Below are 55348 nucleotides of genomic sequence, written 5' to 3'. Positions count from 1 at the left end.
AAGCTGTGGTTAGTGTGTTGTGCATATGATAGCTAATGTATTAACATGCAAATGTAAAAGCTTAAATGTACTACAGAAATCAAAGCAATACGTAGAGTAGGACAGTTATACAGGAACAATGGCAGAATTACACTCACTGCATAGGTTAAGCTGATATTATTAGGTATGTAGATGATGGTGCTTAGCCACAATTGTGGAGGCGCCTTCAGAAGCACCTGTTATCGTCTCAGACTAACCCCCACAAAAAAAAAAATTATTCAGGGCCACTAGCAAAATAAAAAATAAAAATCAAACAAAAACAAAGCATGTAGTCTTATCATCAACATAGACAATCATCACGTTGACATGACAAAATATTAGTAAAATGCCAATTAGTGGTAACTTACCTGGTACAGCAAACAATGGTAGCATCAGGCTGACTTCTGGTAGATCTGGTGCATCTTCCAGCGGTAAGTATGGCTAATGTCTAACCCTATCACCATAGCATCTAACCCTAAGCACCCTTCCAATAACATAACCCCAACTCTCCTAGGGCGAGATGTATCAAATGGAAAATGCGGTAAAACCCCGGTTTTACCGCATTTTCCTATGTATCAAAAATTATACCGCAGTGAAGGGTATCGCCACCTTTGGGTGGCGATACCCTATGGGCTTCTTTTCGCTGCCCGCCGCCGCAAACCCGCCGCCTCGCCGACCACCCCTCTGGCTTACCTTCCTGAAGGGTCCTCCTGGACCCTGGAAGGTAAACCTCTCCTCCCCCAGTGACGCAGCCGGACGTCCTTCCGGCTGCAGGGGGGGAGGAGTAGGCGCCGGGGACAGCTTGCTTAGCAGGTATCGCGGGGGGCCTCAGTCACCGCACCGCGATGCCAGCCGCATATGTTAGTACATATGCAGCGGCATCGCGGCGGGGGGGGGGGGGGGGGGGGCGGGAAGGGCGGCAATGTATTTTAATACATCCCGCCCCTAGGGCGGGATGTATTAATATACATCGCCGCCCTTCGCCTGGCAGCCGCCGCGATGCTGCCGCATATGTACTAATATATGCGGCTAGCATCGGGTTGCGGTGACGGAGACCCCTGCGATACCGGTGATGTGGTCTGCGGGGGTCTCCGTCACATCCCGGCGGCTGGCAGTGTCCCCCTGCGTCTCCTCCTCCCCCCTGCAGCCGGATGTCCTCCCGGCTGTGACACCTGCTGGGGGAGGAGGAGATCAGGAGGATGGGAGGCGCACGGACGGCGATAGAAGCCCATAGGCTTCTATGGGTGGCGATACCCTGCCAAGCGAAAATGGGGCAGACGGGTGAGGGTAAATAGGAAAATGCGGTAAAACACCCATTTTACCGCATTTTCCCTTTAGTACATCCCGCCCCTAGTGCATTATGGTAACCCTCCTGTCTCACAACAGAACCCTCTGCTGCTGGTCCATGTAGAATGTCCGTATTTCACATGTTGACATTTCACATGTCCACACTGAACATGCCATCATCATCAGCTTCACAGCTGTCGATATTCTAAATGTCTACATTATGACTGCACCCTGTCTGCAGGACATCCAAGACAGACCGCTACCATAGCATAAAACATTGCTTGTTCAGGGTTAATTAAAAAAAAAAAAAATCTTCTTTCTTTCATATACACACTTACAGACTTTCAGATACAAATAACACAGTAAAATTGGAAAGATCAAAACATTGACCCATGTAATATATTTGGTGGGATACTATTATACATTTAGGATACCGATAATCCTAAGAACTAAAGCACCTACAGTATCTATAAAAACGCAAGAGGTAAAATGTGGAAGGAAAAATATACAAGGGAATTTAGGGCATAATTCAAAGTGGATTGGGCACAGGTACAGTACAGTGAATCTGTACCTGTGCAGAAAGGGCCTTATGTTGTTGCACGTAGTTCCCATCATCTGCTGCCTGATTGACAGGTATCAGGGTTGAACGAGTGGGCAGGGAGTAGGAGGCCTGCTTCCCAGAAACCAGGGCATGTCAAGCTGCACTACATTTTCATCAATCTCTGAATCAGGCCCTTAGACCCAAATCGTTCACTTGTCTTGGCCATCCTGCCTAAGTTGGGATATCATTTGAGGTGTAAATTATCCAGTTAAAACCATTTCTATATTCCAAGCGTTCATTAGAAGGAATATCTGTAGTAATCTATTTTTGCATCCGGCATATCATAAAACCACACATTACAGCTGTAGGAGTGCAAGGGAGCTGCCTCTATGATCACAATATATTACAATCTGCTGAGTAACGGTGTGTACACGCAATACAATCCAGCATGAGGTTTTTTACCTTGCGATCCCGATGCGCACTCCCAGGAAAGCACAAATCGAAACCCAGTTAGATGGGGCAGCAATGACTATATAGTGGAAATCTAATACAGATAGCATGAATTGTATGTAAATAGCACATGAGTTAGCTAAGATTGCATAGCAAGTCAAATAGCAAAGGAATCTCACCGTGTGTACACACCCTAACAGTGACAATTCAGTTAAGTTACAAAGTTGCATTTAACCCGTGGCTGCATTCCAAACAGGGGATACGGTCATTAGGTCTACAGTAACTAGGTTGAGAATGCATTGGGTCGACACGCAGCAAAGTCGGCATGGATCTAGGTCGACACTAGAGTTAGGTTGACATGGGCTAGGTCCACAGTCAAAAGGTCGAAATGGGGTTTTTCACTGTCTTTTTGAGCCGACAGGTGGCATTTCATGCCCTACCATCCACTAGGGAGTGTGCCGAGCGTAGCGAGGCACCGTGCCCAAAGCATGGCAAGCGAGGGTATATGTTGCACTTCAAACTGTGTCCATGTCGACATTCGGTAAAAAAAAAACTGTGTAAAAACCCCATGTTGACCTAGATCCATGTCGACCTTGCTGCATGTCGAACAGTTGCGATACATTTACACTTCATTCAATATTTATGTTGATCCCTGGAGAAGCAACCTTTACCAATAGAACAAAACTTTAAGGGATGCCTGACCTGCTGAATTTTGTAGATTTGCCGATACAGACCAAAACATTATCTAGATTGTCAAATGAAGGATTTTGTAATATGCAGAATGTTCCCGATTCCCCAACAGGCCGCCAATTATCTATTCCTGTAAATCAGCATTTTTGATCGGTGGATAATTGGCTCAAATTATGAACTGTGGTAGTCCCTTACTTTGGTTTGCAATGTCCAGCCAAGAGAAGTGTTAAAATAGTTACGAAAAAAAAAATAGGATGGATTTCCTGACAAAGATAACTCATTGCAGAAGAGTCGGTCGTAAACACAAAACTAAAGAAAAAAATATATATTGTTTTGATCAACCATCAAATTTGTATCCATTAAATTCATTAGATATTGCCCACTAAAACTGTAAAGGAAATATTTACTAAGTGATTTATTTATTTTTTTGCACTTAACTAAAGTCTGGCAAGGTAACTCTGTATTCCCCAAAACAACTTAAAAACTAAATTAAAAAAAAGATATTAAGATACTGCTCTGTGTTTATTCTTGGGCAAGTTACATATTATCCAAAATGACAGATACTGGTGAAGGCATCACAAAATAATGTATCATCTCACCAACATAGAAATACCCTCAGGAATACATGATATTCAAAATAAGTACATATTTCAAAAAATGTCCTTTTACAAGAAACAGAAAGGAGTTTTAAGGTACATTTCTATAGGGTTTATATAAAACAAAACAAAAACCATCATGCACATAATTCCTTTTCCAGCAGAAGTAGCAGTTCATATCTGGAGAATGGTTGCAATATGGAATAGGAACAATATGTACAGTTCTGTCTAGGCAGATATTTCCATAGGAAAAAAAACAGCACTACAGTATTATTTTTACATAAAAACAACACATACAACAGACCATTAGATACAGAAAAAAGTATTGCAAGGCATTGACATCTGACTTCCCCACTTCATATTTTATGATATAAGAGTGAACGGTATAAAGGTGTACAGTTCTGCTGAAAGCAGAGCTTTTGTGAGCAAAACCAAATTCTAGAAACTCTATAAATGCTTTTCCAATTTGAGATGAAGGTCCCGACTATCAGGTTGTATGTGATGGTCACCATTACAAGTCGATGCTGTGCATACCAGTCACCTTATATAGCATGAAAGGAGGGTAGTTGGACGTTGGAGGCAACCTTATCATAAATATTGCTTGAACCCCAGGGTTTAGTCCATTATCAAAATACACCCTCTATGGTTTAACGCTTAGAGAAAACAATTATGCAGGTTCAATACGTTACCAGGCATTAACTCTGTGTTTATCACAGATAATTGCATCCCCCCCCCACAGTGATATCACAGTACTGCTACAATGATAAAAACCTGTTTTTCATAAAATATTGTGCACAATCCTGCACGTTTCCAGTACAAGTCAATAAAAATCTGAAGCATTTCTAAACTTATACATCTCATAAATGCAGATATGTAATCGTTTTACCTCAAAATTACCTAGTCTGGGAATTCTCCCTTTTGCCAGCAAAGCTTTTTTAGCCAAAGTTCCACAAAATGATTCCAACACTAAAACTGATCATATATAAAAAAAAGAAAATAAATGTATAATATACTCTGGTGGAACGATTAAGTTCCTATTTGTTATTTGTTTTTTTTTTGTTCATCTTAAGTAATTTGTCGTTTTAACATGGTTATATCCAGAGAAAAATATTCAAATGTGTATGATGACGTGGTACTGTCTTTCTGCAACCACTTTTAGAAGAAAGTAAAATGTTTCTCTGTGGCAAGGAACCAGTATTTTCATGCAATTCAGTGCACCCTGGTTAAAAGGTTTGTTGTATTTCATTTTCATTTTAAATCAGCAATACATTGTTCTGTACATAATAAATACATGTCCGGCAGAATATCATACATCAAATATAACGTACCTAAGTTTGAGCGGCTATAAAAGACTCTGCACTGCATAGCTGCATTGTGAATGATCAGAAAATAGAAAACTGTGCATTCTCCTCATGTACAAATCCCATTGGACAGTCATTTCACACAGACCGATACTACTGTAGAAGTCCAAATCCTTAGCTGATAAAGTTCTACCTCAAAAAGATTTCCCAAAGAGTCTAGCAAACGTCCATATGTCTGCCAACAATTTTTAAACATTTCAAAAATGTGTAACTGTAGATTGCTACTATTAATCCCTTTCTAAATGAACGCAGATGATGTTCTTAACATTTAGAACTTTCCCCTAGAAATCTGAATCTGTGTCCATTAGCTGAGCATCCATAAGGTTTGCCCTGGAATGCATTGGGGGAAACCCTGGTCTTTTAATGTCAGTTCTTTCACAAGGGCCATGCCTCATGGAATAACGTTGGGTATTTCCATTTGAGTATTGGAATACACCATCATGTTTTGGTTGAGGGGCACTGCTCTGTCCAGGGATAGGAAGCTCATCAGCGGAGTAAGGAGACATCAAATTAGTGTGAGTATATCTTCTGTAACCAAGATAGTCATCCATATTTTCTGTGTTGTATAAACTACCTTGCAAAGGTGGCCATCTCCTGTACTCTCTGTATGATCCTGGAAGAGCATCGTCCAGATCCTGAGGTTCTTTAGCTCGGGCCACTAGACCTGGCTTATTAGGAAGTTTTGGAAGACGAGGAACCGCTGTTGAGGCCCGAACTGCATAGCTATCTATACCCCTGGATTCTTCCATTGGTCTGACTTCTTTCTTCCTCCTCTTTTTCTTTTTAGTCGTTTTTTTCTCCAGTCCATAAGGGTTGTTTGCTTCTACAAGCCACATGTTCTCTCTCTCTTCAGGGGGGACTAAAAGGAAAACACAAAAAAATACTTTTATATAGCTAATAAACCAGGGCTGGGCAACACCGGCCCTCCAGATGTTGATTAACTACATATCCCAGCATGCCTTGCATCAGTTTCAGCATGGCCACATAGCAAAACTAATGCAAAGCATCCTGGGATGTGTAATTCATTAACATCTGGAGGGCTGGTGTTGCCCAGCCCTGTAATAAACATTTGCTGCATGTGGCATGCAGTCTTTAGGTGGACATTCAGAATATTAACATGGACATAATATTGACATTATCGGACAGTCTCCTGTACATTTTATTGTTAGGACTAGGCTGCAGTTAGGGCTAGAATCTGCTGAAAACTCTGTCAACAATATGGCAAAATTGTGACCTTCAACACTTATCCAATTAGAGCCCTTTTTTTCCCAGATGAAAAAGATCCCATCTTCAGATAACAAATGGAATCTGGGATAATTGCTGGGACCCATATGTTATTGTGCATCCATGGGCTGCTCATCAGGGATTATGCACAGGTGAGACACCTGAAGCATCATCTGAGATAAGTGCTTAGTTTAATTGTGCTACTCTAATAATTAGACACATGCCATGTATGTAAAGTAATCATACCCTTTTGTCCAGACATTGTATTTATTATTATCATCATCATCATCTAGTTTTATAGAGCCAGCATATTCCGTTAAATTTAAGAAATAAAGTCATAAAAGCGAGATGAGATCGTAACAGGCACAAAGGCGTTTATGTACTAAGATGGGAAATCTATTGAAGATGGGATGTTGCCCATAACAACTAAATAGAATCTACTTCCTATTTAGCAACTTCTAGAAGATAATAGAGAGAATCTGTTTGGTTGCCCATAGCAAGATCTAATCTTCAATAGAACGCCCATCTTATTAAATAAACCTTTAAAGCATTCAAAGCCTCCGATTTGCAAACTTACATTATCATAATAACAAATCTGAAAATAAAAATGTAGATAAAAGTTGGTAGGACAACCTGTTGATTGAAGGTGTAAAACTCTTGAAAGAAATGATATTCTATGTAAAATTAGAATGCTTATTATATAACCTCACAAAAGATAGACCATACATGCTATCCCACACAGGCATGTGCATCTTAATTAAAATGGTTTTGTTTATTTAGCCTGTACGGTCTCACATTTTTTTTTTCCTATTACAACAATTTTTTTACATAAGTGAGGTTAGTATCAGGTTAAAATGTAAGTGGAATATTAGCTTATAATGAACAATTGCATATTACATATGTGGGCAAGAAAATTAAAATAGCACTAATGCAAATTGCTATTACCTGGAGTGGCAACAGGTGTTACAGAAACATCCTGAGGTAAAATGGCTCCTCTCCTGGCCACCATCTTTGTTACGTGCTGTGCCCAAGCCGACGACATATCGGCCGAAGGCTCATTAATGTCAAAGTTCAGACCAGCTGGAGATTAAAACAGAACATGTATGATAATTCAAACTGTACAGTACAGCAGCAACATAATAGAACATTAGTATCAGTATATTACGGAATAGGTTTCCACTTATTATCAAAACATAGATTTGTTTTATTTATCAATGTAATGAAGTGTAGTATGCTATTGACTAGTGGTAAGTTATGCCTTCATGGTCACTCCAACTTTATTCAGAATACATTCCTAACTTTGTATACTTTGGTTGTATATTGTTAAAATGATCTTCTTATGGAATGAAAATCAGAGACAACGTTCCAAGTTTCTGCCAAGGTCACATGTGGTAGCCAGGATAGCCTCACAAAGATAAAGTGCCAGCCAATCAGCTCAAAACAGTCATATCACAGGCTGTGTTTGAAAAATGACAGGAGCTGATTGGTTAGTGGTTTATCACTCTCCATTTTATGACTTTTAAAGGCTTAGTACAGCTCGCCCCAAATGAGTGTTGTTTTCTCAATGTTTTATCCAAGTATAGGACCCAGAAATAAAATCTGCAAATCAAATTTGTGCTGGGGATTGAACAGCATTGCAGTTACTACCAGATCTATGTTACAATGATGTTTTGGATTGTGAATCCATCGGTGTCCCCCTAACCCACTAGTCTTACTTTACATAGGGATGTTCTCGGATACTTCACAGTGATGAAGCATGTGCTTTTGACCAAGTTTGGTCACAATGTATGGGAGTCTGATAGCCAGGATAGAACTGAACAGACTTAAGACCACATTATTGCAATGCTGTTGTTTTGCATGCAGTTTTGTATGAGACTATACAAAATGGTGACACACTGTATTTCTTCGAGAACACTTCCCCCAAATAGAATTTTATAGTGCACAGCTTTGTTAGACATTCATCACCAAATCTGGTTACTTATACGTACCGACCGGTCCTTCATGGGACACAGTATGCAGACTGAAGGACAGTTCTCTCTCCGGGTTGTTTAACAGCTCTTTTCTTTTGGAAAATGCCTTTGCAATCATCTTACTTTTCTTGATTCTTTTTGGCTCATCATCACTGCGCCCCAAAATCCTAAAATAGAAATAAATAATAAAAAAATTGACATATTAAAAGAACTGCTGAGATTACATTTAATTTTGATGGCAAATGAATCCTTGTGCATCAAGTCCATGTGACCCAAAAATCGATGTATAGGCTCCTAACCTCAACCAGGCTTCCTTCTTTACAAAAGCTTGATTCTAAAGTTATTTACAACCGTATAGGGGCAGTCCTAATGGCTGGCCGTTCTGCACACCAAATATGACCGATTTCATTGTCTCCCTGCATCTCTGGTCTCTACCAGTGACCGTAACTCCAAGGCCCTTCATGCTTCACACAAACATTTATTATGTAATTCCTTGTGTATCCTTTACCACTTAGCAGAAAGGACTATACGTTCTTCTTACAGGTGCATAAAATATACACTGGACTAAATATGATTTTTACAGACCCAGTTCTTTCCTCATAACTTTTAGATGTTATTATACACCCCATGTCCCAGTCTCCCTTCTCCTGACAGGTATTGACCCTCTCTGCTCCCCATCCTGATCTCAACTATTGGAATAATATTTTACTGTTAAATTAGACACCAGATGTGGGGGACATGATGATTTGGGAGGTTCAGATGCCTGTGATTTGTCGTCATCAGATTCAAATTACATCAAGATTACGGCTCATTAAAACCCAAATGTGAACTTAATGTCCTGTTATCTCATAAGACCGAGTGCAGTCTTAGGAGTCTCAATTAGCATTATTATGAGAAAGGTGGCAAGGCTGATAAACTCTTGTCATAGAAGTTGAGAGCTAAACACTCCTCTAAAAAATATCTTGTCTATTAAATTTAAACATGGGACTCTGATCAGTTCCTTCCTTGCCAGGTGTCCTCTCCCCAAACTTAGCCTACTCTCCCCAAACGATGGTCCTACTATCGGGCTCCGAGATATCCAAGGAGAAATTAGAGTATACTTTGAAACTGCATAAAACTGGCAAGGCTCCTGGCCCTGGTCTATTACAAAAATGTCAATCCATTTTGTTCCCTCATATGTGCAGATTATTTATTAACAGTTTCTTATATAGCGCAGCAAATTCGATTGCACTTTACAATTGGACACACAGATAAAACAACACTGGTAATATCAAACAGTTATAGAGGTAGGGAGGCCCTGCTCGCAAGCTTACAATCTATAGGGAAATATGCATTGATACATACATACATACATACATACATACATACAATCATTCATACCTACATTCACAGGTACTATCAATTGCAAAGTTGTCCACTGGATTGCAAGAGTTCTAGGTGGGTTGCTTGATATCACAACACGGTAATGATGAACCAGGGTCAGAAGGAAGAAAAAGTGATGAATGAGAAAATATATTGGAGGACATGTTGGGATGTACAGAAGGAAATAATTGGATAGGAAAGCTTATGATGGTTGAGTGAGTGGTTCTGGAGTCTAAGAAGCTAGCCTGAAGAGGTGAGCCTCGACCAAGCCTTGCGGTACTACAACTGAAAGAGGTAGCTAAGAGGAGGTGATTCTGAATTGGACACTAAAGCGGTTAGATAGGTAGAATAGGAACCAAAAGAGGGCAGTGTCTTGGAGGCCTAGTGATTGTACTGTTTGTATGATTAGAGAATGGTCAACAGCAGAGAGATCTAGAAGAATAAGTAGTGAGTAATAAACTTTGGACTTCAAAGTGACTAGATCATTCACTACTTTAGTCAGTGTGGTCTCTGGAGTGTTGGGAATGAAAGTCTGACTGAAGTGGGTCCAATAAGTTGTGTAAATTAAGAAAGTGTGTGAGACCTGTGTAGGCAAGCCTCTAGTTTAGAGAGGCATGGGAGTTGAGAGGGGTATGGGTCATAGGGTCGACAAGATGAAGGTCGACATGCATTGAGTCAACCACTGAAGGTCGACATGTCTGAATGCCGACATGGGGTTAGGTTGACATGGGTTTTTTAACTTGAATGTCGACACGATCCTTGCTGTGCTCGGGCCACTATTTTATTCTCCTACCACGCCCTAATGGATGGTAGGGCATGAAATACCGCCTGTCGGCACATGTTGGGTCAAAAAAAAATAATAATAAGCGAAAAAAAACCATGTCGACCTTTTGACTGCCGACCTAGCCTATGTCGATCTAATGTCCCTGTCAACCTATCCCCACATCAACCTTCATGCATGTTGACCCGGAATGGGATCATTGGGTAGACAAGCATTAGGTCTACAAGAATTAGGTCGACATGACTCAAAGTCGACATGGGGAAGGTGGACTGGGTCATAAGGTCGCATGGGGTTTTCATTTTTTTGTTACCCGAATGTCGACACCGTCGACATGGACACTAACGTAGCGCCGCTGCGCTCACCATGCTTCGGGCATGGTGCCTCGCTACGCTTAGCACACTATTTTATTCTCCCACCATGCCCTAGTGGATGGTAGGGCGTAAAATACTGCCTGAAGAGTACTAGAGGGTACAGTTAGGGAACTGAGCAGGTCACTGGCTGAGGAGGAGCATACAATTTCATCTTGGATGCTGCAGCAGCAAAGAAAACCATACTCTATAGATCAGTGATGGGGAACCTTCGGCCCTCCAGCTGTTGTTGAACTACACATACCAGGATGCCCTGCTACAGATTTGCTATTTGGCCATGCTAAAACTGTTGCAGGGCATGCTGGGATATGTAGTTTAACAACAGCTGGAGGGCCGAAGGTAACCCATCCCTGCTCTACATAGATACAATCAGACAGTATAGCACTCACACTTATAACCCCTTGATTGACATATATGTTCCACATTGACTGAGTGGAGTGTAACTTGGACGTGAAATCTCACACGCCCAAGTTATTTGATATATGGTTGCCCTATAGATCGTCTTACCCCTTATAGAATGAGATAACATGCCGAAACTAGTCTACCTGGTCTAATATGGCAGAACTAGAAAAAGGCTCTACCCACTTTTGATTGTTTTTGTAGTCTGGTTAAGTTAGAGTGCTACTGTTGACATCTAGGCCTACGTGGAGTGTGATGGGTAGCTTGAGCCACTTCACCAAGGGATGTTTGTAGAGTCTGGTTTAGGTGAAACACAGCCATCTCATGAGAAGTGAATGCAGAAATAGTAAAGCAGTTGTTGGAGAAAGGTTCAAAGTTCTTGATTAATTGCATTAATATTTCTGCGGGTTTGAGGAGGATTGGAAGACTCCAGTGATGGAGAGTTAGAAGTAATGGGGGACAGCCTGCAGGTTGTGATCTGAGAGTGGGAAAGCTGTGTTAATAGCAATATTGAAATCTCCCATGATGATAGTGTCAAAGGATAAGAGAGACATGCAGAAAAATCTTCTAGAAATTGTTTGGGTTGCCCAGGTGGGCGATATATAGCTGCAACATGAAGAGAGAAAGGAGTGTAAATTCTGATAGAATGATGTAAATGTGAGTGATGGAATCCGTTGTAAAACTGTATGTGAAAAATTGGGAAAGTAATAATCCAACCCAACTACCTTTACGGTTACCAGGCCTGGGGGTGTGTGTGTGTGAAGTAAAGACCACCGTGTGCAATGCTGCAGGGGAGGCCATGTCTGATCGTGTGAGCCATGCTTCTGTAATAACCAGCAGGTTGAAGTTGTTCGATATGAAGAGGTCAGGGACGGATGTTAATTTGCTACAAAGAGCATGCATTCCATAAGCCACATTTTAGTGATTTGGAGGGTGATTGGAGACATGGGGTGAAGGTTAGTTAATTTCAATATTGTTGTGAAAGAGGTGAATGTGAGTACAGCAAGCGTTTGGGGCCTGGATTAGGTGAAATGTCACCAGCTAATAGAAGTAAGAGAGATATATAAATATAGTTGTAGGAGGTTTGTGAATGTTTTTATGGTGACCAGTTGTGGATCTTATTGTTAAAGTACAAAGATGATTAAAAAGCTCATGTGTGTTAAGAAGAGATGAGTGGATAATTGCAGCAGCAATTTGAGATACTGTGCATGGTGTGTTTGAGAAAGAAGGTACAGTATGTAAGTGCAAGCTCTAAGTTAAACATTCAAATACTTGATTGCTGGTGTTGTTCAGCTGGTCATTGCAAACACTAGGTTATGAATATTTTGTGTATGTGAAGACATGATAACAGCACAGTTGACCGTAGATTTCATGTAATAATTACTATGGCTAATTAATACAGACTACCATTGAGAAAAAAATTTACGCTGATAGATTACACTGTATTTGACAACAAACAACAGCATAATATACCATAATTAACTGTGTATTAATGGGCTCAAATTGAAGTAACAATATATGTAATTGCCTGAAAATCATGATAGTAGAAATGTTGCATAGTGATCACACAGAGGGGATTGCAGAGTATTTTATACATACATTAGAAGTTGCAGAGTAGTGCATCTGTAGTTGTTTTATGCGACTGTTGTTTTCTTTCAGTTTTCGTTCAGTTTAAGTATAGGCTAAGTACAGGTGGAAAGTCACTTATAATTCTTATATTATACTTTGATTTCTTCACCCTGCCTAGGTCAGCCTTGTATCCCCTAATGTGAAGACCAAATAACATGTGTTTAAAAGTTCCCTGATTAAGACCTGACCTCACTGCCCAACACCCACTGAGGGGAGCAATAAATTTAAATGAGAAGATGATTTAACAGCTTCCTTAACAGTGAACCCCTCAACATTAGAAGTCCGGATTATCTTCATTGCTAAACTGGACCCTAATCTGTGCTCCAGTTATAGGCCAATCTTCCTTTTAAATAATGATATTAAATTATTTTCAAAATTTTGGCAGAGAGGATTAATAGAGTTCTTCCCCGGTCAATACATGCTGATCAGGAGGGTGGGCTTCATTCCAGGCTGACAAGCCAAATACAATGCTAAACAAACGATTCATTTGGTTAATTCCATCAAACTAAAGACGCCTTCTATTCTCCTCCCCCAAGAAGCCGTAAAGGCATTTGAGGTTTGCTACTCATTGCAGTTTCGGCCTGGTAGGAAGCTTTCTTTGTCATGTGATTGAATTCAGCTGACACCTCTAAGGGTATAAATTCCATGAGCCAACACTGCCCAAATCACTGGTGCTTTGTTGCCGGATCCTGCTCATCCCAAAGTCATCTCTATCACTCCCTGGGTTCCAGAACTATCCTGAATGACTGCTTGTATCTACATTGCCTTCCATCATTGTTTCAAGCTTCCTGCAGCTATCCTGTCCCAGAAGTCTCTATTGCTTCACTGGTGCCATTCCCCAGTGTTCCTGAAAATCTGCACTGCGCTGTGCATTACTTTATTGACATCACACCTCAGCCTTCTGGAAATCCTGCACTGCAGCGTCCCTTCAGTCTTCATTACGTCATTGACATCAAACCTCAGTGTTCCTGCAGTCTCCATTGCTTCACTGATACCAAATCCCAGTGATCCCGAAGGACTGTACTGCGGTATCTTTGCAGTCTTCATTGCTTTGCTGATTTCAACCCTTAGTGATCCTGTAAATCTACAGCATCCCTGCAGCTCTGACACACTCTGGTAATCAACCCCAGTGTTCCTGCTCTGCCGAGTCCTAGCCATTCCCATTGCTTCGCTGATATCAAGTCCAGAGACTCAGATGTTTCTACAGTATCCCTGTAGGCTCCTATTCAGCCATCTCCTGTATAGGAGGAGATCCTTTGTTAAACTCGCTACCTTCAGTCCTCGAGCAACCAGCCATGTCCCCGCAGTCTTACCTGAAACAGATTCACCAATAACCAGACTGACAGCTATGACTCTGGATTAATGTTAGTTAAGGTTCTTTCCCTTGGTTCAGGAGGTAAGGGACCTTACCCACTCACATAGACAGCTGCACTCTACGGTTCTGTCCAATTCGTTTTGCCCCTAAATCCTGTACCTCTTTTCTCGCTTTCTTTTTTTTTTTCGTCCCCACTTTCTTTTCTTACTCGCTTTCCTTTTCCTCCTTTTTTTTCATCCTGCTCGTTATTTTTTTTATTTACTTTAAAATTTCAATTCATTTATTTTATCAGTTTACTCTGCTAAGCCATATTCTGGTAACATAAACACACACACACACACACACACACACACACACACACACACACACACATATATATATACATATACACACACACATACATACATACATACATACATACACACACACACACACACACACACACACACACATACATATAGTGCTTTATATTACTGTTGGATGTCTACATATCTCCATTTAAGTTTGACATTTTTGTCTCAGTGTCTCACCTGCACCAGGCTCTCTTCCAGATAATAATAGTTGCTTTGGTCCATACCCATGTGCTCATGGATATGCCAGTGCCAAACATGGCAAATAGATTAATCTTCTCTACAAGAAGGCTGGGTCGGTTCTTGATTTCACACTCTGGTGGTGGCTTGTTGGTCTCAGCAGCAATTGTCACATTGGCTTCACACCTTAAAAAAAAGCAAAGTACACAGCTCACAGAATATGGAGAAAGACAGAAAAAAAACCTATAGAATGGACTATAAATTACTGGTCAGCTTTACAGGGGCTTGCTAGACAAATTATGATTTCACAAATGCAGATTGCCAGCAATAGTGAATATATTGAACACAGAACACATGCATGTTGTGCACAAGCTGCTGAAGCTTTTGGCTGGGTGGCTACAACTAGTGCAGTCGGGAAGCATACAGAGGGTAGTGATGATGATGCTTGAATTTTATTTTTATTTCCCTGGCCAATTGCAATACTCACAGAACATATTCCCGGAAGCTCCTCTCCCACTCAGCCTGGTTGAAGAAGTCATAGAAATGGCAGCCAAAGGTTATAAGCACAAAGCCAAAGGCCAAGAATCCAAATATTCCTGAATTAAAGTAAATTGTGCAATAAATCAATAATCACAGAACATTAACATAGGTGTTAAATCCTCTACAGCTCATTTTCTGCAATACTAAATAGATCTCGACTTCCAGTAGCTCAGTCCTTTCAAATACATTCCAGGAACACATATACCAATGTATACCCCTTTTTCAGTTGCCATGTTGGTGCTAGCAAGAAGATTAAACTGCATTTGTTGCTGGCTTTTACCCCCAAATCCTCCTCGCATCTGCCATTTAAAATGTCAACAATCTAAAACAGAATGTGATAATTCTATCAAAATACAATATAATAGGGGCTTGACCGAATGCTTAAGGGCATTCCTGACATTAGTGGATAGCAGGATCAGGTCCACAAAAGCCATATATTATGAATGGCAAAAATATTAGCAGACACCACCCACTGAATATGAAATATATATATATATATATATATATATATATATATATATAATAATTTCAAAGGTATGCAACTTGAAAAAGTTGTCAGTAGACAAAACGCATCAGGAGACACTTATTTCTGGACTTTGGACTCATAATTGGAATACCCGCATTGTACCAGCTCCCTTAAATCCCTACCAGTGTCTGAGAACATCTTTTTGGGACACCACCACCACCTGCTTACTTTGGGCCTGCTCTTATCCATCTGGATTGTCTAATTGTCCTTAAAATCAGGACTACAACATCAGTTCACAGCAAAAACCAAGCAAGGTCTATGGATACCCACCAATTCCAGTCTTCGGTATAAATGGATTAACTTTGGGGACCAGCAATATCCCAAAGGGAGCAATATAGGAACAAGCGGGACTCCACCTAAGTATAATTGTTTCCATTGTCCTTATTATTATTTTATTTTTGTAATTCTGTAATAATACATTTTTACACTTTTTTAAGTGTATTAGTGATATTATAATTTTTTTTATTACTTCATATTTTGTACATCGTTATATTTTCATATGTTATTTGTCACATTAATAAATGGGACTTTTATGATATAATTAACAGGATTAATATAAATTGTAATACCCAATTGATCAATTTCTATACATTTTCATAGCGTTCCACCATTATCCTTTTTCCTTCCTATATTTGAAAAAGTTAGTTACTAATAATTTAACTGACAAACCTCCAATTCCTATCCCCATTTCCTCCGGTTTTACCTGCACCTCCAAGCACCATTGCTTGTACATGTTAAGAATACTTATACCTTCTCATCAGAAAATGATATATGTTCAACAGAATATAGATAAAACTGTACTTATATGTTAGTTGGGCGCCTACTATAGTTAGTACGCTCATACCCCCACTATCCATGTCGGCATGGAGTTTATTATATATAGTGTGGCGAGCGCGTCGAGCCCGAAGCGTGGCAAGCCCCGCAAGGGGATGCAGAAAACTAAGCCAATAGCTCAGTAGGCTCCCAACTAACATATAAGTACCGATAAAACATTAGTTACCAGCCTGCCAAAGTGACAGAACATCATAATAGTAATATCAGCACTGCCAGCTGCGTGCGTCCAAACAGAGCAACATTTGAATTGCTCCATCAGGTGCCATCTAATGTATACCCCCCCCCCCCCCCATAGCGGTGAGGAGAAAACATTTGTCTTTTATTATATAGGATGGGAACTGAAAGGAGTGTTACCTAGTCGCAGCATGGTTTCATTGATTTTACTGGCTGCTTTCTCACTAAGGAGCCCAGGGTGATTGCTCTTGATGGAAAATAACGTCATTACACCTATAGGAGAAATTTGAATTGGTAAAATATACATGTAATGTTAGTAAATGAGCAGTCAGGTAATCAGACACTTGCTCACATCACCTGACTTGTAGACAGAATAAAAAAAAAAAAAAAAACTATGGTCAGTATACATTTTGCATCTACATGCAATATTAGTACATGATCCCTACAGTTTTTCTAATTACATATGAAGTTCCAGGTAGTATATTGAATATTAGTTTATTAGCATCCCTGAAAGATGATTTCATTTTAAGTTTGCTCTAAGCCATTATTCTAAGGCAGGGGGTAGCTTACTCCAGTCCTCGAGAGCTACCAACAGTTCACGTTTTCCAGCTCACCTCACAGGTGCACTCATTACTCGCTAACACATTTTCAAAGATCCACAGGTGGAGCTAAATACTTAATTTGTGATTCTGAGGGAAGACCTGGAAAACATTAACTGTTGGTAGCTCTCGAGGACTGGAGTTGGCTACCCTAGTTCTAAGGCTTTGATCATCAGGATGCTGCTGTTTGTATACTGACAGTCAGGACAGTGACTGCTGGGATTTCGTACCTAACCCCAAGAGAAGCCTAGTCATCAGCAGAGATTGACTCCAGCTGGCCCACAATGACAAAGACATGCAACTAGTTTTGCGCTATTTCAGTTGGGAGTATGAATATTAGATTTACTTTTTAACAACTAGTTTCTTAATTTGCATATCCTTACCTCGGATTAGGAAGTAACCCCCAACAACCAGTACTATTCCAATGGGGGCCAACACAAAGCCAGCTCTATACCGATAGTTTTTGTACCCCACAAAGCAGATCCCGCTTACGGAGTCACCATCCACCTGGTGAAACAGGACAAACGATAAATTCATTCATGTTTATGTCAAGCTGAATTTCTATGGCTCCTCATGCCATACATTTGTAATAGACGGTATTATATTTAAAGAACTACATTTTATTTGCAATAATGAAACATTGCTGAGTAATACAGATTGTCACCCGGATACATGGTAAAAAAAAAAAATACTATACAAATTATTTAAAATATATTGATGGGTAACAAAGAATGTAAAGGCTGCATTACATTTGACAGCACTTGTCTTTTACTGTAACAATCTACTTCTATGTAGAAATATGTGTACTTAGAGCAGGGAGGTTGTAACTTAAGCCCCATACACACTTGAAGATCCCCGCTTACGCCAATATTTTCGGTGGTGGGGACCCAGCATCGGCAAGTGCATACATACTTGCTGATGCCAGCGGGGTGGTGAGCGATGAGGGGAGCGGGTCCGTGCTGCAGCAGAAGGGCCCTTCTGAGCGATATCTTTTACTATCTCCTCTAGTGTGTATGGAGCTTTAGATTTTAAATATGCTTGTTGTATAGCCAGGCCAAACAAACGAATAAGCGGACATCCCAGAAATACCACCAACATGAGTTGTATTTATTGCGATTAAATAAAGTCTAGTCCAACCAGAAAACTTATTATGGGGTTAGCACACACTGAGAGTTACCAGCTGTGGACATCTGTGGTTTGTGGAGTCCAATTACCTGAGCTATTGCAAGGATGGCCACGGTGAGGACAAACGGGATGGACCACGTTACCAAGTGGAAATACGATGTCTTGCCAGAGAGGGGCTGGTGAGTGGTGCCCAGAGCTTTGAAGGAGGTGTGCCAAGCATAGGTCAACATAACAAACCAGATTACCCCCGACATCATGGAGTAGTACACAATAACAAATATAATAACACAGGAGAGAGTCTCATTTGATCTGCAATAGAAAGGTTGACGGGTGTTAGTTAAATGCCATATCTAAACAACACACTAAATATTATATGTACACGGTTTTAACAATTACCTTATACAAAGCTGATATATCTATAAATCTGTATAACAGGGCAGAAGTCAGAGCTCTAAAATGGGTCAGGGGAACATGAGCAGAACACACAATAACACATCACGAGTACCAGTGACTGAATATTCAGCTGAGAAGACAACTATAAACCTCATGGTCTACAATCTAGGCTAGAAAGGAAACCGCTTTCTCCTCTTGCTCCTTCAGCTTTGATACTCATGTTTTGCAGGCTATGACATGATCATATTGTTGCTGTATTATGCATAGATAAAAGGTACAAATTTAATTAGCCATGGTAAAATGCATTTCATCTCAAAAAAGGCTTCTTCCAGCAGTCACATTTTAATTCTGGCTGGTAATACCAGTACCAAGTCTGTGGATAGGCGACTGCGGTCGAGCAAGATCGACCGCCGTGGGGGGGCGTGGCCACGACGGACATGTAGAAGCAGCTACATGCTGCAGCTCTCCGTTTCACTAATCCTATTCATATATCCTGAGGGAGCTCACTTGTCTCAAAGTCCCCACAGAGTTGGGGGACAACATCGGGCACACTTCTGCCTACATGTGGGAGGTCCGGTGCGGGGGGCTTGCTCGGTGGAGACGCTGAATGCCCCGCCGCGTGGACCTGTGCTGAAGATCCGTCACACGCGCCATCTTAGAGCCAGAAACCGCTGGGTGCCTGCACACTCTGAAGTGCTGTGCGCTCACTTCTCTTGCCGCGACTACTTAAGCTGCCGCCGGGGATCATCCTGCTGCTGGTACCTCCTGTCCGGGACCTTTCTCTGGTGTGTGTGAGCGCACTGAGGTACTGTGCGCCCGTCACTCCTGCCGTGTCTCCGTACACTGCTGCCGGGTAATACCCTGTCTCTATGCCCTCCTTTCCGGGACACCTCTCCTGCCTGTATACATCAAGGTGCTACATTTCCATTCCTCCTGTCGGGACTACTTATACTGCTGTCGGGACTACTTATACTGCTATTGTGCCCTCCTGGTGGGAACCCCTTTTGAGTTTCCTCTATACATTGGAGGTGTGCTAGCCACCGCCATTTTCTGTCAGCACTGCCACTCCTCTGATCCCTCCATTACTGATAATGGAATCTACGCTGGAAGCCTCGCTACAGAGGATCCTGTTAGCTATTACTTCCTCTGCAGACAGGCTGGTAAATAAATTTACAGATATTATGTCTCCTTCATGTACCCATATTACGCCAGCTGAGGAGTCTGGGGACACTCTGCCTCAATATCATGCTGCCAGGACCCATATAGCTCCTGTATCTCTACAAGTCTGGGATGTGTGCTCTCAGGGACCTGTGTCAACAATCGATAACTCTTTGAAAATCCTGGGTTGGTGTTCTGCCACTACTGTCAACTGCTTGGGACAGCTTCATTTCCATTCAATGAACTCTGCACCAGTTTGGGATAGCTGGTACTCTCATAGGAACTATCCTGCTTTACCCCTTGCTGACGGCGAAGAGACTGTTACTATACCACCTGTCTTTACTGAATCTGAAGACTGGCCTGACTAACATTCTGTAGCGCATTGAAACTTAAGATATTTCTTCTTCTAATATTTAACCTGTATTTTTGTTAGTTTGATACTTTTCCTAAAGATGTCATTATTCCTTATACTTTTTAGCTTGCAATTCTGCAATTGCTAGATTAGCTTTTCCTCTACAGCCCTACATTGTATGTCGTTACATTCCCATGTTATCATGTGTATTATGTTCTTATATCTAGGTGGGAGAGCTGTTCCTGGGTCTGCCTAGCTTAAAGGCATAGGTCTCTGGCCCACGCATATCCTCGGCTGGATACATTCCACCTCATTTGTATCAGGACCTTTCTATGTTAGGAGATATAATTGTGCTTTATATCCTGTCAGTTATCATAATAATATATTTGCAGAAATGGCTGCTATATCCATTAGTTGTGAGTGAATTGGGTACAGCCTAGTTTTGTGCCATTTGTATACTGTCTTTGTTTGCTACATGTCCTGCTATCCTTTTTTGCTGCCCCAATCAATCCATACTGCTATTATCCTCAAATGGGTGGGTGGGATGGAAGGGGTTAATTAGCTTGGTATAGATTAGCTATGATGATGTTGTTTCTCTCCTGATAGCTCTGCAAGTTTCATTAATCTAGCTAAAGACCACTATTTTGCTACCTTCCTTGCGGGGAGGGAAGGGTTAATAGGGTTAGTATAGTGTAGTTAGTGGGGTAGGGGTTAATTGGTTTTGGGGCTCCAGGTATGCCTAAGTTGGGGGTAGGTTATACAGGGTGGGGGTTTTGAGGTAGGTTTGTTTTGGGATTTATTTTATTTATTTTGGATAGTTGGGCATAATTTTTATTTTACTCTGGGTCAATCTGGACACTGCAGAATACATTAGAGACCCCTACTAAACAGAAGTATACTGTTCACCTCAGTCTACAATTATTGCTTCACTATACTGTATATGCTACATCGCTCATGCTTGGTCATCCCCGAATGGCGCCTTCGGGGTATGAAGTACCATAATTGTGTTTTTCTTTGGTGATATTCTTGTCGCCATGATGTATATACTTGTCCCCTAAAATAAACTATACAATTGTTCTGTATTTGCTCCTGTCTGTTCCGAAGATTCACATTATTGCCCTAACTACCCCCCATATGTATACGGGGTGTTGTTGTTTTTGTCTATATGCAAAATTTCAATAAAAACTATTGAATTTAAAAAAAAAAGTCTGTGGATAGGCAGGTAAATCACTCTGTAACCCCAAAAAGTGGATAACTGCATAAAAGGATAATAGTGCCCATATACGCAAAGTATTTACGGCTTTTAATAGGCGATTTGAATGCATTTATAGGCTAGTGCAGTGATAAAAGGATAGAAAAAGCAAGTGTTGCTATTCTCCCTCCTTTCAAAGGAGGATAAGAGACTCCCTTAAAAATACAGCGGTATGGGGACTAGTTTGCGGAGATTCCTAATACTCAAGGAGTAGAATTTTAGGGGTACTGAGGCCCCCCCTCTTATGCTCGGCTCCTCCTATTCAGGTTAGATGGAAACTCACGATTATTGTTTGGCTCAAATGATGGTTTAAACTGATCGCTCAATATGTGATGGGATATCTATAGGGGGAATGTTCAGGTCTACAATCAATTGTATAGCTCTGGACCAATGTACATTGCATCTGGAAAATATTCAAAGCGCTTCACCTTTTCCACATTTTGTTATGTTACATCCTTATTCTAAAATGGAAAAATTTAATTTTTCCCCTCAAAATTCTACACACAATATGCCATAATGAAAACATGAAAAAGTCAGAGATTTTTGCAAATGTATTTAAAAAAACTAAGAAATCACATGTACATAACTATTCACAGCCTTGTTGATGCACCTTTGGCAGCAACTACAGATTTTATTGAATATGATGCCCACAAGCTTGGCACCCCTATCTTTGGGCAGTTTTTCCCATTCCTCTTTGCAGCACCTCTCAAACTACATCAGGTTAGATGGGAAGCGTCGGTGCACAGCCATTTTCAGATCTCTCAAGAGATGTTCAATGGGATTCAAGTCTATGCTCTAGCTGGGCCACTCAGGGACATTCACAGAGTTGCACTGAAGCCACTCATTTGATATATTGGTGGTGTGCTTAGCTTCCTGCTTAAAGATGAAGTTACCCCAGTCTGAGGTCAAGAGCGCTCTGGAGCACATTTTCAGCCAGGATGTCTGTACATTGCTGCATTCATCTTTCCCTCTTGCCTGACTAGTCTCTCAGGTCCTGCCACTGAAAAACAGCACAGCATGATGCTGCCACCACCATGCTTCACTGAAGGGATGGTATTGGCCTGGTGATGATCGGTGCCTGGTTTCCTCCATACATGACACCTGGCATTCACGTCAAAGAGTTCAATCTTCAGGGGGTATTCAATCCCGGGTCCCGACTGTCAGTACGTTCTGACAGTCAGGACCCTGGCCCGTTTTCTGTCCGCTCGCCTGTTTATCGGCAGACGGCATTCAATGTCCAACCTGCCGATAGGGGAAAAAGGGGATGTGTGTGCAAAACGGATGAGGATTGTTGAGATCTAGCTGTGATAGAAAATTCATGGCTGTTTTTGTCAAAAAGCCATGTCTGCTTTTAAAATTGGGTCCATTTTGACGAGCATTGAATAGGCAATTGAATGAAGTAGCATTTAATACGCGCCCGCCGCTAATTCCCCCGTCGGAAATAGCGTCGGGGATTGAATACCCCCCCCCCTTTGTCTCCCCAGACCAGAGAATTTTGTTTCTCATGGTCTAAGAGTCCTTCAGGTGCATTTTGGCAAACTCCAGGCGGGCTACCATGTGCTTTTTACTAAGGAGTGGATTCCGTCTGGCCACTCTGCCATACAGGCCTGACTGGTGGATTGCTACAGAGATGGTTGCCCTTCTGGAAGGTACTCCTCTCTCCACAGAGGAATGCTGTAGCTATGATAGTTTGATCATCAGGTTCTTGATCACCTCCCTTACTAAGGCCCTTCTCACCCGATTGCTCAGTTTAGACAGCTGGCCAGCTCTATGAAGAGTTCTGGTGGTTCCGAACTTCTTCCAAATACAGATCAAGAAAGGCCACTCTACTCATTGGGACCTTCAAAGCAGATGTTTTTTTTGTACCTTGAGACAATCCCGTCTCCGAAGTTTACAGACAATTCCTTTGACTTTATGCTCTTACATGCACTGTCAAATGTGAGACCTTATATCAGGCATTCCCAACCACGGTCCTCAATGCACACCAACAGTGCAGGTTTCAGTGATATCCCGGCTTGAGCACAGGTGACTTAATTAGTACCTGAGTGATTCTGATTAAACCATCTGTGCTGAAGCCTGGATATCACTAAAACCTGCACTGTTGGTGTGCCTTGAGGACCGTGGTTGGGAATGCCTGCCTTATATAGACAGGTGTGTGCAGCGCTGCCACTAGTAATTTTGGTGCTCGGGACTGACCTTCAGGCTGGGCTCATAATCAACTCGGAGCCGGGTGGGCCAGGGTGGCGGGCGGGCTCAGTCAAGCCGGCTGCCGGACAGTGAGGGGCGGGCAACCGTGGGGGTGAGTGACTGAGCCTGTGCTGCTGGGGAGAGTTGCCCGGGCCCTACCCTCGGTCAGAGCGGTGGGGCCCGGGACTCAAGTACCCCCAGACCCCCCCTGTCGGTGGCCCTGGGTGTGTGCCTTTCCAAATCATGTACAATCAACTGAATGGACTCCAATTAAGCTGTAGGAATTCAGGTATGATCAGTACAATTTTGAGCTTCATAATAAAGGTTGTGAATACTTATGTACATGTGATTTTTTTTTTTTTTATAAATCTGCAAAAATCTCCCAAAAACTTTTATCATGCTGTCATTATGGGGTATTGTGTGTAGAATTTTGAGGGGAAAAAGGAATTGAATCCATTTTGAAATAATAACAAAATGTGGAAGCTGTGAATACTTTCCACATAAACTTGTATACTGTATAAGTGCTGTTCCATTAAGAACAACTATACATTGTGTGTGTAGTGTGTGTAGTGTGAAGTGAGCCTTTACTAAGAACTATAATTAAAAAAAAATATATATATTTTTTTTTTCAAGGCTGTAAATACCCAGCTGCAACCTTCAGAAAAGAGTTTATCTAGTTTGGAGAGTTAACATGTATAATTGAACCTTGTCAACACCACAAAGGTTGGGTATCTCGTATCCGAATTATTCAAAAAATTTGTTTTTTTTTGGAATAATTTGGATTTTTTTTAACCCCCTAATCCTTTTTTTATACTTACCAATCCCCCAGCGTCCACAGCAGGCCTTCAGCATCCTCTCCGTCGTCTCCAGCGGTCCCTGGAGTGCATTGCACGAGTGTGTGCATGCGCAGGTGACATCACCGGTGCACCTGGGAACTCGCGCAATGCACTCCTGGAGATGCTGGAGATGTCGGAGACGGTACTGGAGGCCTGCCGTGGACAAAGTGGACACCACCAGGGGACAGGTAAGTAGGTTTAAAAAAAAAATCCAAAATCCGGAAAAATCCCTTATCCAAAATGTTCGTGGTCCCGAGCATTTTCGGATAAGGGATACTCAACCTGTAGTAAATATGGGTCACTGAAAAAAAGGTGCTTATGATATAAAAGGTATGACAAATGATCAAAACAAATGATCAACAAGGACAATGTCAACATAAACATAAGGTCAACATGTTTTCATTTTTTTTTTTGTCATCAGTTTGTAGATCTCTAAACATGGACCCCAAGTTAGTTTAAAGCATTTCATCGGGTGGCAGCTTCACAGGCAAGGTCCATCGTTCCGCTACTGCTGCCATGCACGCTGTAACTACAGCACACCTGCCACAAGGCAGCTTGTGCACCTCAGACCATTACAATAACGGATTCCTACTCACACTGCCATTCCACTAGGAAAACATTCCACATGTCAATAGGTTCCTCTCTGCCAGTGGCTAGCAGCTTGTTGAATCTGGCCTGAAGTATGTGTGTGTTTATTCAAATATTTCAGTTGAACACTAATACTTTTATGGCAGTATATGACTAGTGATTCAAACAATGGGGCAAATGTATGGAGAAGTGATAAAGTGGCCAGTGATAATGCACATGCCAATGAGCTCCTGACTGTCAAATTACAGCTGGATTTAAAAAATCACATTTAGGAGCTGAATGGCTGGTGCCTTATCACCTTCCACTTTCTCACTTCTCCAGGCTTAATACTACCCCATTATCCAGTCAGCCCTAAGTTAGCATCTTCACAGACAATTTTCATAAATAAATAAAACTTACGTGGGCTCGCCAAGCCTCATGGTGCCATCCCCTCGACAGACAATTTCATTGCGGGCACCATCCATGAACTGTGCAAGCCATCCAATGCTGCCCATGAAGAAGCAAGCATTAACATAGAATAGAATCACAGCAGGGTAACGGTTGGAGTTCTTCCAATCTGATAGGAACGTGGCCTGGCAAGAAGGGTGAAGGGCAAAAATAAAATCAGAAAGGATTCCTCTATATAATTGTAAATTAGGTCTGTCACTTACTCCCACCACTGCATTGTATAAATCTTAGGAACATTTGGTACTTGTGTATTATCACGGCGCCCACATTTTCCATTGCAGGGCATTGTACGACCAAAAAATTGTGTCGCATCACATCGATTGGACACTATTTTTAATTGTACAGGCACCCAGATGCCTGATTCCTATGTTAAATGCCCCCCCAGACCTGATTTTTGATTGTATACCCACCCTGATGGGTAATGACTATGTTAAATGCCCCCCCCCCCACTATCAACGCCAACCCGAAGCGTGGCGAGCCCGCGAGGGGCGGCGGTACGCATCCTCCGACCTTTTCATACCCCCACTATCCACGTCGGCATGGAGTTGATTTTATATAGTGTGGCGAGTGCAGCGAGCTCCGCATGGGGACGCGGATGACTTCACATATATTCCGCTTCCGCTCGCCACACTATATAAAATCAATTCCACGCTTACGTGGATAGTGGGGGTATGAAAAGGTTGGAGGATGCGTACCGCCGCCGCTCGCCATGCTTCGGGTTGGCGTTGACAGTGGGGTGGCATTTAACATACTCATTACCCACCAGGATGGGTATACAATAAAAAAAAAAATAATAAAAATCGGGTCTGGGGGGGCATTTAACATGGGAATAAGCCCAAATCGGGCATGATTGCGTCGCATCACATGCCATTATAATGGCATGCGATGCAACGCGATATTTAAATTGTATACTCAGCCTGGGGAAAGGCTCAAATCGGGTCCCATTGCATACCTTAATTAGTGGTATGCGATGCGATGGGCACCGTGATAATAGACAAGTACCAAACATTTTCCCAGAAGCCTTGCTGTTTCGGTGAGCTCATGAAAGTTTAACTGTTCACTTGCTTACCAGAGTGAAGAAGGTACAGAATATGGTAACCGAGCTGAATATGGCGATGTAGACATGCATTTCCCGATGCTCCTTTTTGGTGAATAGTGGATTCTCACACTGAATGCCACATCCTTCCACATCCTCGTACCAGCTCTTGGGATTGTCTGTGCGGACCAAAGGTGTCTCACACTGTCCAGAGCTATTAAACTTGATGTTCTGCACCTCATTCTGCAAACAGCATAATATTACAATAATTAGAAGAAATCCAAACATTTCTTTGTGCAGGAACAGAAAGATTTTAATAAACGATTTTAACATCTTTGATGTAACATGTGCCTTAAAAGGAAGGCCACACTGTGGGCCAGATTCTCTAAGATTCAAAAGTGATAAAAGAGAGTGATAAACAGCCGGCCAATCAGCTCCTGACATTTTTTCAAAGACAGTCTGTGACATGTCAGGTAGGAGCTGATTGGCCGGCTGTTTATCACTCTCCATCTTATCACTTTTGAAGCTTAGGGAATCTGGCCCTTTGTGTTTCATTTCATCAATTTCATTTCATTTCATCAATGGTCAGAAGGCAGATGTCAAATATGACACATTTATTTACAGTTCCTTATAGAACGCTGCAGACATTTAGGGGCTCCATCATAAGTGGAAACTGCATTTACTAAATACTCTTATTTATGAACATTGGAAGAGGGTTTTTCCAAAACTGTCTAACGTTAAAAAATAAAAAGTTGAACAAAAAGGGTGAATACTTTTTATGCGTGTATTGTCTTCATCAAATGGAACATCAAAGCTGACCGCAAAATGTTGTTTTTTTAATTTGGTACTTGTGTATTATAACGGCGCCCGATTTCATCCAAATCGCATCCGATATCGCATCCGATTTATCGGCCGATTTTATCTGCGATGCGATTTTGCGTCCGATTTTCGGCCATTTCCTGATGATTTGCATGTTATTCCATCCTTGCACACCCCCAGGTACTATGCGATGGTATGCAATGTGATTTTAGGGAAAATGCCCCTGATTGTACAATTAAATATCGCATAGCAACGCATGCCAGCAAGTGGCATGCGATGCTATGTGATTTGCAATGTTAAATGCACCCCCATTGTTAACGCCACCCCCACTATCAACGCCAACCCGAAGCGTGGCGAGCGCAGCAAGGGGCGGCGGTACGCGTCCTCCGACCTTTTCATACCCCCACTATCCACGTCGGCGTTGAGTTTAGATAGTGTGGCGAGCGCAGCGAGCCCGAAGCGTGGCGAGCGCAGCGAGCCCCGCGAGGGTCCGCGGATTAATTTACATGTATTCCGCGTCCCCTCGCTGCGCTCGCCTCGCTGCGCTCGCCACACTATCTAAAATCAACTCCACGCCGACGTGGATAGTGGGGGTATGAAAAGGTCGGAGGACGCGGGCTCGCTACGCTTCGGGTTGGCGTTGATAGTGGGGGTGGCGTTAACAATGGCGGTGCATTTAACATTGTAAGCACCCATCAGGGTGATTGTACAATTACAAATCGAATCGCTTCACATGCATCACATGCCACTATATTGCATGCGATGCACTACGATGGAAATCGGGGGTGTGCAAGGTGTGCAATAATGGAACAGCATGCAAATTGGCCGGAAAAAGTGAAAAATCGGTCGAAAATCGGCCGCAAAATCGCATCCGATTTTTCCATGCGATTTGCGGCCGATTTTCGTGGGCGCCATGATAATACACAAGTACCTTTAATTTTTATCTCACATGGGGGCAGATGCATTAAGCCTGGAGAAGAGATAAACTGGAGATAATTGGCAGGTGCGTTACCTCCTTTTACCTTATCTCAACTTTAACTCTTATCAAGGCTTAATACATCTGCCCCATAGTTTTTATTAACTATAGGGCTCTCAAATTGGATCACTTATGAGCATATAAAAACATTTTTCTTGGGGAAAAATTAAAAAGGTATGTTCAAATACATTCAGAATAGAACAGACATTAATTTGATATACCAAGTAATTGACATTTCAAGGTCACAAATTTAAATAAATTATCTTTGTTCCTTGATGTTTCAAGAGTGAAAAAAGTCTCATCACCATAAATGTCTAGCGAGTCGCACATTTGTCTGTCTATTCTTACTATGGAAATTCCATAAGTGACACAGTAATTGTGAAGACAGAGAAGGACAGAGCTGAGAATGGACAGCGAAATCAATTCTGCCCTGTTATAGAAAGAGAGGTTTGTGTAAGACTGATGTGATCTCAAAAATGACAATAATATAGAGAGGTACACAAGAGTCCAATATCAATACTACAAATCAGAAGAATAGCGGATAGGCTGCCCTACAATCACAGCCTTCTGTGATATTATGGCGGTCCTTGTGAGATTCTGTGGCCCTTCCATCTCTGGCTTCCCATAGAGTCATTAGATAAACTGACAATTTTGTTTCCCAAATCCTGGATTTTGAATGAGAAATCAGGTGAAAAGTATCAAATTGTATGCACACCTTTCCGAGGAAGCCGCCGATTTGGAGGCGGAGAAACGCGTTAAAGGATTACCCACACAGTTACAGACGCTCATTGTCCCGTGGAGGAACCCTGAAGGGCTGCACATCCTTAGTAAAGAACCAGTAGCCGGGACACCGCGGGCTTTGACAGCTTCACAGACGGGAGATTGGCAGGTTAGAGCTCTCATGAGCTCAGACACCAGTCGATGGATGAACAAAACGATTAAACAGTACCTTGCTTATATATCTTTGAAAGCATGCATGCTATTAACAATTGAATCTATAAACAAACAAAGCTGTGAGAAAGCTGACTGATTGTTTAATGCTAAATTGTTTTTGCATATTACCAACAGATTACTAGCAACAGCAACAATATTATTTATTACCAGCCAGTGATTTGTGTGATCTGTGTAAATTTATTGTTAATATTAAAATATTTTTAAAACTTCATCTACCTATATCAGCGCAGTCTAATTTTTCTCTGCTTTTGGTACAATTCAAGGGGTGGAGTATCCCCTTGTGAAGGACAGCAGCAGACTCTGGAGAGTTTTTAAAGTAGATTTGTGCTCTGTCATTTTTTCTCTTTTCAAATCGTATGTGTTTGGTCTTGGATTCTGATGCAATGCTCACAGGACAGTGTAGGCCAAGATTAAAGGTACTGCACTAAGGATTTGTTGGATCCAGTAGCAATTGCTGGAATTGCATATGATACATTGTATGCAAAAGGACTACATTTTGGGCTGTTGTTTGATCCAGACAATATGACTAAAATGTATATGTGGCAGTCCGATAGAATGTACACAGAAATGTAATTGACCATAGCACATTGTGGCAGTGTAGCACTCAGAACAGAGTGACAGAGACTCACATTGAAACAGAACAGTGTTCTCACTCATGCTGTGACTGTTGTATCAGAATTTCTAACATCTTAGCAAAAGGAGTTAATTTATATTGCAATTCTACAGCAGATATTTACAAAGGGTGTGGTATGATTCACCGACAGTCATTATCCCGACGTCAGGATCCCGACTGCCTGGTCTCAGACAGCGTGGCCAGCACAACAAAGCCCCTTGCGGGCTCGCTGCGCTCGCCACGCTGCGGGCACAGTGGCGAGCTACGCTCGCCACCTATTCTATTCTCCCTCTATGGGGGTCGTGGACCCCCACGAGGGAAAATAGCTGACGGCCGTCGAGAACCCGGCCGTCAGTGTTTTAACAGTCGGGATCCCGACGTCGGGTTAATGACTGTCGGGATCCCGACTGTCGGGACCCCGTCCGGCAGCCAGTTACAAAAGCTGTATTATTATCTTCAGCACAGTACGCTGCTGTATTAAAAAACAGCAAAAGCTCTGAATGTACCCAGAATATATGAGGACAGCAGTATAAAATAAATATTTAAATATATGCGAAAAGGAGAAGGGGAAATCGCACCAAATAGTGATCAAGTACAAGAATATAGTACCTTCAGCGATATGTGTACATATGTAGGTTTAGTGCATGTAAACATCTTAGTGACCGCAAACAGCTCATGCCCCTTTCAGACCGCACTTAAAAACAGGTATTTTGCCGATTTTTAACCGTTTTAAAATGGTAATCTGTGCGGTCTGAAAGGTGCAGGACCACTTAACCGTTTTACAAAAGCCGATTTTGTAAAACAGTTAAAATGGAGGATCCTACCCGTTTCATACCCGGTATTTTGGCATCAAAATCGGGTCTGATACCGTATTTAGAGGGGGGTAAACACATTGGGGGGGGGTTGTTAGTCCTGGGGGGGGGGGGGGTGTGTGTGGTGATACACCGTTTAAGAGATGCGCTGTGTGAAAGGGGTTTTACCTGGCAACCTGTTTTTGGAAACATTTTCAAATACAGGGTCAAAGCCAGTTTTGCGGTCTGAAAGCAGCATCAGGGGAGTAACACACTCACTGCCACATTATTCTATATCTCAGACAAAATTGGGAACACCCAAACATATAAACGAGAGATATTAGGGGAAATTTACGAAGATGTGTATTCTACTTCACATGTGATGTTGCTATTGGCAACCGATCAGATCCTGTCTACTATATTCTAGAGGGTGCTAAATAAATAAGTAGATTCTGATTGGTTGCCCATAGCAACATCACATGTGAAGTAGAATACACATCTTAGTGAATTTCCCCCATTGTGTTTAGTGACCGGCCACAGCTAACAAGAAGTAAAGCTAATTAGTAGAGACAGGATTATATGCAACATAAAAAGCTCGAAATATGCATGCAAATATGCATGAAAAATACTTAAAATATGCATGAAAAGCGTCAAAATATGCTAAATAAAAAATACAAAATAAAGTGAAATTGTATAGTTTTTTATTTAAATCAGCATACAATTAGTAAGTAGTAAATGACCCCCAGCAGTATACCCCACATAATGCCCCCAGCAGTATACCCCATATAATGCCCCCAGCAGTATACCCCACATAATGCCCCCAGCAGTATACTCCACATAATGCCCCCAGCAGTATAACACACATAATGCCCCCAGCAGTATAACACACATAATGACCCCAGCAGTGTAACACACATAATGCCCCCAGCAGTATAACACACATAATGCCCCCAGCAGTATAACACACATAATGCCCCCAGCAGTATAACACAGATAATGCCCCCAGCAGTATAACACAGATAATGCCCCCAGCAGTATAACACAGATAATGCCCCCAGCAGTATAACACAGATAATGCCCCCAGCAGTATAACACAGATAATGCCCCCAGCAGTATACCCCACATAATGCCCCCAGCAGTATACCCCACATAATGCCCCCAGCAGTATAATACACATAATGCCCCCAGCAGTATAATACACATAATGCCCCCAGCAGTATAACACACATAATGCCCCCAGCAGTATAACACAGATAATGCCCCCAGCAGTATAACACAGATAATGCCCCCAGCAGTATAACACAGATAATGCCCCCAGCAGTATAACACAGATAATGCCCCCAGCAGTATAACACAGATAATGCCCCCAGCAGTATAACACAGATAATGCCCCCAGCAGTATAACACAGATAATGCCCCCAGCAGAAGTGCACATAATGCCCGCAGCAGAAGTGCACATAATGCCCTCAGCAAAACCGCACATACTGTAATGCCCCAGCAGAAACTGTGCTGTAAGTTACACTCACCGTTGCCATCCGTTGGTTGAGGTCAGTGTTCTGTCCAGAAGCACCACTGTTCGGGGCCTTCAGCACCCGTGTGGCGCGCAGTGATTCCCCGCGTGTCAGCAGAGGTGGACAGCCTGTCAGCGCGGCGGGCAGTCTGTCAGCGCGGCGGGCAGCCTGTCAGCGCGGCGGGTGTGGGATGTAGCTGGAAGAGCCTACAGTACACACTGCGGCGTATCAGCTCTTCCACCCACATCCCACCCCCCGCCGCGCTGACAGGCCGCTCAATCCATTCCTCTGATGGGTGATTCTGTCAGCCTATCAGTGGCGTTTCCTCACATAAAGAAAAAAAAAGTCAGGAAGTGAGGGTGAACGCTCCGCGCCGACCGCGCTATGCCAAATATGCACCATCAGGACATTTAGGTCAGATATGCAATTTCTGCTGAAAATCTGGCAAATATGCAAATGCATATGCAAATATGCAAATGCATATAATCCGGTCTCTATTAATTAGCAACAGACTTCTAGATAACAATAGGACAAATACATAATGGCCCACTAGGATTATTATTTTAAACACAATTTTCTTACTTTTGCACTTTCCTTTCTTTTAATATTTCACAGCTTGAGTTTACAATATTGAACAATTTTACAATTATTATACATACCAATAAAGTGCTTGACTTTTATATTGTAACTGATCCCAATGCAACCAAGACATAAATCTACTTTTTTTTTTTGCTTCACTTTCATATCCTGCTGGCCCCTGGCCAGCATTCCTGTGTGACTTGATTGTACAGCCCATCGAGAACATCTCAATCCTTGTATATCACTATTTTCCCATGGATTGTAAGCATGGTTCTCTTACCTCTCTTCCTGTTATTACCCAAGCCTTGTTTTATTGTGGTCTGTTGTAAAGTGAAGTCAACAAAACTTGGCACATAGCGGTTATGGAGAAAATATGGTATACTAAAGGTCCATACACACTGGGTGATTTTGCTCAGCATGTATGGACAGCGATGATGGGGAAAATCGCTGGGTTGCTTTTGGTCTGTGTGAGTGATTTTCCCAGGGGTGGACAACTTTTCATAGCAGATCGCTATGGAAAGCTGCCCACCCCACCATCAGCGATGATCCAGGAGCACATATCAGCTGGCCTGTGCACACTGGGCGGCTTTTGAGCGGAAAGTAGCTCCGATGACAAAATCGCCCAGTGTGTACGGGCCTTTAGTTGCACAATTATTTCAATATGTGGAGCCTTTGGTATACCTTCAGCCAGTCTTCCGCTATTAGTCCTGAATCCCAGACACTTGGGGATATATTGTTTAAATTGCTCCCAATTTATAAAACGGTTCTGTTGCACCCCTCTACCATTGTGCAAAGCCCGTTTTTATTTTCACCTTCTGTTTTTCATCCGCAGGTTACCCTCCTGTCCTTCTCCACCTGTAGCATTCGTCTCCACTTACATTCATTGTCTGTATATTTTTGCATCAACTAAATATATCTACGAGTCTGCTGTCACTTGTTATGGATATTGGTCACCATGATTAAGGTCCTGATACTGGACCGAAACGTTGGTTAAAACCATACTTATGTGAATAAAAATCTTCTGAAATTTGCTGACAAGGATTGGTGAGTGCCCTTATTACATTATACTCCCACATAATGACCCTATAACGCTTTTTGCTGTTTCGTTAAAGCTTAAAAAAGAGAAAATACATCTTAAATAGCAAATGTGAAGGACAGCTCTCTTACCGGACAGCCCTCAGGGAATCGATCTGTGGAGCACTTCAGAAAGTCTGGCCAGCCCCTTTCACGTTCCACAATGGCACACGGGCCACGTGTAGCCTGACACAGGCCCTGACTTGGCAGCTCTACTTTTCCTGCCTCACACTTTGGCATGTACACAGCACACAGTAGGGGTTGTATTGCCTCCCAGCAGCGGGGAGCATTCCTTAAACCTGACACAGAAACACAAACAAGATTAGTTGTACAGAAACATGCATAATATACTTATAGTATAGAACAGGTACATTACACATGTACAGCTGATAACATAAACTGTGAATATTTTATAAAAGGCGCTTTATCAAAGCTTGGAGATAAAGGGGTCTATTGACCTGGGTTTTTTTTTCATTATGCGATGACCTCTTAAAAAAAAAAAAAAAAAAAAATTATATTATTCTAAGAAAAGTGTTTTTATTCAAACTGTTTAATGCCAGTGGAATGTCCAGTGTTATTGCTTAAATGCGATTTGGTACTTGTTTCCTAGCACGGCACCCGATTTTACTACGTACGCAAACGTAGTAAAATCGCATCGCATGCCATTATTGTATGCCATGCGATGCGATTTTACATGTTATAATGGCATTTAATGTACTATACAATTATTTACACACTCCCCCTCCACTATCTACGTCATCCCGTAGCATGGCGAGGGGTGGCGGAACGGGTCTGCCTGACCTTTTCATACCCCCACTATCCACGTTGGCGTGGAGTTGATTTTATATAGTGTGGTGAGCGCAGCGAGCCTAAAGCGTGGCGAGGCCAGCGCGCCCCGCGAGGGGACGCGTGCTACATTTAACATAATACGTGTCCGCTCGCCACACTATATAACATCAACTCCACGCCGACGTGGATAGTGGGAGTATGAAAAGGTCGGCCCGACGCGTTCCGCCGACACTCTCCACGCTTCGGGATGACGTGGATAGTGGGGGGGGGGGGGATCCTACATAAATGACATTATATGTAATTTAACTGTAGAGTACATTAAACAATAATGGCATGCAATGCGATTTTTTTATCGGACCCGATTTTTGTAATGTATTCACTGACAGAGAGCAGTGAATACATTACATAGGAAAATCGCATCACATGCCATACAATAATGGCATGCGATGTGATGCAATTTCACTACCCTGAATAGCCCACTACGCAAATGCCGTAGTGGGCGCCGTGCTAGGAAACAAGTACCGGCGATTTTCCCCAGCATGGGGCTCTATGGAAAGCCGTCCGATCTGTCGCTCAACTGCTGGTAAATCCCAGGTGCGACCAGGCATTTGCGATCTAAAAGGGGTATAACTGAGAATACATCTTTAAATTAGAGCTCACAGGATAAATACTTTGAGTACTGTAAAAAGGATACAGTATATCTTATTTACTTTCAATTCAACGCATGGTCAAAAATGTCCAGATTTAAGTATACTAGACTGCCAAGCATATTGAAACAAGCTTCCTAACAGGTGTAGTGATGTTTTAATCCCCTCTATTTTGTTGTTGGCTCCGTCTACATTTGATTTGGTTCTGCCCATGTGAGGCCACTTTTAGAAATTGTTCCAAAACATTTATGGGAACTAGCTAGTCAGGTCATACCTGCATCAGCAGAGATTGCCTCATCTGCCTGTTATTGCTCCGAGAGAGGCAGATGAGTGTTGCTCATGGTTACTTGTCGAATTACCCCCGCCGTTTAACCCCCTAGCCAGCCACTCGCCTTATTCAATGTTCCGGGGGAACCCTTGCTGCCAGAGGACGATGAGGATTCCCCCAAACAGTGAGGTTCCCGGCTAATGCTGGGTGCCCGCTGCATTTAGCCAGAAGCCTTGCTGTTTTAGCGGCCAAACAAAAACCTAGCGAGATGGAAACAGTGTGTGCAGGGGGTCAGTTGAATACGGACCCTGATCTCTGCCACAGCTTGCAAAAGTCATTGAATACACCTGAATGTCTGTCTCACTGCTTTTTCACTCACATTAAATTATTAAACACCCCCCCCCCCTCCAGCTTTTGTTCTATTACTAAAGTTATCATCAAATAAATGGTAAATGACCATTGCAAAGCCCAAGGAAACATGCTGCACTATATAAGAAATTGATGACAACAACAACAACAACAACCAGCTACATTACAAACACTATAAGCACACCAAGAGGTTCCATTTAAAACCTAAATTTGTTGCTGGCACATATTTAATTTAGAAACACAGTGATACTAAGGAATATATCACTGTTATTCACATAACCTACCTGTCTGGCCAGGTCTCCCTCTGCTATGGCATTCCCTACTAATTTGTTGGGAACCCAACTCAGCAAACAACATCACCAGAAGCCTACATTGGAAATAGGAAATGGGAATCGTACCACCAATACCATTTATTGCTACATGGGTTATTACCTAAATGCAACCTAATTAAAAGGTCTGTAATTTTAGGTATGGTGAACAACTAGAAGCAAAACCCACAACATTTTTGGGATCAGAAAAATCATTGACCTGACCCAATGTTTTATCACTTCTTAATAAGTTTACTTAAACCACTGTCCCCAAAAGGGGTGGCAGTTAACTGCAGCACTAGGATAAAGCTGGAAAAAGAACCAATTTATCTGGCAAAAAAGCAAAATATCTTCTGACCGTTTATATATAGAGCCCTATATATATATAAGACAACAACAAATCTTTAATTGGTCTACTACAAAGAATGCAAGACAACCTCCCAATGCGGACATGCAATATCAATGGATGATATACCATTAACAAAATACACGGAAGAAGAAGCAGGTCATGGAAAACCAGCATTTCAACTCAAACCTCAGAAAGGGCTCCCATACCTATACCAAATTAGTAGTATAATAATTTCTACAACTAAAAGCATGTATTTTAATGCCTGTGCATAAGTAAATTAAATTAGGCCTCAAAGCTAGATGTGCTCATCGACCAATAACAATATAGTAAATAAGGAGTTTCGAACACATATCTTGGTGCTTTTGTGCCTTGTGTGTGCTCTGTGACTGACCACACGCAACTATCACCAAATACAAGGGATTCAGATTAGAGTTCATTCTAGCACCCTGCATCTTTCAAAACCCATGCAGTTCCTTTTCCCTGCCTGGGGTATCGCTCTCTGCTGCAATGCTTATAGCACAGTGTGGTCTTTATTTCAGGACTGATATGCAAACCATACCTGTACTAGAAGCACCACAGCGGAGATTGACACCCCAGGCAGGAAAGAGGAACTGCATCGGTTTAAAAAAATGCAGGGTGCTAGAATGAACACTTTTCATATGCAACTCAGACACATCCTACATTGTGGCTGAATGGGTGTAACTGGGCTACAATTGGAAGGTTGCACATAATCTAGGTGTTCTGAGGATTTGCCATGACCTTGTAGACATAATTGTGGGATGTTCTGTACAGATCTCTTGCACCAAGATTATTATGCATTGAGTATCTGCACATACGCATTCAGACACATTGGGTGAGATTTAATAGGATGAGAGATTCAGAAAGTGAGAGATTTGGTAAGAAATCTCCCTTTTTTTTTTAAAGCGGCAATTTACACTTCAGAATCAAACTGGTTTAGCAGTGTAAATGATTGCCGCTTTAAAAAAACTGGAGATTTCTCACCAAATCTCTCATCCTATTAAATCTCACCCATTATGTACATTTTATTTTTCTGTCTTTTCCAGGCAAACATGCTATTTGTTATTTATTGCTTATTGTGTTTCCCTTTGGATGATCTACATATTTGGATTTAAACCAAATTCCATATGCTTCTGATCAAACCTTGGCCTTCCATGTAACAATGTAATGTATGATGTACACAACAATCCAATAGTGACACATCCCTCTATGCTAGAACTAATTTGCACAATTATGCAGCCCACACACGCACCGATCCCGGCGTACGTTGTGGGCTTAACTAGCACACATAGCATCGCATCGTATGCCTTGTGCATACGATGTGCATGCGATGCGATGCTGTGCTAGAAAAAGCTAGTACAAAAAGTATGTGCAGCACATACTTTTTGTACTGTACGATGAGGTGCCGCGGGAGCACGCACCCCATCGTACAGCATCGCACTGCCCGCATCGGTGCGCGTGTGGCCTCCTTTAGGGCATGATTCTGGCTGACTCGCTAAGCAGTGGTAATCCGCTGCTTAGCAAGCCATGAATATCCCCAACACACTGTGAACGGATGTTTTGCATAAGGATTCATTTGCACGGTAGCATGCGGGCCCGAAATCATTCGATTTCTACACTGCTCGCAAATTTTAGTCAGTCGCCACTTACAGCGTCCTGGTCCGAGAACTGGACGGGCAGCTGACGTCCTATGACACCAGCAGGCAGTTTTTCGCCTGCATTGGCATGGGGACACCCCCTGCCCACCTCCATTAAACCCCCCACCCCCCGAAGGGGGACTATGCATGTCTGCAAAGGTGTTCGAACAGAAGCCCTGCTCATGCGCATAAGCATTAGTTCCCTTGCGAACATGCGGGGGACCGATCAGACTAGAATAGGTCCCTTGTTGTCAATGAAAAGTTTAAATGTAAACCCTCCTGAAATAGATACAGAAAACTATTAACACATTATTTCAATATTGGCAACAAAGGTTCAAATGCAACAAATTAGAAAGTGTAAAGTGATAAACAAGGAACCAGCTCCGAACTGTTAGAGAATCTGGCCTGGGTTTGAAACCTAATACCCCTTTCAGACAGGAAAAAAAGACCCGGGAATTTCCTGGCTCTTGCCGTGTCGACCCGGGTTTTTCTTCTGTCTGAAAGGGTCAACACGGGTCTAAAGTTCCGGGACTTCGACCCAGGTATTTACCTGGGTTTTTTCCGTGTCAGACACGTGCTTGCGGCCAGTGGCGTAACAATAGCACCGCAGCCCCCGCGGTCGCGGGGAGGCGCAGTGTAAGTGCGGGCGCCGGGGGGCTGCGGTGCTATTGTAATAGTAGTACGGGTTCTCTGAAACTGTCTGCTGTATGGGGGTGGACATTTTGTGATGGTCCGTTCTTCATATCATATCATAGCTCCCACCCATGGCGGGCGCATCATCACCTTTGGCGGGGGGGGGGGGGGCGCAATTTTTGAAGTTACGCCACTGGTTGCGGCTGTGTTTTTCTCCCGACTATTGAAAAAACATGCTGATTGGCTGAGCGGGCGTGGCAGTGGCGTGCAGCGCAGCACTGAATGGCCCGGCCCATTGGAAAGATGAGGAGATCCGTGAGCTGCTCAATGTCAGAGGGGAGGAAGAAATCAGCAAAACACACAGAGCACTCATGACCTCCGGGTTCTGCAACTTGTCAGCCATGTTTAAAGCAATGCAGTGAGCAGACACCTCCCACTTTTCATGATCTCATCTCTGTGTGCCTTTAAAACTGTCCTTTTCTTAGGACACACAGAGTTTTGCAGGAAAAATCCAGCTTCTGTGTAAAAGGGGTTGACACTGGAAATACCCGGGTTTTTGCTCCTGTGTGAAAGGGGGTCAGCACCTTGCTGCCTAGTTCTACCCGGGTTTTTGTATACAGGAAATGGTACTCTTTACTTAGAAGGGCGCCCATCATGGCCATCTCGGGCATTGAATGCACAAAAAAATCGGGTGCGATGCGACCGACGAGATGCCCGAGATTTCCCATAGGGAACAATGTTAAATGTCTCAATTGACCCGATTTTCCTGTTCAATGCCTCAATTGACCCAATTTTTCCATAGGAAACAATGTTAAATGGGCCACAGAGGCCAAATAGGCACCCTGAAGTGTATAATGGCCACCCGAATTGTTAACGCCACCCCACGATCAACGTCAACCCGAAGCGTGGCGAGCGCAGCGAGCCCGCGAGGGGCGGCGGTACGCGTCCTACGACCTTTTCATACCCCCACTATCCACGTCGGCGTGGAGTTGAGAATAGAAAGTGTGGCGAGCGCAGCGAGTCCCGCGAGGGGACGCAGATACCTTCACAGGTATCCGCGTCCCCTCGCGGGCTTCACAGCTGTCCGCATCCGCTCGCCACGCTTCGGGCTCGGTGGCTCGCTGCGCTCGCCACACTTTCTATTCCCAACTCCACGCCGACGTGGATAGTGGGGGTATGAAAAGTTCGTAGGACGCGTACCGCCGTCCCTCGCGGGCTCGCTGCGCTCGCCACGCTTCGGGTTCACGTTGATCGTGGGGTGGCGTTAACAATTCGGGTGGCCATTATACACTTCAGGGTGCCTATTTGGCCTCTGTGGCCCATTTAACATTGTTTCCTATGGAAAAATCGGGTCAATTGAGGCATTGAACAGGAAAATTGGGTCAATTGAGACATTTAACATTGTTCTCTATGGGAAATCGCGGGCATCTCGTCGGTCGCATCGCACCCGATTTTTTAGTGCATTCAATGCCCGAGATTTTTTACTAACGATGCCCACGATCAAAATCGTGGGCGCCGTTCTAAGTAAAGAGTACCCAGGAAATACCTGGGTTTTTGGGATTTTTCTGTCTGAAAGGGGTATTAGCTTCAAAAGTTATAAAATGGAGTGTGATAAACAGACAGCCAATCAGCTCCTACCTGACATGTCACAGACTGTGTTTGAAACATGTCAGGCAAGAACTGATTGGCTGGCTGTTTATCACTCTCCATTTTATCACTTTTGAAGCTTAGAGAATCTGGCCCCCAGCCTGTAATGTGGCAGTTGGGAGCAGATTGTTTATCACTCCTTTAAGCTTGGTGCATCTGGCCCGATATTTTTTCATTAAAATATTTTTAGCAAAATTTTACATTGCAGTATGTGACAGTTAAAGATAATTTAATATGAAATGCAAGGAATTCTCAATGCATAAATGGGTCCAGATACATGTTTTCAGCAGTCATAAAAGCATTTGGTCAGAAACTGCATGAGTACAGCCCCATCATGTGACCACCACTTACTACTAACTAGAATTGGAGAGATTGCCATAACAAACCAATAGATAATGGATACAAACATTAGGTCGACAGGCAGCAAGGTTGACAGGTCATTAGGTCGACACAAGCATTAGGTCGACATGGGGTTTTTCACAGTTTTTTGACCCGACAGGCAGTATTTCATGCCCTACCATCCACTAGGGCATTGTGGGAGAATAAAATAGTGTGCAGAGCGTAGCAAGGCACCGTGCCCGAAGCATTACGAGTGATGCGGTGCACTTTAAGCTTTGTCCATGTCGACAGTCGGGTAAAAAAACAGTTTAAAACCCCATGTCGATCTTTTAACTGTCGACCTTGCCCATGTTGACCTAATGTCCTGTCGACCTAGACCCACGTCAACCTAATGCTTGTCGACCTAGTTGTTGTAGACCAAACTATCCCAAACCATAGATAGTAGTTCTCCTCCCTAATGTCTGTAACCAATGAGAAGGTAAAGGGCCAAATACACTTTGGTGCAACCTATTTATAGTTATTTATTTATTAACAGTTTCTTATATAGCGCACGTAAATAACTGATTCAATTCTTAAAAGACAACCAGATATCAACAATTTGCAAATGTTGCAGCATGTATTAATCTACTGGATACATCAAAACAATAACAAAAAGAATACACACACAAAAATAAACTGTAGCAACAACAATCTGAACACCTTTTCTGGGAAGAAACTATACTTTTTTTTTGGCAAACAATTAATAGCACCAATACAGATGCAAATCACCATATATATTATTTCTAGAAGGTGATTTTTGGTGACGATCACATTTTCTCCCTTCATAGTTAACCAAAATTGATAAATGAGGTACCATTTTAAAGATTAAATTATCTGCTTCTGAAAAATTGTTAATTTACAATTGCACATTGTATTGTTTGTTTACAAATCAAGGTTAAAAACCCCCAGTGGAGCTTACAATCTATATTCCCTACCACATGCACACACACAGACATTCTAGGGTTAATTTTGTTGGAAGCCAATTGACCTACCAGCATATTTTTGGATTGTGGGAGGAAACAGGAGAACCCGGGGTAAACCCACACAAACACAGGGAGAATATACAAACTCCGCTCAGTTAGGGCTATGGTGGGTATTGAACCCATGACCTCAGCGCTGTGAGGCAGAAATGCTAACCATTACACCGTCCGTGCTGCCCCAATATGGTCACTAGGTCTACAAACAGGTCTCCGAAGCATGGCAAGCGCAGCGTCCATGTCGACATTTGGGACAAAACACACGAAAAACCCCATGTCGACCTTTTGACAGTCGACATTCCCCATGTCGACCTAATGTTTGTGTCAACCTAGTTGCTGTCTATCCAATCATCCATGATACCCGTCTGAGTCAGGATCATACTTACCAGACCATAGCAGCAGCTTATCATGAACTTCTTCCTGGGAAGAGGAGTCCTCAGCCAGGACAGTGGACGTCGATCCATAGGGTAAAGTAGAACCAAGGCACACGTTATACTTGAGGGACTCACAAGTGGTGGTCTTCTTACACCGATCCATGTAAAAAGACTCATTGAACTGAGCCCCACTGGATCCAGAAATGGAAAAGCTCACCCCCACAAGCCAGCCTAGCCACAGCACCATGGAGGACATCTTCAGAGGCGGGATGAGGGGGGAGGATGGTGGCAGAGAAACTTTGCAATGGCTCTCCGAGAGGAACACAGAGCTGAGATTGCATCAAACTCTTCCAGCTTTGTCTTTTTTTCCAGCAAAGATGTAGTTTTAGTAGGACTGGTGCTTGTCTAGCCCACTGCAGCCCTGCAATCTGCCCTCCTCCATTTTCTACTGCGCTTCAGTCAAAGCAATCCAAAAACAACAATCCCCAAAAGTTCTAACTTCGAACCAAAACAGAACCATCCCCGATTCTCGCCCTCCGGAACCCTGCTCAGGCACGTAACACTTGGAAGCAACTTGTTGGGGTCCTGGAGAAAACGGCTCTTCCTGTCCCAAACAAAAACTTGCAGGAAAGGGATTTGGTGCGAGGAGAGGGGGTGTAATCTGATCCCGGCTATGGGATCTACAGGCTTCTCTCCTCCTCCTCCTCCCCTCTGGGGGCTCACTTTTGCATATCACTCACTTTAATTCACACTTGGGAAAGTGGCTTTTTCACTCCTCAAGCAGCAAACGGTCTGCACTGACTTTCTCTCGGGTCACCATGGGGCTTATGCACTGCTATGTGACAGTAGGGGCTAAAATGTCACATTAAACAGCCCATTTTAGTTCATAATTAGCTTTCATCAGAATATATGCCCTACACCTAGTAACATCGGTGCCGGACAGTTTTATCAGTGTCATCATTTGCATGAATGCTAATTCTTTCATTCACGTTCCCTCACGACTGAGGCAGAGAATGCAGTGTGACGTATTACCCCACCCCTTGCCCTCCCCCTCACACAAAGAGGGGACACTTCCCCCTCTGGATAGTGCCTGCCTGCTACAACCACTCACACTGTCTGGAAAGTGGAAACTCACATAAGCAGTTTCACTCACAATATATCATTTTATCACAATAGTGCTAAACTGTAATGTTTCTTTCTTTTAAATGCAGTCTGGAAGCAGAGAGACAATGGAATGCGCCTTCTGGAAGAAGGAGACAAAAAAAAAAAGAACAAAGTTCACATTTTCCCCTCCCCAAATCCAGAGAAGAAGGAAAGTGGTGATTGGCAGGACAATGTGTTGAGATCAGATTTAGCAGCATCTCTCCAGCCATCCTGTGCTGCCAGGTTCATGCTGAGACATCTGAATAATCTGCAGGGCACAACGAAGGAACACGTCTATTCTGCTCAAAGATCCATTGAAAATGTTGCAGATCGGTTATTTCAGGTGTCACATCTAGTTTAGTCTCCACCATTAATAAGTAATGCATATGACACAACTCCATCATATACTTTGTAATAGTATATATATATATCTCGGATGTATGCACATAATGTTTTATACATTTGTTCTAATTTGACTCTTTTTTTTCTCCCAAACATTTTACTGTGGAGAAGGAGATTGGGTAATGCATCGCTTCTTGGGCCGGATTCAGCATGGATCGTAAAAGCAACATTTTTCTCTAATGGGCAAAACCATGTGCACTGCAGTTAGGTAAAATGTAACGTGCAGAAAGATTTAGATTTGGGCAAGTTACTGTATTTTGTTTCTGTGCAGGGTAAATAGTGTCTACTTTATTTTTACAGTGCCATTTAGATTTCAGTTTGAACACAGCTCAACTAAATCTAAAGCTGTATACACACTACGCCATAAAAGCAGCTAATTATATTGTTAAGGATTTCCCTTGTACTCTGCGGAGCTACAGAATGAATGATATTGAGCATATGCACTGAACAATTTCAAAAGAAAAAGAGTAAAGCCCCATACGTACTAGAGGATATTTTAAAAGATATTTCTCAGAAAGTGGCTCCTGAGTAGGGATGCCAATCCCGGGGCATTTTTTGAATCCTGGAAATCGGGATTGAAAAATGCTCAATCCCGGGATTGGCATCCCTAAAGGAATATTGCCGCTGTACATAACACATAATTTACTGTTTTGGAGCTGTGGAGGGGGGCAGGCGGCAGTGGTGCGGGGTCAGGCGGCAGTGGTGCGGGGGCAGGCGGCGGGAATGACGCAGCGGCTGGGAGGTGTGTCGGGTATGACGCTTGAGGCTGCTACAGGGCCGTCGGCAAGTGTCTTCCGGGTGCTGGGGATGCCACGCTGCGTCCTGCGCAGCGTGACCTATGACCAAATCACGCTGCGCAGGCCACACACTGGGTTGGGAACAGCCGGGCAGCGTCTGAGCGGCTGCTCAGACGCTGCCCGGCATTAGACTGCACATGCGCAGTCTAATCCCGAAATCCCGGGATTGGATAGTCCAATCCCGGGATTGAAATCCTGGACATTTTGTGGCCAAATCCGGGGATTCCGCCGATCCCGGGATTGGCCACCCTACTCCTGAGTGGTATATTTTAATATATCATCCAGTGTGTATGCTTAATGTCATTGATCAATTCTTCGCCCGCACCCGATCATCTACTATATTGGCCATGGTGCGGTTCGTGTAGTGTGTTTTATGAAAACTTTATTTTTAGTTTTCAGAGAAAGATTTTGCTTTTGCGATCCATGCTCAATCAGGACCCTTGTTGGGGAATATAGCATCAATACAAGTTCTATAGAGATTGATGGAACATTGACAGGGTTTCCAGTAGTGCCAAGCTGCACTGGGAAGGCTCAGTGATGTTGCCTTCAATATGGGCCTAATTCGGATCTGAAATTTGTTCTTAAATGGGTAAAACCCTGTGCACTGCAAGTGGGGCAGATGTACCATGTGCAGAGTTAGATGTAGGTGAGTTATTTTGGGTGACATTTAATACGGTGCGATTTTAAAAAGTGCGAAAAATCACATTCCATTAAATGTCACCCTTTGTTTCTGTGCAAAAGGGCGCCTCCTAGTGCATTTAATTTAGACTTTCCTTATATCATATAAATTCTATAGAGTCTACATGTACCATATATTAAGCCCAGGGTATAGCCTTGGGCTAAAAGCGTTTGTGATAACAGTAAATCCTGGAATCAATTCCCTACTTCCTTGGTCCTCCCAGTAGTTTTCACAAGAAGTGCAATATACCAGGGTTGCCGACCCTCCCGGAATTACCGGGAGGATCCCGAAAATCGGGTCCTCCTCCCGGCCCCCCGGAAAGGTGGGCAACCCTCCCGGATTCCGGGGGACCCCCACGCCACCCCCCGATTGCGGCGTCTTCCCCATACCTTTTGGATTGAAATCGTCAATCCGCGGGTGTCAGAGGAGGGGCGGAGCTAAAATCATGTCATTTTAGCTCCGCCCCCTCCACAGAGATCCGTGTATTGGGGTTTTTACCATCCTGGGGGCGGGGCTTAATGATGTAAAGCTCAAGCCCCGCCCCCCGACCTGCAGCTGGAAGTCTCCTCTCCGGGCTTCTCCCGGAGAGGAGACAGAAAAAGTCGGCAACCCTGCAATATACTAAATAAATATATAGTGCAGTATGCTTAAAACAGTGCTGTATTAAAAAAAAAAAAAAAAAAATGAAGTTAAGTGTACAGTACATAAGAAATGTGCACAAAGTTTTGGGGCAAAATATACTTATCTAAAGGTCCCCATACACGGTCTGTTCGCCGGCGGTCCATTTTGTACTTTGAGATGCGCACTCCCGCGCATCTCATCGTACAGTACAAAAAGTATGTGCTGCACATACTTTTTGTACTTGCTTTACATCGCATCGCATGCACAATGCATGCACAAGGCATGCGATGCGATGCGATGTGTACTATATAAGTACAAAACGGATCCATTAAACGGACCGTGTATGGGCTCCTTAAGCCAGAAGCAATGTCATCAGATCGTATACCTGTGAAGTTATGCGCGTCCCCTCGCGAGGCTCACCACGCTTCGGGCTCGGCGTCTCACTGCGCTCGCCACACTTTATAAAATCAACTCCAGGCCGACGTGGATAGTGGGGGTATGAAAAGGTCGTAGGACGCGTACCGCCACCCCTCGCAGGCACACTGCGCTCGCCACGCTTCGGGTTGGCGTCAATAGTGGGGTGGCATTAACAATGGAGGGCCATTTCAGCCATCAGGGGGGGTTTGCTATGAAAATGGGGGGTTTGGGGGCTTTTTACATTGAAATCAATGTAAAATTGGGTCTCAGGGACCATTCTACATTGATTCCAATGTAAAAATCGCGTTGATCTATACTGCACAACAGGGTGGGGGTGCGGGCGACACTGCACCGTGTCCAGGGGGGGGGGGGGGGGGGGAGAGAGGGAAGCATCGCTTTCTTTCTCACCTGCTCCCAGTCCCCGCGGCGCATCCTGGTTTCTCTATGGTATGGGTACCTCTATGGTAACTCTCCTCCTTGGCGGCTCAGTACCGCCCTCCAGTGGTCGGCACCCTAGGCAAATGCCTAGACCTGTGAAAGTTTTTGAGATCAAATAATGCGCTTCAGAGCAGCCTGACCTGTACGGCAGGTGTGTCACCAAACACACCACACATAGACCAACACAGAAAATACAGACATCCCAAACATCACAATTAAAAGAAAGACCTAATTCCAGACATAGAATCCTATCCGCTATTACAATCCTATACAAATACATGGGTGCCGCTGAACTTCTTCTCCAGTTATAACTTGAAACCGCCGTGGTAATCAGGAGATTCAGCCTGTGTGCGCCGGAGTTCAGTGCCGCATACCGGAACTTCTGTGCGTTCCACAGACGCCGGAAGCTGTAAGCGCTCCACCGTTCCTTCCTGTTCCCCTTACTGCGCCGTCCGGGTTTATCTTATATTTGATAGACTGTAGATGCCTAGACCTGCCTAGTGGCAGAGGCGTAGCGAGGGTGGTGCCGGTGGAGCACCAGCTCCGGGTGCAGGAAGATAACATGGCGCCGGAGCCGTGCCGGCACCACCAGCTCGCCCGCTCCGTCCGAGCTCCCCGCTGTATCCACTGTCCAGGAGACGTGCTGCAATTTAAAATTCACGGCTCCCGCTTGACCGCTAGCCAATAGGCACTTGCAGTCCAGCAGCCAATCAACTGGTGGCTGCTGGACCGCGAGCGCCTATTGGCTAGCGCGGTCCAGCGGGAGATGTGCCTGCTGCCACTCCAGGCCAATGTAGCGAAGCAGCAACTCCCCATCGGACTGCCCTGCTCCGAGATCCTGCCACCATGATGGCAGCAGCGCTTGACACAAGGAACTTCCCCAACCTCCCCTCTGGCTAACCCCCCTCTAACTGTCTCTCTCTGCCTGACATGCTCTCTCTCACTCATCTCTCTCTTTGCCTGCCCCTCCCCTCTCTCTCGCCTCTTTCTACCTGAGTCGGACCCCCCTCTCTGTACCTGACCCCGCTCTTTCTCACCTCTTCTCTAGGTCTGATCTCCCCTCTTACCCCTCTCTCTTTCTCTGTATCTGACCCCCCTCTCTCTTATCCCCCTTTCTCTCATTTCCTCACAACCTCTCACCCCTCTCTCTCTCTCTATCATGGGCCACCATCTCTCATCCCCCCTCCGTTCTTTCTTCCCTTTCTCTAACCCCTCTCTTTCCATCTGCCTTGATGGGGCCCCCCTATTCCTGACACCCTATCTCACTCAACTTCATTTAACCACTTCTCTCATCCACCCGTCTCTCTCTATTCATGATTCTTTAACTCTGTACCCCCTCTTCTTTCTCTCTCAAACCCAGGCACCCTCTCCTCTCAGTCCGCACTATCACTCCCACCCTCCCTCCTCCGCACTATCACTCCCACCCTCCCTCCCTGCTCCCAACTATCACTCCCTCCCTGCTCCGCACTATCACTCCCACCATCCCTCCCTGCTCCGCACTACCACTCATTCCCTGCTCCACACCACTACTATGCTTGAGCATTACGGTGTGTGGTATAATGTTGGGCCATGCCCACCTTTCATTGCGCCGGAGCCTCACCTACTACAAATTGGGGGGGGCTCGAAACATGCCCTTGCTCCGGGCGCCGTGGCACCTAGCTACACCACTGCCTAGTGGTGGCGCCGGCCCTGGAAACAAGTACCAAAAAAACTTCTAATTACTCTGTGTAACACTAACAGCACATGCAAATACAGTCATACACATATATGGATGACGCAGATATGTAGTAATATGACAATGGTCTAATACAATTACCGATGCAAACACACGTTATTGATTGGCGTTCTTTAAATGGAATACAATTCTAAAAAGCAAGAGTCTTTGGTTAAAGGTATTGCTAGCGGCAGGGAGGTGTTCATAAGGGTGGGCACAGCATTAGGGGGTGCCTGTGCACCCTTAACACTCAATGTGCGCATACATATGGGCATGGAGCGAGCAGAATAATTACAGGCTGCAGTGCCATAGGGATTTTGGCTGTGGGTTGCTCATCGTGGCACCCTGCTAGCCAGATGAGAGTAAGTAAGTTTTATTTATATAGCGCAGACATACAGATATGCACAAGACGCATTCTAATAAGGGACACGGACATGGGGAACATATTTACCGAGCTGTGCAGTACCCAGGCAGCCAATCAGCGTCGCCACATGGTGATTGCACCAGCCAGTACCATACATATAGAACACAAAAGAACAGTACAGGGTACACAGAACTAGACATAACACAATTAAAGCACAATTCTTAGTACACAATACAGCTGAGATATAAGGAAGTGAATGAGAATAGATGCAGGTATAGATTGTAGGTGAGTAACATTAAAGGCCCCCATACACTAGGGTGACTTGTCCTGAGGACAAGTCGCCCCCGACTTCCCCCTGAGCTTCCCCGGCAGCACCCCGGGGGAGCTTGATAAGATTGGCACTTGATGTGCCATTTTTTACATGTGATAAATGGTCTTGATTTATCACATGTAAACCCGGGGAGCAGGGGGGGCTGCAGAACAGGAATGCTGGTGGGGGGAGCTGCTAAGGCAGCGTGCAGGGGACGCTGCGGGGGACAGTGACAGAGCCGGGCAGGGGGAGGCGGGAGCTGTCAGTGCTGGAAAAAAAAGCCCATACAATGAATGGCCAGCCTGTGATTGGCTGAGCGCTCTCTCAGCCAATTGCTGACTGGCTGACAGAGCGCTCAGCCAATCACAGGCTGCCCATTCATTGTATGGGCTTTTTTTTCCCAGCGCTGACAGCTTTTCCTGCCCGGCTCTGTTACTGCCAACTCTGTATTCCCCGCAGCGCCCCCCTGTCTTACTAGCAGCGCCCCCCCCCCCTGCATTGACGGCTCCCGACTCTCTGAGAGCTCAGCCAATCAGCGTCCGCCCCGTCTTTTGAATAGGATTTCTTCCTATTCTCCCGCCGCGCCGACAGTCTCTGCTCTGCGACGCCTGCGGTCCCTGCCTGCACTACCTCCGCAGGGAGCCGTCAATGTGTGTGTGTGGGGGGGGGGCGCTGCTAGTAAGACAGGGGGCTGTATATAAAGATATATCGGATCTGAACATCGTGGGTGCTAAAAAGCACCCATGATGGCTCAGATTCCGATATATCTTATGTTCTGTAGGTCCGATGCCGTGATCCGATGCGCTCGGGACCGCGCATCAGATCAGATGTCAAACACATGCGATTTTGGGCTAATTTCACCCGATTTATCGGCCCAAAGGGCCGAAATCTGATGAAATCGGCCGAAAATCGCATAGTGTATGGGGGCCTTAACAGTACACCACCCGTTGCACACCACAGGTTACGGCCCTCCAGTTATTGAATCGTATGTTAAATTGGTTGTAAATAGACTGAATCTAATGTTACTATTCTTTATTAACCCAGACCAAGTGGGCTTTGAGTTGATAGCCTACCAATATTACCCACAAAGCACTCAAAGTCCTTGAACATTTCATGTGGATGGGGGACACGCGGCTTGCACTTTCACTTGATGCTGAAAATGTATTTAATAAGCTTGATTGGGATACATGCAGGCAGGCCATCCTGATTCCACACAATGTTTTTAGATGCCATCCTAGCATCCTTTATTCCTCTCCGGGAGCCCATGTGTTCAGTAATAGTTTCCTGTCCTACCTGTTGATTTCTATGCAGTTTTACCCCATTTCCCCTATAATTTTTGCTTTGGCAATAGAACCCTTGGATTCTTCAATGTATTTGTGCCTTTCTTTATTAGTGGCCCCCTTCTTGAAGTTGAAGTTCTTCATAGCCTATCTGGAAATCTCTCTCCCAGCCATACCGCGTTTGTTAATAGAATAGAATAGAATAATAATTTATTGTCACTACAACATAAAAAAATGTACAGTGAAATTCACAAGGAAGAAAAGAAGAGAAGAAGGAAATACTCATATTCAACATTCATATATCACAATTCAAACACAAAATAACAGATGGGAAAAAACTGTTCCGCAACCTGCTAGTGCGGCAACTCAAGCACCTGTAACGCTTCCCAGAGGGCAACAGGGAGAAAAGAGAATAGCAGGGATGACTAGGGTCTAAAATGATTTCTTTAGCCTTCGCTTTCCCCCTTCTTAAAAAAAATGTCTGCCATCCTAGGCAAAGGTTGGCCAATGACCTTTTCAGCAGCCCTAACTATCCTATCTAGGGATCTACGATCAAAGCACTTTGAATTCCCATACCATACCGCAATGGCATAAGTCAACAGACTCTCGATTACGCAGCAGTAAAAGTTCATAAGCATAGGCCTAGATAGGCCGGCTGCCCGTAATCTTCGCAGAAAAAAAAGGCATTGCTGAGCCTTTCCAACTGCCATTGCGGTATGTGTGGACCAGGACAGATCTTCCGAGAACGTAATGCCCAAGAATTTTGTATTTGTAACCCTCTCCACCTCTTCACCATTTAAAATTAACGGATTAATAGTCGACCTTCTTGATCTTCTAAAGTCAATAACCACCTCCTTGGTCTTTTTACCATTTAGGAGAAGGTTATTAACCTCACCCCATTCAATTAATTTCTGCACCTCTAGCCTATAGCTGTCTTCCTTTCCCCCACTGATCAAGCCCACCACTGTAGTGTCGTCGGCAAATTTGACAATGAGGTTGGACTCTGAATCTGAGAAACAATCAGAGGTGTACAAAGAGTACAAAAAAGGACTCAGAACACACCCCTGAGGGACACCTATGTTTAGGACAAGTTCTGACGAAGAAGTGGAACCCACCCTAACTGACTGAGGACGATTCGTCAGAAAGTCCAACAGCCAGTCACATATGGGAGGATTGTAACCTATCTCCCGAAGCTTCGTGATCAACACCGCAGGCACAACGGTATTAAAAGCGGAGCTATAGTCCACAAATAATAATCTAACATAGGAGTCCTTAGTTTCCAAATGACAGAGAATCTTTTGAAGGACAGTAAGAGCAGCATCCTCTGTGGATCGATTTGACCTATACGCAAACTGATAACGGTCAAATTCCACCGGGATTACATCCTTTAGGTGATGCAAGACCACTCTCTCAAAACACTTCATCACCAATGAAGTGAGGGCAATCGGGCGGAAGTCGTTCAAACAAGATACTCCCGCAGATTTAGGGACAGGAATAATTGTAGTGACCTTAAAATATTGTGGAACAACACAATACACTAATGATAAATTAAAGATCTTTGTAAAAATTCCTGCTAATTGATCAGCACAGGCACGTAAGACCCTACCTGGGATACCGTCTGGGCCAGGGGCTTTCCTAACATTAGTTTGCCTTAGGCACAACCTGACTTCCGATTCTGTTAATTCCAATGGGAAATCTGACCGCTCAAGATTTTTAACTGCAGGGATCAAATTCTCCTCCTCAAACCTGGCATAAAATTGATTAAACTCGTTCGCAGAAGGCCCATTGGATCTACAAGCACCAGAACTAGAACCGCTGCAATTTGTAATATGTTTAATCCCCTGCCACATTGCTCTAGCATCCCCAGATTCTTTAAAGTGGCCTTTTATTTTTGCCAAATAGGCCTTTTTTGCTGCCCGGATGCCCCTCCTTAAATTTTAATGTGCAACTATGTATGCTGCTGTATCTTTAGATTTAAATGCCCTATCTCTTGATCTTAACAGGGAACGAACCTCACTGTTCATCCATGGCTTCTCATTAGGAAATAAACATATTCTCTTTTCCCTAGTAACACCCTCTATACAAAATTTGATGTACATCAACACCATGGAAGCCAGTGAGTCTACATCAATGCTGGAACCACGGATTGCCTCCTCAACAATAGGTCCCAATCCGTGCATTCCAAACACCCCTGCAGACCCAACAAAGCCCCTCAGGCCAGACCGTAACATTCTTAATAACTGGCCTAGACTTTTTAAGCACTGACATATTTTGGGACCAGGAATAATGAAGAGTGATCCGACTGCCCAATATGAGGACACAAAACAGTCTTGTAAGCGTCTCTGATGTTAGTATACACATGGTCCAAGATGTTGTTGCCACGTGTCGAGACCTTCACATTTTGAACAAATTTGGGGAACACCAACTTTAAATTAGCCTGATTAAAGTCACCGGCAACAATGAAGGCGCACTCCGGATAAGAAGACAGTAGTTTGGAAATAACATCGAACAAGGAATCCAGTGCTATGGAAACATTGGCCTGGGGCGGGATATACACTGTGGCTACAAAGACCACAGAAAACTCCCGGGGCAGGTAGAATGGTCTACACCTTAATACGATGAATTCCAAATCAACTGAACAATAGGATTTAAGCAAGCCTACATCCGAACACCAGTTGTTATGAGTGTATATACATAGGCCACCTCCTTTCTTTTTACCCGATTCAGATGTTCTATCGGCTCTAAACAAAGTCCTCCCAGGTAACACAAATGGGCCGACAGGGTCATTCATACCCAGCCAAGTCTCAGTGAAAATCAGTAGGGAGCAGTTACTTAGCGGCTGATAGCATTCTATCCTCAGCCTGATTTCATCCAAGCTCAAACAAACTCAGCAACCATATTGCCAGCGATAAATGCCCGTGTGTACGCACCTTTAGTGTGGGTGTTATTTGGTCATAGAGATCTTCCATTCATTTTGGAACTATCATGTCATCTGCCCCGTTTGGTTTGAGGTGGAGGATTTAATATTGCAGGTTATTTGTTTGATATCCCAGTTTACCAACATAATATTTTATAGGACATATTCTTATTGCTAGAAAAGCAGCTATTGTTCAGTTGTAGAAACTGTAGGGCCTTCATCTGGTTCACTCCTTCTGGCAAATTCCTTCTTAGATGGCAAAACCATGTACACTGCAGGGGGGCAGATGTTAAATGTGCAGAGATAATTAGATTTGGGTGAGTTATTTTGTCTCTGTGCAGGGTAAATACTGACTGCTTTATTTCTACACTGCAATATAGATCTCACTTTGAAGTAAGACCCCACCCAGATCTAACTCTGAACTGGGCGGTGGGGCAGTGTAAACCAAGTATCCTGGGTCAACCGGCCTGAGGCCTGTTTACACCAATGGGGGAGCCCTACCGCAGCATCCTGCGGTTCGTATGGAGGTTGGGCGAGGGGTGCACACAGCCTACACTGCTGCCTTCTGTACTGTGTGGAGAGCAGCGGAGACAGGGAGGAGATGAATGGATGCCTGTGTGCGGCATCCATTCACCTCCCAGATGGGTTCTAGGGGGTGCACCAAGGCTGGGGGCAGTGTCTTGAAAAATACACTGTTAAGTGTCGAAACCGGTCGGCTAGCACAGCAGAGAAGGGATTTCGTGGACCCCCACTGTATGGCAGCATCCAGCATCTTCATGCTTTATTTGTCTGCATTTGTTTTTAGGCAAACACCTATGGTGAGAGTCCTCAATACCCACATCTGCTGTTTTTATCACTTTTAATTGTTATTAAAACTTTTTGCACCATGATGTATCTTCTCCTATCCTTTTGAGTGATCGTGCCAATAAGGAGGATTGAAAGTGAAATCTATTGGTGACAGATTGTCCCTCAATCAAGCGCATTTGTCTACTATCATATGTAGACAAATCAATTGGTACGGGTTAAAAACCACATTTGATTTATCACATGCCAGTATTTTAATACAGTATCACACTATTGTATGTTATTTCTTTCTTTTTGGGTACCGCATAAACGGAGCCATCCATTCCAATCTTCAATAGCGCCTAGGGAACCTTCTAAAAATCGTTTTTGGTATTGTATGTATTGCTTTGGAGTGGTTCTCCATCTTGTTGGTTGTGTGACCAGGGCTGCTATATAGCGCATGATATATTGGTCTCATTCTTATTTTTGTATCATAGCTTACCTTGGTGCTGGGCTTGTCCCCAGCTTGGCGATTGACTGGCGCATCGATTGTTGGTCCCACATCGGCGGTCCCGACGCTTGAAGATGATGTCCTCTCCAAGCACCGCACCCTGCACAAAATTAAAAAAGTATAATGTGGAGTGGTAGCTGTCCCAATGGGGCCAGGCAGTTACACACATTGGTATGCTGGTTGAATACATAATGTACATACCAGCAGCGTTCACAGGATCATCCAAATAATTTCTCATGGGACATCTGTAATCAACATCACAAAAAACCACCTCTTGCGTGTTTCAGCCAAATGACTAATGTCATTGTGATTGACTGCTTCCTTGGTCTTCTTCATACAGTAATTGCTTAGCGTAAGACAGAAATGTTAACAGTACTGTCAGCCAGCTGAGTATTGTCCTACACACTAACCAGCTGAAACACTGTACAGCACAGTAGTGAATACAGGCACTACCAGACACAGGGCGGGATGCTCTAATATCCACGGCCCCACATAATAATCGTTTATGCACTAACATGCGATTATTAACACAAAGGACAGCTCTGCCTTCCCAGGCATGCACAAACTGACGGCTCTGGCCGCGGGGCATGCTGGGAGGGATCTGTGAGGGATCCATAACACAGCGCTGCTGAGAGAAGCCCAAAGACTTCTATAGGGTTTTGCCAACTTTTTCTGGCAATACCCCCTGCTGCA

At 43.6% G+C, this 55348-nt stretch overlaps 1 protein-coding gene across 2 annotated transcripts; it reads right to left on the bottom strand.

Annotated features, from left to right (window-relative positions):
• Window positions 1-3489: 3489 nt before the first annotated feature.
• SMO (smoothened, frizzled class receptor) lies at window positions 3490-54967 on the bottom strand. Of its 2 annotated transcripts, none has more exons than XM_083183281.1 (12): window positions 54647-54967; window positions 33979-34184; window positions 26602-26811; window positions 25485-25657; window positions 18409-18628; window positions 17578-17701; window positions 16776-16868; window positions 15009-15117; window positions 14522-14707; window positions 8156-8304; window positions 7113-7247; window positions 3490-5802 (listed from the first exon to the last, which is right to left on the bottom strand). In XM_083183281.1, exons 1-12 carry the CDS (start codon window positions 54891-54893, stop codon window positions 5225-5227), a joined length of 2430 nt encoding a protein of 809 aa, XP_083039407.1. In that variant the 5' UTR covers window positions 54894-54967; the 3' UTR covers window positions 3490-5224. The 2 variants fall into 2 exon arrangements, with proteins under 2 accessions (XP_083039407.1, XP_083039408.1); XM_083183282.1 differs by lacking the exon at window positions 54647-54967 and adding an exon at window positions 42292-43220.
• Window positions 54968-55348: the final 381 nt, after the last annotated feature.

This window comes from Crinia signifera, chromosome 4 (genome assembly GCF_055691185.1).
Source record: "Crinia signifera chromosome 4, ASM5569118v1, whole genome shotgun sequence".
In the NCBI taxonomy this organism is placed as follows: Eukaryota; Metazoa; Chordata; class Amphibia; order Anura; family Myobatrachidae; genus Crinia; species Crinia signifera.
The sequence above is the reverse complement of the archived record's forward strand: the minus strand, read 5'-3'. Positions and strand labels throughout refer to the sequence as shown.

Excerpts from the sequence above, each read along its gene's own strand:
- SMO (XM_083183281.1), bottom strand. The coding sequence starts at position 54,893 with ATGAGAAATTATTTGGATGATCCTGTGAACGCTGCTGGTATGTACATT. Across the intron at positions 26,812-33,978 it reads GATTCCCTGAGGGCTGTCCG|AATGAGGTGCAGAACATCAA; the intron begins GTAAGAGAGCTG and ends TGCTGTTTGCAG. Across the intron at positions 7,248-8,155 it reads GTCCCATGAAGGACCGGTCG|CTGGTCTGAACTTTGACATT; the intron begins GTACGTATAAGT and ends TTTAATCTCCAG.